We start from the raw sequence: 56,133 nt of genomic DNA on the forward strand, positions 1-56,133 counted from the left end.
GTTTTGTTAAAATAAATTAATTTTAAAATGTTAGGACATAGATATATTGATTTAAATTATTAGTTGATGAATATAAAGTACTCTTATATAGTAATTATTGTTATAATCGCCTTTTATCCTCTTTTCAGTTACATCCATACGTTATAACTTTATCTAATTCATCTAAATTTGCACCTTCGGTTTCCAATTCCATCTTGAAAACTAATTTGATTCTTTTTCATTTAGAAAAAAAATACCAATTTGATCCTTTACCTTTAGCATATTTTGAAATAGCATTTGATCTTATAAAAAAAATAAACAATACCTTATTTACCATAAATTTAAAAATAAATAATAAACTATTATTTGATTTTTATATAAATATTATAATATTAAAATATCAAATATATTCCACTGCCACACTCCTTCAGCCTCGCCGCCTTTTTTCGATTTAGACGTACATTAAAAATAATTAATATTTTCTAATTAATCAATTAAAATTAAGTTAATTAAATATATATCAAATAAATTTATTAAATAATTTTCTCCTCCTTTTAAGTCCGGGCCCTGCGCCTCCACAATTCCGCCATCCGCCACCGTTCTTCATCCTCAGTGGACCGACATCCCAGGCTTGTTCGTCCTCAGGCGAGGACGAACGACAACAGCGGCGGGTGACTTTTTTTTTTTAACTTTCTTAATTAATTATTTAATCAAATTAATATTTTTCAACGGATGAGTTTTATGACCGGTCATGAGGAGGACGAACGGGTTTCATTTTTTTTAATTAATTATATATTTAAAAAGATTAGTTAAATTTTATAAAAATAATTAAAATTTTGAATATATTAGTTGATTAATTAGGAAATATTAATTATTTTAATATACGTCAAAATCCGAAAAAGGTGGCGAGTTCAAATGAGTGTGGCGGTGGAATATATTTTGATATTATAATATTTAAATAAAAATTTATTATTAAATTTTGACTTAATGGGGAAGAAGACTTTTTTGTTCTTTTTATAAGACCAAATTCTATTTAAAAGATATGCTAAAAATAAAGGATCAAATTGGCATTTTTTTTTTTCAAATGAAAAAAAAAGTTAATTTAGTTTTCAGGGTGGAATTAGAGACCAAAGGTGCGAATTTGGGTGAATTGGACAAAACTGCAATGTCGGGGTGTAACTGAAAAGGGGCTAATAGGTTAAGGATTTTTTTGGTGATTAGGTCTATTTATTTTCATTCAATTTAATACTTAATTTATTAATTAATTAAAAATTATGCAAAACCCTATAATAATGAGTTAAAATAGAAAAAAATGTAGATTTGAAAAGTTATTTTAATATTTAATTTAAATAAATATAAGTTCTCTTAAATTTGAATTATATGACTTTATCGTGATATACAGACTGAAAGAGATTCTGGGTATGAAATATAAATTGGTTCTGTTTGATTATTAGTTTTAGCGAAATGCAAAAATATTTTTTCTTTATAAAAATTTTAAAGATAAAAACAATAACTTATCTAAAAATAAAAATAAATTTTGAAATAGAATCTAGGTCAAATTATAATGTATTATGTATTTTAGACGTTTTCTACAATTAGTTTATTTTTAGTGTACTTGTCCATTTAACATTGGACGAATCAAAGTGATGATCGATGGTGCTAACTAGACAAAGTAATTTTTACTTTCTAAAAAAGTAAAATAGTAGAAAGCACCAGTATTTTAATATTTAAACATATAATAAAATAATAGTAATTTTTGGAAAGAAAATGTTATTTTTAGAGAAAATATTTTATGTAGATTTTTTTTAAAAATAATTATAATGATAAACCAAATCGAACTGAAAATTTTAAAAATTTGTAATATGTAAATAGAACCAACTATCTATCAGAAAAAAGAAACGGAACCAACCAACTATAATGTAGTTTTTGGATTAGTTCAGTTTGGTGAAGACCCCGTGGCAATTTCTAAAGCACCACTTGTGGCAAAGAAGTCTCAGAAAATAACACTTCAACGATTTGAATTCTGCTACATCAGAAAGAACATTGCCTCCAACTTTTTGACACTATATGAAGAGGATTGCAATAATTCTCTATTTCCCTGACTTGCCAACTTATATTTTGGATGGCTCTTAGCATTAGCAAGATATAGAATAAAATCATGTAAGGACCATTTTGCGTTGTTGCAAAAATGTATACGTTTTTGTTTCCTTGAGAAGAATAAATCTATTTATATTGACTATAACTAGTACTTCCCTGTATAAACTTTCTCAGTGGACCCTTTCTTAGGGTTCATTCAGTTCCAAGTTCCCGATCCAGAATTGCAAATATATGATCTGGAACTAGCTGTTTACAGAGAATTGGCTTTGAAACACCCTTTGAACCGGACGATTTTAGTTTACGGTTTCAGTTCTAACCGGTTCAAAATATTTAAAAATAATATAAAATTAAAAAAAACTTAAAATTTGAAAATCAAATTAAAATTTAAACTATTTTTTTAATTTAAATGAAAAAATAAAATAAAAAAGGCTTGAATTTAGTTTCACTACCAAATATAATTTTAATATATTTCTTTAGGTTCAAAATCAAAATTGAGACGGGCGGTTTTGATTGGGGGGAATTTGGGGTTTGTTTAGATTGTGTATTGTGTAGGAATTTCTAACTAATAGGCTGGACCAAGCAATTAAAATTTCTTAAATGGTACTTGGTTCATGGAACTGGATATACGAAAACTCAAATTATACAGGCAAAGAATGTTTCAATGCCTTTTAAAATTTCCATTAACGTGCATAATTCACTTGACCGTTGATGGAATTGCAACTCCTTTTCTTTTTTTCTTCGTAATTGGAAAAACTTGTTGGAAGAATTGAACCCACGACATGTTGCTCAGCTTTAATAAGAAAAATGAGAAAAATAACAAATATCATTGATAAGAGAAAAAAAAATGAATACTAACATTAGAAGAGAAAACCTTAATCCCTAAAATAAAGGTACATCTATATATATATATATAGGCTAACTAACTTAATAAAAATGTATATTTGGTCACTACTTCAAATTTTATATTTGGTCACTACTCAAAGTCTTATACTTAGTCACTACTCCAAATCTTATACTTGAATAAGAAGCTTTTATATAGGCTAAACTAAACAATAATAAGAAAGGACTATACTACCCTTACATAAGTGATAAATCACCGCCGCCTTTATTCTATTGGCTACGTTATCAATAAGCATAATATATCTTAACAAGCTTCAAGCTATAATTCATTGGTCGGAATTGCAACTCAAGATTTTAGAATTTTACTCTCACAGAATTGGAAAATGGAAAAAGATGATAAAAAATGTCTTCGAGATACTCTGTCTTTACTTAATTTTGTGGGAGCAATTGAACCCATAACTGAGTAAAATGTTGCTTAGCTTTGAGCTATTAATCATAGGTGGGATCGCAACTCATGACTTTAGAATTTTACTCCGGCTGAATTGGAAATGGAAAAAGATGTCAAAAATATCTATAATATGCCCTGTATATAATTAATAAAGTTTGCTGCTGTAGTCAAATTCGAGCTTTATAACATAACGTGAAAATTGTGGGTGGAATTGAATTTTTCATTGGTTTGCTCCCTTTTTTTAATCTTATGTTTTTTGGTTATGATTGCCGACATAAATTCATCCATGCAACTTGTCGAACTCTTAATTAACTACCTGCTACTTTTTTGAAAACATGCTGTTATTTGCGTAGCAAAAATTGGTCGGTGCTGCCATAGTTGAAATGTTTCCCTCCGATTTTAGCATTGTTTTTTATGTGTTACAATAAGCAGCACTGCCATTTTTCTTATTATTATTATTATCACGGAGGGAGAGTTTTTGACGGTTATAGCCTTATAGGAAAAAAAATTGATCCCACGATTTCAGTATAATAATTAATAATGTCTGGTGCACCTATGCCATTTGAGCTACATAGCTTATTGGTTAGTTTCATGATATCTTAGTTTGATTTGCGTTACCATTTTAGTATCAGAAAAGGAAACCATTTGGATAGAGTACTTTTGAATGAAATACAATTCATTTAACTAAAATTATTGTTTTGATGAGATACAAATTTATAAAAATTCATAAATTTTAAAATTTTATCATCGAATCTAACTTTTTAAATTTAAAATCTCGCCATCTAATTGAAAAATCTAAATCCATCATTATTGTAGAAGATGGATTGTTTTAATATTTTACAGTATTATTATGTCAATAGACAAGTCTTGTGCTGGAGAAGAGAAGTTAGTGTGTCTAAATTGGTGCACTCAGAATTTTAAATTAATCCAAATTGGATTTGAATTAAAAAATCTCACAACTCTCGAGATAATTATGCTTGGGACAATTTTAATAATGCTTCAGCTACATTCAATTGATGATTTATTAGAAAATTTGAATGATCAAATGATGAGGAGTTAAGTACAGAAGATAAGAATGTAACAGCAAAGGACATTGAATCTAAATATGAGTAGAACAATAAGTTGCATGTTATTCATAAATATGCCACAAGACTTTCTGAAACTTTCCCAAAATTGCATAACATAGCAGCTGAGACTTGGAAGATTTTCCAAGCAAATTCTCCAGTCTGACACTTCAATTAATATCCTCAATTACAATTTCTTTCATGACAAGGCACCAACATCATAAACTCTTATGGTAAGGTAAATGTTTCATCAAACTAGAGGTGGCCATGGGCCGGGTCAGCCCGTGAACCGGCCCAGAACCGGCCCGGTCAAACCCGGCCCGGAACCGGTCAAATCCGGAACCGGACTAAAACCGGCCCGGAACCGTACGAATGGCGGTTCCGGGCCGGTTCCAGATTTGTTGAACCGTGAACCGGCGGTTCCGGGTCGGAACCGGCGGTTTAAGGGTCGAACCCGTTGATAAAAAATATATATTATATATTTGAAATACATATTATATCTTTATTATATAATATATTTATTTTTACAATAAAATATATGTTATATTTGTTTTATTTAAATTTTTGGTTAATATTTTAATTTTTAAAACAAAATTCTTTATTTTCTTATAATATTAACTCCGTGAGTTATTTTATTGTTAAATTATATTTTTTAGTAATTAAATTTTAAATTGTTTTTTTAAACCGTCCTAAACCGGAACCGGAACCGGAACCGTCCGGTTCCGAACCGTCATGGAACCGTCTCTTAGGCGGTTCCGGGCCGGTTCCACTTTTTCTTGAACCGTGACCCGGCGGTTCCGAACCGGAACCGCCGGGTTATGAACCGTGGCCACCTCTACATCAAACTAACCTAATGGGTAATATCACTAAAAGTTCATTTCTCTACTATAGGCGTGACTTTTTATTAATTTTTATTGGCGCAAGAAATGTCCTCAATGGATCTCAATTATGAAAGGCACAATTTAAATTTTTTACGTTCAAACCAATTCTCATTCGATCTGGGTAGGTTCCTTCGGGAGACAAAACTCTAACTTTAAATTTTGAACAACTTCATATATGAGTACTGTTTAAACTCGCGACCTCATTTGAACCAGAATACCGTCTTACCAACTCACATACGCCTTAAAAATAGGGTGTAACTTTTTTAAATTGAGCTTCTTCACATATAATTACTAGTTACCTAATCAAACTGCAATCGTTGACATATGGTATATATTCACTCAAATTTCCGTTGCCACATAAATAATTTTTTTACCAGAATTGCTATAATAACAATCTGGTCGTGTAAAAATAAAAGTTCACTGTCGAAAATCGACGGCCGCCGTGCTAACGAAAACGTATAGGTTAATAACAGCAAAAAAGTTTTAACTTTTCAAAGTTCATTCATCTACTATAATACTTTTTAGATTGAGCTTCTACACCTATAGTTGCTGATTTCCCATCAAAATCAAAGCTTGAAGTTGTGTGCGGTATTAGAATTACTGGTGCAAATTAGCTAATCAAGCTGCAGTTGTTGACATCTTTTTTCCTTTCCGGTTATTTGAAAATGGAAACCAGCTGTGCCCTAGATCTTCATTATCACTATAAGTGGTCTCAATTAATCAAGTACAACTTACAGTCAATATGGGCCTAACCTGAATAGTTAAGGCGTCTTTAAGTACATTCAAAGGTTGTGGGTTCGAACCACACCTCGATAACTAACAACTAACATGAGACTATAAAGAGTCGATTTCCACCTTTAATAAAAATAAGTACAACTTACAAGTAGTTCTTATTCTTTAATTTGGTTCAAAACATAGTGAAAATATAAAAGCCAATTAAACAGCTAGAATATCTTCGTCTTTTAAGTGATCTTCTATCAAACAATTGTTTGGTTAGCTTTGTTACATGATAAAAAAAAAAAATATATACATCTTATATAAAAACATGTAAAAGTTTCATTTTTAGAAATTCTTGAAACTTTATATTTATGTGGAAAAATTACACCTTTGGGATTAAAACTCTTATGAATCTAATATTTGAGTATCTGAGTTTCTATCTTTTTTTTTTGAAATAAGTGTTTTAACTTTTCAAACCATATCAAACTATTATTTTTAATCATTTTTTGATCAGCAGTTGTATGTACAAATGATAATATCAATAAATATAAAATCTATTTTTTATCTTATTAGTAGTGCGATGATTAAAAATAATTATAAGCACTCATTTGATTTACTTTTAAAAAACTGAAATATTAATTTTAAAAATTAAAAAGCTCAAACATTAAAATCGTATATTTATTAAAGTTTAGACATAGTTAATATAATTTTTCTTATTTATAATATATCCGTATAAAAAATATAGTTTTACCGTTTATTTTAGTATATTTTCCGTATTAATGTTCGGTATTTGTCCAATTAGGGGCGTGCGCTATGCAAGTAATAGTTGAACTAACGGACAAAAAAATAATTATTCTGGTTTTTGGTTATGGTTAACTCCTTTGAAAATTTTGGTTAATTTAGCTCGGGTTGATTTTATGAACACATTTCAAATTAACCTAACCGGCCGGTTTAACCGAATTATATGAACTTTTATTATATATATATTAAAAAACTTGAGGTATTTTTGTATTTTTTATAATTTTTATCAGATACTAATTTGGAATTTTTGATCCAAATTTCCATTGTTGTGCCTCTTTTGGAATTAATTCCAAAAGAGTGCCTGGACCCACATGTTCCGCATTCTAGAAATGCGGAACATGTGGGTACAAACGCTCTTTCGGAATTATTTCCGAAAGAGGCACTGATCCGGAAATTTAGGTGCCTTTGAGGCACCCATATATCAAAAACCCACTAATTTGCACTCTAAATTTATATATAATGAAAGCTAACACCAATTTAGTCTTTTTTCATAATTATTATTAATAAAATTTGGTTAAGTTAACCAAAATTATAGACCGAGTCAACTACTTATTTGAGTTCAATTATAATTCAATAAAATAGACTTGGATTACAGTTATAGACATGAAAAATTAGAGATGGTTCGATGACCGAACCGGTGCAGTATAGTTTAGTTTGATAGCACAGATGAGGTTAGCAGCGAGTCCATTTTAATGTCATAAATCAATTGACAAGGTAGCAAAACCTTTCACTGTTTGCTCGCTGATACGTATAATCAGAGCCATCAAAAGAAAATTGCTCGAGTGATTAACATCAACTACTGAATCTGGTCGTGGGATTGTTCACTCAAGTCTTCACAGTTTGATTAAGCTAGTAGGACTGTCCAGTAGTACATAAATCCAAAACTATTGCTTTCATTTTCTTCAATCCGTATGTGTCCACTCTACTTCATTCAATTTTGTGGGCATCCATCATTTATATTGCCACTGTTTTCAAGCACACAATTATACTATTTTGACTTGCTATTTTGTTTCTTGGATTTACTGTCCACTAAAATACTCATTTGCTATCGATGATATTTCATATCACATTTCTCACATATTGTGTAAATTTTACATTGCATAATGAAATAGTTATCGTTTAATCATTTATAGTCGTGTAAATTTAAATTTCTAATCAAATAGATCAAACTTAAACAATATAATAAGAAAATTTGGATCCATATGACGATGTCAGATTATAAACTAAAAGTCTATTTGATCTTAACAGATAAAATTGAGTCTAATTACAAATTTATAGAATGAAATGACTATATAAACACTATCTTCATAGTTTGGAGAGGATGGTTTTTAACTCTTTGGCCGGAAAAACACATCTCCCACCACCCCTTATATGTTTATATTTATATAGTTTTCTACCTATATTTTTATAAAAAAAAAAAAAAAAACTCCACGTGATGAAATATCTTCTCTTTTTTAATTTATTCATGGATTCATGTTAACAATTCTTAACTTAATCAAAGTTTTTTATTTGCATTTGTAGGATTATTGTTTCAATCAAGTTTTTGTAGACTTTTTTTTTACTTATATGTCAAAAAATTCTTAATTTGTCCAAGATATTAAACTTATGTAAAAGATTAAAAATGTTTAATTAAATATCTAAATAAATGTTTGGATGTCTTTTTGCCTCTCATAAGTTTATTGAAGATTGGTTCGGATTAATATGAAGATACAACGTATGAAGTTTTATAGCAGTCTAATCGAACGATATTGTTAATTAAGTTCTATGCTCCATCCACACTTTAGACATGGTTGTGGCCTCATGGAATTTTAATGAGAAATACGGCTTGATTCATCTCCATTAAATTAATTTTTTTGTCGTATTTTTTTTTGTTTTATATACGCTGAATTTAGATTTAAAATTCATATGTTTAATCTTGTATTACATTTTAGGCCTAACTGCTTTAAAAAAACTCCATCTTAAACTTTTTTTTCGTTTATATCCTAACCTTATAAAAAAAACTATTTGTACTCAATTTTGGATTTTTAGGTTTCGTCCCTATCCAGCATAGGGATATAATTGATAGTTTGAAGAATTAAAAGATGAAATCATTAAAAACAATTAAATGGGGGGTTACATCATACTTTTTTCTATTCTGAAAAATACAAACAAGTTCTTCAATTTGAAAAAAAAAATTCAAATGAGTCTTAAAAAAAAATTCAAACGAGTCTTAACATAAATTCCATTTAAGAACAACCACCGCACTCCTCCGATTACAAACCCGTCACCAAAATCGAATAAACTTATTTTTAAGAAACAAATCGGTTTTCTGGCAAGGAGGAGGAGTCCTCGCCTGAAAATCGAGAAAATTAGAATAATTAATTTCTTTTGCTTTTTTTTTAAAAAATGGTATTTTTGTACAATTGCAAAGACTACAATTTAATGTCCTTGGGTAGGGACGAAACTTAAAAACTTAAAATTATATACATATGACTTTTTTTACAAAGTGAGGGTATAAACAAAAAGAATTCCGTAATTAGGCATACATTTTATGATTGTACTATTTTCATCTTTGATAAAATATAGTAGGCTTAATTACTTAAAAACAACTCACCTTGAACTTTTTTTTCGTTTATACCCTGACCTAGGAAAAAATTCATGTATACCCTGACGTATGTATTTATGTTTCACCTCTATCCCGAGACACTAAATTAACCTCTTTTCATTTAGAAAAAAGTTTAAAATTGTTCTTCATTTTTAACCTAAGCTAATTAGAGTTTAATTAGAAATGAATTTTTCTTTAAATGAAGGACTATTTTAAACTTTTTTTAAATAAAAAGAGGTTAATTTATTGCCTCGGGGTAGAGATGAAACATAAACACATATATCAGGGTATAAATGAATTTTTTTTCTAGGTCAGGGTATAAACGAAAAAAAAGTTAAAGGTGGGTGGTTTTTAAGTAATTAAGCCAATATAGTACTATCATTTTCAAAAGAAAAAAGAACTATTCTCTCATTTCTTATGCATCCCAAGTAATTCACTATTAGTAGAAAGGTAATTTTTAACTGTAACTGATCAAACAATGATTTGTGGAAACTATTAATGAGAGATGTGACCTCACTAAACAAAAAGTCAAAAAATTAAGAAATTTCACCCTCCATAGCTCATAACAGTTAAAGCTACCTCACTCTCACAGTATATAATTGTGAAGTGGTGAAGCAGGTTCACTGTCCTCTCTCTCTCTCTCCCTATAAATATTTTACTATCTTAGATTGTTGCATTATTATTAGACAATGATTAGCTAAATCACAACCTTTAATTACTGTTTCTTTTTCTTGGGTTTTGTCTGCTTTTTTCAAAAGCTTGCTCATTTTTATAAAGTGAAAACAAACAGTGAAATTGATTCTCTGTTGTTTCTTTTTATGGACTTTAAAGATTGAGCAAAAATTAGTGGAAGTTGACAACCAAAACATTACCAGGTTTTTAGCCACTTTTTAATAATTTCAAGATTCAATTATGAAGAGGTTCAGTTCCCAAGATTCATTTCCTGCTTTAATCTCAATCTCCTCTTCAAAAGGTAACCAAAAACTCCAATCTCAAGCTCATTTATTTTTCTAATTATGTCTAAACATAATTATGTGATCATCAATGGTGTAGAGGAAGAAACTAATCAAAAACCAAGGCAAGGTTACAGTAGAGAGTTTCAAGAAATGTTGGATAGTCTTGAAGAAGATGATTACACTGAAGAAACTACTCATACTGCTGAAAAGAAGAGAAGATTAAGCTTAGTTCAAGTTAAGTCCTTGGAGAAGAATTTTGAAGTGGAGAACAAGCTTGAGCCTGAGAGGAAGATCAGATTAGCGGAGGAATTAGGATTGCAGCCGAGACAAGTGGCGATTTGGTTCCAAAACCGCCGTGCACGGTGGAAAACTAAGCAACTAGAGAGGGAATATGGTACCCTTAAGGCTAGTTATGACGCACTAAAGCTTGATTACAGTAATCTTCAAAAAGACAATGAGTCTTTGACTCTTCAGGTAAGTTAAACATACTAAGAAAGTTTGTAATTACTTTATGTAAGCAATGGTTAAGTTTGATTTGTATTTTACTTCACCTAAAATGAACAATTGATACTATGTAAAATCGTTTTTTCTATCGATTAGTTCTCTGTATTTGTTAATTTTTATCAATTAATTCAATTTTATTATTAATTAGCCCCTATAGTTATATTTGAAAATTAATACATTTAGTCTAATTGATAAAAAATAGAAATTTAAGATTAAATGCAAAATAAGTGGAGAGTTTTATCGTGTTCTACAATTTTAACATAAATTTTCAACTTTGACAATTTAAAATACAAACTATCAATTTTTTTTAATTCGAAACTCTAAACAACAAAAAAAAATTATTTAGACGCTGGAACAATAACATTGTAAATATAAATATTAGTGTCCAACTTGAATTGAAAAATTACCCAGTTTTTTGAACTATAAGTCCATGTTTTAAATTGTTAAAATTAAAAATCCGTATTAAATTTGCAAAACACTCTAAAATATGTATATGATGTATATCCGAAATAATTAAGATAATTTTGTTATGCAGGTAAAGGAAATGAAAGGTAAGATAAGGGAAGAGAATGCAGAGAGCAGCAGTGAGTCAGTGAAAGAAGAGTGTCGAGTTTCAGAATCAGAGAACAATGATGTTTCAGTGCAGAGTCAGAGTCATGAAGTGAGTGATAATAATAATAATAATAATTCTTCGCATGGATTCATGAACTGGATTCACTTGTCTGACTCAAGAACTGTTGCTGGTAATGGGTTTCCACAACCTCATCTTGTCAAATTAGAAGAGCACCATGATTTCTTTAGCACAGAAGATTCCTGCAATTTCTTCTCTGTTGATCAACCTCCTACTTTGCACTGGCATTTCACTGACCACTAAAATTATTTCAAATTGGTTTCTTGAGAGGCTCTATTTCTGTTTGCAATGGCGGGAACAGTGAGGTTTTTCTGTTTACCTTTGTGTAAAAAATCATCATAAATGGTCAGTGACCAATCTTGTTCAACCCACTTAAGTTATTGTCTTTCATAGCCCAATTTTATATTCAAGTAATGTGTCAACTTTCTATTACATTATTAAAATAAATACTACTACTATGAGTTAAAGTAGCATGAATATCACTATTTATTTTCTTTTATTTTGGTAATTTATCTAGAACAAGCTATATTTTTCCGCTTAAAATTTATCGAGTAGTATATTTCGGCAAAGGAAGATTGGCGGATTTATGTGACTTTAGCACGTGATATTCCCAATAAATTATTACGGTAATAGACATATGTTAATATTTTAGACTTTTTTCTCTTTTTAGGGTTTATCCGAAAAAGATCTAATGTTTATTGGTCATAAATATCTAAATAGGATGAACCGTCTATAAGTCACACGGTAGCGATAGAACTAGAAGAACATATATATATAACTTTTTTTATTACTATATCTCGACGAGAGCCCAATTATATGTGCAAATAAAAATAAAATAAATCTTTAGAATAGAACAAAAGCTTCAAAGCTCGAATAGGAATTGGGCTATACTCTTTTTCAAACTCGTATGTACAGTATAGGATCTTAATCAGAACCACGTCCTATTCGAAGAAAACAAATAAAGGATATATCTGCTCCATAATTAAACAATTAAAATTAGCTCCGCTTTAGAGACTCTAAAACTTTAAATTATATTATTTTGTCTTTTTTTATTTTAGATTTGTTGATTTGGGTGAAACATATTTCTTCACAAGATTTTGCAAAAACATGTAGGCTGAAATCAAAACTGGACCTCTCTTATTTTTTTGCCTTGCCACATTATTCAGTAAGAAAAACTGATCATGTCATCTTCGTACATATCAACAACGTTGTCCCTTCATAGGCTATCAAATATATATGAAATTGGCTGAAACTTTCATAATCAAAGATTACAGCTTCCGGTCCATTTTGTTAAATGCATGTATTTGATAATCTGATGAGCTCCTATCATGCCATGTGGTTGGTAAAGGGTAGATCCTGACCAGTAGCTAACAATAATCAATGGCTAGACCAAGTGGTACCACTCTCTATAGTCTACATTCTGAAGGACACTTAGCTTTAACCCAAAGGCCAAAACTATAAACTATCCATTTTTCTCTTCCCCACCAGCCCCAACACTTTTCCAAAATTCCTGCTAGTTTATTATCATTCAAGATCAAGCAGAAATAAAAATAAGCAAAGTTGACGCTTATTAGTGTAAGTTCAATTTTATTTGCCACAAAACAAAGTAAATTATAAACGAGCAACATACTAGTTTAATGAAAGGAAACACTTTAGATAATGAAATTACTTTAATTTAAGATCTACTATTACAATACGAATTTTAATTTTAGACAATAACTTTCAACTTTTGACAATTCAAAATGTACATTATATTTATGATATATTTTTGTTGATGTAGACATTCGAAGATTAAATTTTTTGATAATTTTTGGGTGTCATATAAGTTAAGTATATTGAAAAGTAAATATATGTTTTGAATTGTTAAAAATTAAAAATTGGTGTTTGAAATTATTAAAATTAAAAAGTAATGTTACAATCATGGTTATCAAATCCGATCCAATCTAGCCGATTTAATCAGTAAACCTGCGAACTGGTTTCACAACCACAACTAAACCCTTTTTAATATAAGTTCTTTTAAAACTCATTCAATCGGTTGGATATTATCTAGACGTTGATGGTGGAAATAATAATTTTAAAGAATTTGAAAAATAAAACGATAATGAGAAGAATTGGTCATGAAAAATTATCTAGTAAATTTTATTAATTTATAATCATTTGCAAAGATTCTTTCTTTTGAAGATAGTAAATGTTTGAAAAATATTTTTATGAAAAATTTACTAACATTTGTATTTTAAACAATAATGTATATTCTATTTTTAGATTATGATTCAATCTCGATTCAACTTTGGATATCAAACTTTTAATCCTTAATCTTCTATTTTATAGGTTTTATATTTCAATTGGGCTTGACAATTATGGTTATAATTGTAAAGAACTTTAAAAATCATTATTTGATTAGCAATTAACCGTTAATATAATGGTAATGGACAGTTTGATGATTAAAGTAAAAGCAAAATGAAAGGAATTAGGGTAGTATGGATGTGTGGAGGTGAAGAAGAAACAAGTCGTTTTCTAGTTTGATGTTTTTAGGGTGGGAAAAAGACAGAGCAAAAAAGGTAGTAAAACTGTTGGCTACTAAAAGTCATTTTCATGTCAGGGAAAAGGGGACCCATAATGTCACCCATGTTTGACTGTAAATGCTAAAATGGAATCTTCAGGGGTCGATTTGATAGATTGCCATGACGTTTCTATTGGTAATCCCTATAACTAAAGTTGCACAGAAAAAACTCACCAACTCTCTGCTCTCATTTTCTCTAGCCCAAAACTTTTGCTTTGAGTATGGCACCCGTCACCCATTCAAGGTGGTCCTTGGTGCTGAACAAGAGAGAAAAACCCTAAACTCTAAAAGACTACAGCCATCTTTTCACCGTCCAAATCAAATTTATATTTATGTTTTTTTAGATCTTTAATTAATAAATTGTCTTAGATCTATAATTTTCTTAAGTCTCACTATAGTTCTATTGAGTTTTTTTGGAAGGTGTTTTTATGATAAAAATCTATCTTTTCAAATTTTTTTTAAAGATATCGGAAAATATAAAATTTCAACGGATTTAGCGGTTTGAAAGTTTAATCAGAAGTGTTTAAAAATCAAAACTCTCGCATACAACGGAACTTTATTCATCGTTGCAGTACAAGATGACACTTTTAGCGAGATCCTCGACTTAAGTGAGAACTAACCATAGACCACACATACTCGAAATCTTAAATAATCACATTATAGAATTTCCATCGCGCTTGTTATCCATAAAAAGCTACGTCATTTTGCTTTTTAATGCAACCAAGCTGCTTACCAAAGCTATAGACCAATTTTTGGATAATCAATACTCACGGTCACTGAATTTTTATTTTTTTATTTTAACTATTAAATTTTAATTTTTTTTTCAATTGCTAAACTTTTTTTTTCGATTTTCCGGTTAAAAATGTTTAATAGCCGTAATTTACCATGTGACAGTTAGATTTTACTAGTTTTATTTTGCAAATTTGTTAAACATGCATAATTTTGTTTGGAAATGAGTTTTTAGGTCAAAATTATGCATATATGACAAGTTTTCAGTTAAAAAAAATTGGTTGTCACTTAAGCATTTTTGGCCGGAAAAAAATAAAAAAAAATTAGAGTTTAGTTATTAAAACAAATTAATGACCGAAATGAAAAAAATTCAAAGTTCATGACACTCAAAATCAATTACTCCTAATTCCTTATAAACTTTGTACTAATTTTGCTAGAATTATAAATATAATTTGAATTGATAATTCTATTACAACTTTAAAAGACGGAAATACTCCCTCCGTTTCGAAAAATAGACAAAATTGAGTTTGCACAAGAATTAAGAAATAAATATTAAACTAGTTATCTTTTTGTTAACTTCCAAATAATAATTTTTAATTTAATCATTTAAATATTATTAATTTATACTATGAGGAAGGTAATTATTATTTTGAAATTGTAATTAAATTTTGAAAATTAAATTTATTATTAATTTTTATATTGTATAAAGTGATCATAATTAATAATGATTATAGAATATAAAAAAGTGGTTTAAATTAGTAAAGATTAATATTGGTATTTTATGTTAACTATTTAAATTAACATAACAATTGTGTTTATATTTTAGGACGTCCAAAATAGCCATGTCCCTATCTTTATGGGACGGAGGAGTATCATTTATGAATTTATAATTTTAAATGTAATTTTAAATTTCAGTAAATTTATACTGAAATAGCAACCAAACTGTGTTCCCTCTGTTGCCTCTAAGTTAAGTTACCATGAAATTTACAGTTTTCATTTTCATCGAATATAGATAAGCATTTGTCTCCTTTCCATATTACAGAACTCAAAGGTTGTAAGAGGATAGAGATGCAACTTGCAAAATCTGCCCGTTCCACAAGTAGCATTTCTTGTTTCCACCGTCGTTTTCACTCGGCAACCAAACTTTTTTATATGAATATTCACTCGGAATATAACATTTATGTCCTTATACGTACAGTTGTAAGAAATTACTTTTTGTAAATTGTAATTTAGGGTAGAGAGGGACAAGGTTCCATCTACGTACGTCTTGCTCAAATTTAGATAAACGAAATTGACATCATCATTGAAACAAGATATAAGTGAAGAGGATCGATGATGATGACCAAGCAAAGCATATCAGTTTCTAACAACTACCAAGTAACTAGGCTTTTCTTTGCTTATATACATAGCACTTGTATAACCACATTGCATTTTGTTGCCCCTTCCTTTAACTCAAAAGCCAACTCATCCACTATAACTAAAATATGTAAATATATTTATAGCCCATTTGCCTTTCATCTACTCATGATAAAGATGTTGTGGCATCTTCTACAATAATTTTTGAAGTTAAAAAAAAACAAATAGACTTGGTGAAGATTTGTATTGACTATTAATGTTCTTATTTAGATGAAGAATATTCTAAAAGGCTGAAGTAGAATTCCAAACAGCAAATCATTCAAAATTATCTCACTTTTTTGACTTTTTTTATTTATATTTTCTAATTTTTAATATCGTCAATTTTACCTTATTTCTAAATTTTCAATTTTAATTGTACTTATTTTTCCAATTAAAATGTTTATACTTAAAAAAAGTTTGAAATATCTTTTTTATTTACCACATAATCTCAATTTTTAATATTTTTAAAACATTAAAGTCTACTTAGATTATGAGCTAAATATGGCATACATATTTAAATCTTTTTCAAAATAGAAAATCCAATTTAAAAAAATGAGTACAATTGAAACTAATAATTAAAAAATTGATGATTTTAAAAGTTTGAGAATACAAAAAAAAATGAAAAAATAAATTATTTTTGGATGATTAGGTCATTAAAAATATATATACATATTCATAATTTATTTTTGTACAATAGTTATATGATCTCCTTTTGGCTCTATTTCTTGTGATACATGCTCTCTGGCCCTATTTGTTGGGATACTGAAATTTTTTTTTTTGGATGTGTTAGTAGCTAGTGGTTAGTAGTTAGAAATGTAGATTTTTAAATTGATCTAAAACAAATGGTCTTATTAAGATTTTTTTTTTTCAGTATTTTAAATAGAAAAAATTGAGCTTAAGGCATATTTTAGAGTTTTTTGAATAAGTTTTCCATTTTCTAAAGGAAAATCACACTTGAGCAAGAAATAGGAAAAACTCTATAATTTATTTTATTAATTTATCTTAGAATTTGCTCATGGATCTATATGTTTATGCGCAGCCCACCTTTAGGGCCAAATACAGTTGCTGGATATGTAGTCCAACATGCACTCAGTTAACTGAGCTGGGCCGTATTCAACAAATTTATTCTGCTTTGCCAGTTTTTGTTCGAGGAAATGACATGGTATACCCTGATTTTCAGAATCCTTACAAAGATACCTCCTCAAAAGTTAAGTTGACAAGCGTACTCTTTTTTTAATTTCCTCTTTTCATATTTACGCTTTTTTCCACACTGTTACTTCGGCTGTCGTCTTACGCTTTTCTCCACACTTCATCATTTGTTCGATCTCCTTCTCCAACCGTTTCTTCTTCATTTTTCTCTAATTATTATCGAATTCAAAAAAATATGTGTTCTTATTTGTTCATTCAGAGTTTTGCTTCAATCTCTACTATAAAAGAGGTTTTATATGGTTAAAATTGGTGGGTGACGAAAATTACAATGATAATTTTCAGCTCCCTCTTCTGGTTTATGGTTGACGAAATCAAGTGGCAAAACCAAACCTAATTATTTTGCCACCACTGAGTAATCTCTATCATTGTTTCATCTAATAACTCAGTTCTTAATTTTTTTACATTATTTATATTAAATTTCAGTAACTATGAATTGTATTTCAATATGATAATTTCATAATTTTGAGGTAATTCTACTAAAACTAAGATATTAAAGTCATCAACATTATTGTCTGATGATGTTCATTGATATTTTTCCAAAATCTCTTCAAAATGATATATGAAAGTAGAGTGGAGTCGTCACTCCACATTGTGTAGAATTAACTAAATCTAATCACCTCTCTTTTCTCAAAACCTAAACCTCTCTTTTCTCTCAAAGCAAACTCTAGCCGTCTAGAGTTTTTTTGTTGTTTCTTCTCCGACAGCCGTCAATGGTTTGATTTTGCTGTTACGGTAGCCATCCCTTTATATATGTTAATTTAATTTCATAGATATAATAAATAGCCAATTCTTTTCCATTTTTTTCTTGATGGATTAAGATTTATCAACGAAGCGCAATTCAATTACCAAGAAACGAAAATAAATTGAAGATCATCAACAATAAAATAGAATCTTTTATGAGCTATATTAGGTTTATTTATTTTTCCTTGTTTGTTTTTTTTCTGAATGTTTTAATTTGTCCTTTATTTGTGAAAGGTTTGTTGTCCTTCCTCTGTGGAAGGTTTGTTGTGTCTTTTTTATGAAGGAGTTATGAAGTGGTGGTTGAACCGCATGATGTGAGTTTGCGGGTGATGAGTGATGGATGAAGTTTGATCGAAGATTGATTGAAGACTGCACTTAATTAGCGAAACAGTTAATAATTTATTTTTATTTTCGTAAGTAAGATCTGCGAATCATACAGCATGTTGTCTGTTCCATGTCAGGTAATCGGGTTTCGTTTCGAATTATCCCGAATTTCTTACAAATGTAACTGTTTCATATTCGATTTAATGAGATTTGATGAATTCAAAAAAAAAACTAAATCTAATCAATAGATATTAATTAAGTAAACTCATTTTTAAAAAAAAAGATTAAATAGATTTTAAGAGATCCAAATTGCTATGGAATAATAAGAAATTTTGGATCTGTTTTATATGTATTTGATTTTAATTTTGACATATAAATTCATAAATTAATTTGATCTTGCTCTCCATGAAAGTATGATCAAGCTCATACACTGGGTTGAACAAAGTTAATTGATGAGGTTAATTGATGGATGAATGGCTGAATAGTTATTGAGTAAAGCTAACTTAGATTGGGAAGTAATTTTGTGATACAGTGCTGTTTATCGGAACTAAAAAGTAGCTTCTATAGGTTTTTAAGATACAATGTTGTTAATAAGAACTGAAAGGTATTAAATCAATAAAGAAAATAATCTACCAAACTACAAAGCAATCAGATTAGTTGGAATTTTCCAATTTATCTTGTTATTTTTGCATTTGTATATTTAACTAGATTTAATTCTTATTTTTGTTTATATGCATGTGTTAGTGATTGTTATCCTTTTTTGCTAATATGATTTTTGGATCTTAATTTTTTGTCAAGATTTACTATTTTTAATTAACACTATTTTTGTCAATTTAGTTCAAGCAAAATGGTCGCAAAATCAGTTTCTAAACATAATTTTTTCAAAGAACAACCGAAAAAAAAGGATCAAGTGGCTGTGACAAGCGAAAAGGTCAATGATGTTCGAGTTGAATCGAAAAGCGATTTAAGTAAGAGAAAAATCAGTGTTGATAATGAATCTAAGCTACTCGGAAGCTACTCAGAAGCTACTCACAAACTACTCACAAGCTACTCGTCATACATCTTATATTTTTATACGTGGTTTGTTTAAAGCTAATTGTATAATGTGTTGTTGTTTTTTGAACTAGTACAACTTGTTATTCGGCAGTTTTTTTTGTTTCTCGCAAATTATTTAGCAAATTATTAAATGTTAAAAGCTATGAATGAGCTATTGAAAAACTACTAGCGAGCTACTGAAAAGCTACTGAAGATATTGAAAGTAAAATGTACATTTATATTTGCAATAAATATTATTTTGGCTCATAGCTTTAAAATGACTAGCATGAATGAGGCAAGTTCAACACCACGTAGATTTTTAAGAGGATAGAGACATACTATTGAAAGAACGCGAACCATTATCTATTAATACAAAAGTCAATAAATATAAATTAAAAAAAACATAGTTAGTTATTATAAATTCACAAATGAATTACGCATATTTTTAAACATCTATACATAATTATATAGTCATAATATGACTAGAATGATTGTGTGATCATTTTTATTTAGCAATATTTTACAAGTTTAAATATATATTTTTGAACACTCCTCATCTGCAACTTCCCTGCTGATTTTTAAGTATTCATGTTTTCTTAATTCTTCTCCTTTTAGGTCTTCCATACTTTAGTTCTATCATGTGGCGAGTGCACTTTTTTGCAAGTCACATTTGATGATATGTATGACATATTTTGATTGCCAACTTGAGATAATCAGTTTGGTTTTGAGACCTGCAATTATTGATCAATTATAATAAATATTAAAAGCTACTAACGAGCTATTCAAAAGCTACTAACGAGCTACTTATAAACTACTCAAAAGCTATTCAAATCATGCCAGAGTAATATATTACGTAACTGCAAGAAACTGCACTAAATAGACAACAGAACCAGCAACAAAAAAGCATTAGTTTAGCAACATAATACTCTAGCAAATAAAAAATATAAACACTTTAAACAAGAAAATATTACGTAATGTTATTCACCTTCTACTTTTCATATTTTATTTTAAATTCATATAATATATTTGTTAATACTAAAATAGACATATTATTGTTGTGTATATAACCATTGAAATAAATATAATAACAAGTGGATCTCCATTTCTCAAACCGGTAACAGACGCTCAACAAAATAATCGCATAAATCACAAATTAATGGAGTAATATATAATTATGTAACATTTAAATATTCAGAGTATGAAAATAACTTCAAATAGTTTTTTAGGCATTTCATCGAACATGTTGCATGCATTATAAGAAATAAGTAAAATGTATATATAAAAATAATAGTGCTGTAATTGCTTCTTTTTTCTTTTCACAAATCCAAAATTTAAATCTTAATATTTACTAGTGACTGATTTCTTTATAATTTAGTTTCCTAATTGACGGCTAAGTAACAATTTCATCATTGGAGCAAAGAAGGAAGAAAGTAAAGATAAAAGTTTACAGAAAAAGAAAATTACACATAAGAGAAGACGATGGTGGAGTCGCTGAACATATATCGCAATCCATTGTTAAACTAACACATATTCACTAGTGGTGCTGTAAAACCACCGCCTGAACCACCGTTGAAAGGGAAACCTAATAGCAGTGGCAGATGAAGAGGAAATCGAGCGCAGCTCCGATGGAGAGTAGAAACCGGACAATTTTCTTTGCAATTTTGAATTTTTTTAATTAAGAATCAATTTTGAATTGCTGTTCTAGTTGAGGTATGTTTGCTATTTTTCAATCACAAAAGGCGTAATTGTGCCAACTTTTTAATAGGAGAGTGTTTTTGAAAAGACCAAGCCCAATTCAAGCATTTATGTACAAAGCCCTTTTTGTTCGAAGCTGAAAACCCCTAAGCCCTCCCTTTCTCCAGATCTATTCGGATTGCAGTCGTGCTAAATTGGCGACTCGCCAGTAAGTGTAGCTTCAGTTTCTTTGGTATTTGACGTTATTGTTCAAAGCTTACACAATTCTGTCTGTTAATTTTCTTTTTGCAGCACAGGTAGATTATAGCGGGAAATGGCGTTGGGGTTGATAATGGGGATTGGAAGGGCGTTTCGGAGGAAGAGAACGTCGTCGTTGGATATTCTGTCGTCGAAACGAGCTCCTCGGGATTATTACAAGGGCAAGAATTGCAAGCCTACTGGTTTTCACACTCGCAAAGGTTCTAATTTCTGCTTCTCTTAATTCCCTACAATTAAGCTTTGATTTTAGTCAAATAGCTCTGGAGCTTATAGGTTACACTTATAATTTCCATTTAAATTGAATCGTGAATGATATAAGCATATTTCGTCAAACAAGACTATTATACCTCTTTTCTGTTGGAAATTGCTATCTAATTATTGCTTCTTCTTGTTGCAGGTGGCTACGTAATTGTGCCTGAGAAATTGCCAAACTACATCGTACCTGACTTGACGAACTTCCAGGTAATCTGTCCACTTGTAGAAAAACAATGTTTAGTATTTGCGTACAATATCTAAAAGGCATCGATGATTCCTTTTGAAGTTTAGGACATAATTATGTTAGGGTTTATAGTTTTAGCAGTGACTATGGATACAAAATACATAGACGAAGAAGACAGTCCAGGACCTACTTTTATTGCCATCAACACTTTGTTTAGCATTCCTATTGCATTTCTGTTTCATTTTTGCTTGTGCTGCTTTCTTCAATGTCTTCCGTAAATCTCCTTTCAAGAAGAAATTTTTCTTCTCAACTTTCATTTTCTGCTACAAAGAACAAGATTGCTTCTCCAACTTTCACTACTTTCTTACCCCCAATATGTTCATTCCATTGTCTAGCTTCCCATTATGGTCCAGAATCAAGATTTTTTTTTTCCTTTGTTTTGATAATTGTACATGATATATGAAAATTTGTTATTCACATATTTTTTTCAGTTGTGTCCCTATTTGGTTCAATTTCATTTTAAAATTTATTTATAATCAATATAACTAATTATATAAAAATTTAAGATAATTATTAATGTAAATCAAATACATTTTATTCATTTACAAGTAAGTTATTTAATATTTCATAAAAAATCATTTCAACCAGAACAAGTGCTATATATAAAAATAAATTCAATCAATTCCTTAATTGATATTTTTTTCCGGTTCCCAAGGATGATGATGGAGCTATGCTCGCGCTTCTTATTTATGTTTCAGTTGCAAGAAGAGTTATCATTATAGGAATCGGTTTCTTTTAGTTCTTCTGAATTCTTTATGGAGCTTTGACATGTTTGTCCAATGTGGTTGTTTAGTTGGTAATCATGTTCTCCTGTAACATTTCTTTCTTGATCATGATTCTCGACTACAAAAAATTTTAAATAATGCAATGCATATATTTCATTATATCTCAAAACAAAAATATGTATCTCGATATCTTTCTAGAACATCAGAGGGAAGCAAAATAGGCAGCTAGATGGAGAATTTTGCATATGAAAACACAGGTGGCTTTTTTATAGTTTGCCTTTAATTAAGGAATCGATTGAAGCTTAGTCTCCATTAGTAGAATCCTTGCATCTGGCATGCCTGTCCTTTGAATGCAACACGTTCAGCTGGTAAAAGAAAACAGCAAATTCCCCCCCTTAATCAAATTGCTTTGCCCATTTTGACCTAAAAAATTCTTAAATTGTAGCCACTAGGCTCTTTTCATGCTAGGCTAATTAATTTTTTTCCGCTTTTGTTTTCAGCTGAAGCCTTATGTTTCTCAGTGTCCAATACAAGTTAAAACAACCGAAGCTTCTGAAGCAGCAAAATAAATTAACGGAGTGGGGACAAATGTTCAATCTCTTACTGTGTTCTCCTGCTGTCTTTGTTGAATGGTAAACATTACAGTTATGAAGTGGTTCGAAAGAATAGGAACTAGTTATATGCCGTGTTTCTATACTAGTTATGAGTAATTTTTGGTTGGTTCCTCTCTGATTTGTTTACAAACTAGTTATGCTAGTGATAAATAGTATAATAACTTCTTAAAGTCCTTCGTTTATTACCAAACTATATCCGGCCTCAACAACTAAAACATTGTGAAACTGAAAATCATGACAGATTTTGTTTCCCATCTTTCAATTTTTCATTGATTTCAGTTTTGCTGGCATCTGGTGGGTGTTGAAAATGTTGTAAATTTGTTTAGTTGGCAGATTTTTAGTCTCATAATTGGCTTAACAGCTATGGAGTCATGTGAACGTAATCTTCCCCCCATTTTCCTGGAAATCAAATCTTGTGAGCTTGTAAAATGGAGCCCAAGAATTAATTGGCAGTATTAAAGTAATGCTGAAGTGTTATTTATTATTTTTATGGGTCTGTACTATGTAGTGTACTGACAGGTACGCATTTCAGATCCATTTCCTCTACGACAACATAAATTTAACAATTTCAGAGCTGGAAACAATCTGTGTAGATGGAGATAATCAACTGGCACATGAAGGATTTTTTGTTAATAATTTTTAATATGCATTACCTTTTTCAATGTTTAGGAAGTAAAGCCTTTCACTTTCAATGCATTGTAATTATTTTTCATTATATCCATGTTTAATCAACTTAATAATGATATAAACGATATGAAACGGAAAGCAGCAAAATAACAATTTCTACAACAGTAGATTGTAGATGTAAAGTTTTTGAATTTAAGAAGCGTTTTTAAAAATGAAGATGACATGGTGTAAAGTGGCTAATAATCACCCATGGCCCCTCAACTTTAGGGGTACGGGCGCTAAACCCCCTGATGTTTAAAAACGGGCGCTAAACCCCCTAAACTTTGTGTCGGCGCTCACAAAACCCCTTTTGGACGAAATATGACCAAAATACCCCTGGCGCCGTTTTTTCAGTCAACTGACATTTTAAAAAAAAAAATCTGACACTGTCATATCATCTGACACGTCAGAAATATATCTTAAAAATTTGAAAAACCCAAAATACCCCTAATTTAATTTAAAAAAAAAAAAATCAAACCAACCCAATTTAATATAAACCAATCTATCAACCCAAAAACCGACCCAACCACCACCCCGCCAACCGACCCGCCACCCGACCACCGCCGGAAAATTTTCCGGTCATCTTCTCCATTTTGAAGATGACCGGAAATTTTCCGGTCATCTTTATCTGTTCCTCTGAGGAACAGATCTGGATCTGTTCCTCACTGAGGAACAGATCGGATCTGTTCCTCAGTGATCTGTTCCTCAGGAACAGATCACGATCTGTTCTTGAGGAACAGATCTGGTGGTGATGACCGGAAATTTTCCGGTCATCTTCGAATCGGAGAAGATGACCGGAAAATTTTCCGGCGGCGGCGGTGGTGGTGGCGGTTCGGGTGAAAGTGGTTTGTTTGGATGTCATTGGGTTTGATTTGATTGGGTTGGGTGTTTTAGGGGTATTTTAGGTGTTTTAATTTTTTAGGGTAGTTTGGTGACGTGGCAGCTGACGTGGCGCCACTATTTATTTATTTATTTTTTTGAAAAAAAGTCAGTTGACCAGGAAAAACGGCGCCAGGGGTATTTTGGTCATATTTCGTCCAAAAGGGGTTTAGTGAGCGCCAACACAAAACTTAGGGGGTTTAGCGCCCGTTTTTAAACATCAGGGGGTTTAGCGCCCGTACCCCTAAAGTTGAGATGCCATTGGGTGATTATTAGCCGTGTAAAGTAGGTGTCGAGAAGTTTTCACGGAGTATAACCTTTGTGGCGATCTCTACGATCAGAAAATAAAATGATTGCAAGAACCTTTTGTGGCTAGCCCCACCATGAAGCAGCAATCTTTCCGCGTTCTAATAGAAACTGTTCTTGACGAGTAGACAAATAACATTTGTTTCAAGCGAAAGATAGGGATGTGATCTTGGCATGTTTAAAGTTGTGAATATTGCTGCTTAACTAACCTTTTCTTGAGTTCTTTATTTTGTATTTTATGGCAAAGATGCCGCATTCGCACTGAAAGGAAACTGGAAAAGTATGGTAAAGTAATGGTGATCCTGAAGGGGCGTGTGTTCTCACTCCTCACTCTTGTCGATTCTAATTTATTAAGGGCCTGTTTGGTCAGTTGTTCCTTATAGCCGGTGGTTGTTAGCTGTTACTGATAATTGTTAGCTGTTGGGTGGTAACTGATAGACCATAAGTGTTTGATGGGATTTAATTAACTGTAACTGTTTATATATAAAATGATAAAAAAGGGTAATTTTTATTTTTATTTATTAAAGTATGAATATATTATATCATATATTATTTAATAAAAATATTAATAATTATTTTTTTATAAAAAACAATATTTAGTTTAAACTTATTTAGATATTTTTTTGATAAATTTATAATGATTTTTTCAAAAGATTATTAAATTATAGTTGTTTTAATATAAATAAAATAATTTTATATAACTTATAAATAATTAGAGTATTTAAAAATAATTTAAATAATTTTATATATTAAAAAACGATATATTTTAGTAGGGCTAGTTTTATTTAAATAATTAAAATATTAAAAAAGCTATCAGCTGTTTGTAAAAAGCTCCAAAATGGAGTTTTTCAAACAGCAGTTGTTGAAGGTTCAAAAAATTTCAAAAAACTCTAAAACAATTCTCACCAAACACTTTAGTTGAACTTTTTGAAAAGTAAAAGTTAAAAACTCCACCAAAAAGCTTAACCAAACACCCCGAAGTCTCTATCGGTTCTTAGTACTTATCTATGGTTCCTACCAATATATATATATATATATATATATATATATATATATATATATATATATAAAAGATTCTTAATATAAAAATAATTAATATTAATCACAATTAAGTTATAAGTTCAAACTTGATTGCTGTCATTCTTTGTACTTATTTTTTTAAACTACATCATATTTATATTCATAATTTAAATTTATAAATAATATTTTTTGTTACATTTCTTTATTTTCTCTCAATCTTTATTTCGTCATGTTTAATTAAAAAAGTATTCTAAGATATTTAACTTTGGATACTAGAAAGTAAAGGAAACATTGCTCTATTCCGTATAGATAAGTACTTTCATAAATAAACGTCTATATTTAAATTTAATAAAATTTTCACAATTAAACATCTATGATCTTTTTGTAATCTTGATACTGCTGTCTTTGCTGAGCCTGGCTCTATTGGTTAAGTTGTGTGGCTCGCGATGATGATGGTAGATTTTGGGGTTCCATAGTTGTAGCTTCATTTCTTATCAGGATCCTCTTCTCGGAGAAACATTGGCGCTTAAGGAAGCTCTTTTTTGGATTAAAATCCATAGGAATCAACATCTTATATTGAGAGTGATTCCCTTATGCTTGTAGAGCTTTTCCAGCAGACCGTTCTTATGTGGGGAGTATAATTCAAGATTGTAGGAGCTTATTATTTGCTCAGTTTTTCGAAAATTCCGTTGTTTTTGTTAGGAGATCGGCGAATATGAATAATCATGTTTTAGGGGGTGTTTGATAACCTAACTTATTACTTAAATTAATATATTAAGCACTTAATTATTTTAAGTTGGTTTGATAACTCAAAAAAGTTCAACTTAACTTATTCAGTTAAGTCAAAAATCACTTAAAATAATAAGTCAAAAATTTTGACTTATTTTTTTTACTGAAAACATTAAGTTATTAAATATTAGTTTTATCATTTAATAAATTTTATATTTTTATTATTTTCAATTATTAGTCATGAATAAAAATATTTTATCTCATATTTTTTTGTTATCACTAATTATACTTAAATTAGCACTTAAAATTGCAAATTACTATATTTTTCATCATGAATATTTTATTCTCCATCTTTATTTTGTTTTTATAGTCTATATGTCATTATTTAATATATCCGCTTTTAAAATTTTATTTAGACTTCCGTTTGTAACACAACAATGATTATCAGATTTAAACGGTTTTTTAGAGTTTTAAAAGGTATTTTATTTATGGACCGATTTTCAAGTTAAAGGGGAGAATCGTTATATCTTTAAAAACTAATTATCAATATAAGCAACTAAAATTTATGATTTTTATTTCTAATATGTGTATTATTCATAATATTTTTTAAATATTTTTTATTTATATTTTAAAAATTATTTGTATTTAGTAATTTATTTTTAAAATAGTTAATCTTTAAAGATTTATATAAATATAATAATTTCAATAATATTCAGTAGTTACAGACTTGCAGTTATCAAACAGACTTATTTAATTCAGCACTTAAAAAATCAGCAATTATTATTTTCAGCACTTAAAATTCAGCACTTAATTTTCAGTACTTAATTTTCAGTTTTATCAAACGCCACCTTAGCTAAAGAGTCAAATTCAATGTCTGATTTCAGTTGTGGGAGCCCGAATATTCCGGCTTCTATTTTGCGTACCTTGTACTTTGTTTCTTCTTAATTAATTAACAGGTTCATTTATTGTTTTTGATAATATAAGCAAATTCTAGTGATGACTAGATCAAAAGGAGAAATTTATTCGTAAGAAATTACGGACACTCAAAAGACTAAATCCAACTATACTTAAATTCTTACAGAAATATAAGCTACCTTCAAAATACAATAAAAAATTACTTACATGACTGTAATATGAAGTTATCACTACTAGAAAACTCTGATTTTGCGACGGATATTTGCGACGGACGGAAATTCCGTCGCAAAAGACTAAATTTAGCGACGGCTTTGGCGACAGAATATTATTCCGTCGCCAAAACGCCACTTTTTGAGGCGGGATTGCTCCCGCCAATTTAGCGACGGACTGTCCGTCGCAAATCCGTCACTAAATTGGCGGGAATAAGGAGGGAAATAAGGGCGGGAAACAATTTGCGACGGAGAAAAACCATCCGTCGCAAATGTACTTGCTGCACCAAAACGCGGCGTTTTGGGTAACATATTTTGCGACGGATGTTACCATCCGTCGCAAAACGTGTTAACCAAAACGCCGCGTTTCATTTAACACAATTTTTGCGACGGAATGTAATGTCCGTCGCAAAAATTGTGTTAAATGAAATCAGATCGGTTTCTTTCCCCTTATTTTTGCCCTCGTTCACTGCCAAAACCGCCGTTTCCCTTCCCCCTCTCCACTCTGCCGTTTCCCTTCCCCCTCTCCTCTCCACTGCCAATCGCCGCCTCTCCACTGCCAACCGCCGTTTCCCTTCCTCTCCATTGCCAACCGCCGTTTCCCCCGTCTCCACTGCCAACCGCCGTTTCCCCCGTCTCTACTGCCAACCGCCGCCGTTCAGGACTGCCGCCTCCGTTTCCCCCGTCTCCACTGCCAACCGCCACCGTTCAGTACTGCCGCCTCCGTTTCCCCCGTCTCCGCGAGCTCCGCTGCCTTTTTTTGGTAATTCCAGGGACATTTTTATTAATTGGATGATTTATTAAGTTAAATAATGTTTAAGCTAATTATTATATTAATTATAGGTTAATTATAAATTAGGTTATTTTAGTTTTATGGTTAATTTTGTGTTTTAGGTTAATATGGTTAATTTTATATTTAAAAAATTATATTAGAATTAAGTTGAATTGTTATAATAAAACATATTGATTTTAGTAAAATTATATTGTTTTTTAAAGAGTTGTTTAATATTTGTTAGGTTAAATTAGATTAAAATTGTTAGTTAGATATTTGAATATTTTTTATTTACAATTAATTTTTTGAGTTAATAAGTTGTTTATTTGTGTATGTAGTAAATTTATTTAATTGTTTAATTAGTTGAATAAAGTAGCTTGTTAATTATTTTTATAATTATTTGTTGATTAAATTAGGTTAATTAGATGATTGTATATAAATTGTTTAATTGTTAACAGTTTTATTAGTTTGTTAATTTAATTAATTTGATTAGATAATAATTTAAGCTAATCAATCACTGTTTAAATTATTTTGCGATAAAGTTGGTGGTTTTGTGTATTGTGATTTGATTGCAGGACTTCCCTGAAAAATGGGTGATGCTCATTTTTAGGGGAAGTGCTGCCGAATTTTTATTAATTTTTTTTATTAATACGTGTTTTGATTTAGGTCTGACAGTCGCTGATAGCCCTTGATAGCCGCGCACCGTTGTTCCGAGTGATCCGGCGTTTCACCTTCTATTTGCGGTTCTGCCCTTCAACAAGTAGGTTTTATCGCTTATTTTGAGTTATTTTAATTAAAATAGCTTTTGCTTACAATATTCAACCTAAATAAACCTCGATTTTATTCCCACCGAATAAAATCGTAAACCTAGCCATAGAGTTCCCGTCCCGTGTGTTCAAGAGATTGAACAACACGGGATTGTACAGTTTGTACAGTTCGCAAAACTGGTGCTTCCGTAACTCGATCACGAAAAACCATATATGTCTAGTAGCGGTAGAAAAATATTCGGTTGTTTTCCAGCGTTTGTTCTCCGGGTGGATGTATAGTATATGTTTTGTAACGCTTATTCCTCGAGGAATATATAATTAGCGTTACAACACATATACTAAATATCGCACTAAAGGAGAACGACGCCGGAAGGCTGCCGAATATTTTTCTCCGTTGCTAGGCATATATCGTGGCCGAGTTACGGGGCGCCTGTTTTGCGAATGGGATAGGGCCCTACCTTTTCAGCAGTCAATTACATTGACTTTGCTTATCTCGAGTGAAAACCCCACCCCTAATTATCCGCACTACAGAAATGGAGACGGACCGCAGTTGGATGTACAGGAGCCACACAAACGGGCTTCTAACCACAGGCTATAAGGAGCATGTGAAGGAGTTTGTCCGGTTTGCATTACGGCATCCGGCTTGTATGAGCGGGGTACAGATAAAATGCCCCTGCCCTAAGAGAGGTTGTCGAAATACAAGCTATCGGGATGTTGATGAGGTGGAATTCCATCTATTGAAGAATGGGTTCGTGAAAGGGTACCAAGTATGGGTTTTTCATGGCGAGGGGAGCGTTTTGAACCCCCCTCCCCTTGCACAGTTACCAGAGCAGGATGTTGAGTTCGACTATGAAGATGAGGGGCCAGGTGAGTTCAGTTCCGCTCAAAGAATGATTCTTGATGCGGTCGGTCCACAAATAACGTTTCCTGAAGATGAGCTCCCGAATGCTGAAGCTCAAAAATTTTATGATATGATGCGTGCGGCTGAAGAAGACATATGGCCTGGGAATAACAGACACTCTCCATTTTCTGCATCTGCTAAAGTGATGGAGATCAAGTGTCGACATAAGGGTTCAGTAGCTTTAGTTGACGACGTATGCGGATTGATACAGGAGCTGCTCCCGGAGGACAACAAGATGCCAACGAATTTTGCTAAAATTAAGAAGCTGGTCAAAGGTTTGGGGTTGCCGGTAGAGGTTATTGACTGTTGTTTTTATAACTGTATGATTTATTGGGGGGAGGACGCGGATCTAACGCACTGCAAAGTTTGCAATTATGCGCGGTGGAAACCTGTGACCCACGGAAAATCCACAAAAAGAAAGGCTAACGTGCCATATAGTAAAATGTTCTATTTTCCAATAACTCCGAGGCTACAGAGGTTGTACGCTTCGAAAGCCACTGCTCGGCATATGACGTGGCACGCAGACCACAAGATGGATGGTGATAAGATGTGCCACCCGTCCGACTCTCCGGCTTGGAAACGTTTTAGTGAACTGCATTCTGAGTTTGCCGATGAAGGGAGAAATATCAGATTAGGCTTATGCTCCGATGGGTTTCAGCCATTTACCAATTTTGGGCAGCAGTATTCCTCGTGGCCGGTCATTTTGACGCCGTACAATCTCCCCCCAGGCATGTGCATGAAGGATGAGTTTATGTTTTTAACGGTTTTGGTACCGGGGCCTAGAAACCCAAAACACCTAATGGATATCTTCCTACAGCCGCTGATTGCAGAGTTGAACCAACTGTGGGAATGTGGAGTCCAGACATATGACGTTCATAAGCGTCAGAATTTTCAACTAAAAGCGGCTCTTATGTGGACAATAAATGACTTTCCCGCTTATTCTATGTTGTCTGGTTGGAGCACTGCTGGTAGAAAAGCATGCCCGTACTGCATGGAAAACACCGATGCATTCACACTGGATAAAAGCGGTAAACAATCGTGGTTTGATTGCCATCGCAAGTTTTTGCCTCCGAATCACCAATTCCGTCGAAATGTTACTGATTTCCGTAAGGGGAAACGAGAGGTCGGGAAAAGGTTTGCAGGGGTGAGAACTGGAGATGAACTGTTAGCAGAGATTGATCGACTGGGGTTTAAGAAGGCATTTGAGCCTGGTGCGAAAGTTACTAATGCATTACTGTCAAAAGATCATGGGTGGAATAAAAAAAGTATCTTTTGGGATTTGCCTTATTGGAGAACGAATGTAATACGTCACAATCTCGATGTCATGCACATTGAGAAAAATGTCTTCGATAACATTTTTAATACCGTTCTCAATGTCCCCGGGATAACAAAAGACCATGCAAAATCTCGTGAAGAGTTGAACGACATCTGTGATCGGCCAGGGTTAGCTAAAGATCCGGCAACTGGGAGATATCCAAAGGCAATGTATGCTTTGGATAGGGATTCAAAACGAGTTTTGCTTGAGTGGATTCAGAAAATAAAGTTTCCAGACGAGTACGCGTCAAACTTGTCTAGATGTGTTGATCTAAAGGGGCTGAAAATGCATGGAATGAAAAGTCATGACTGCCATGTTTTTATGCAACGACTCCTGCCAATCGCTCTTCGGGAGCTACTTCCGAAAAATGTGTGGGAGCCTCTAACAGAGTTAAGTATCTTCTTCAGGGAGTTAACTTCCACGTCACTGTCACAGGAAGATCTAAACCGTATGGAAACTGAGATCCCAAAAATCCTGTGTAAGTTGGAACGCATATTTCCACCCAGCTTTTTTGACTCTATGGAGCATCTTCCCGTGCATCTTCCGTATGAAGCTATGATGGCAGGACCGGTTCAGTATCGCTGGATGTATCCATTTGAAAGGTAATCAATTAGTCATGGTTTTTTCTCGAATCCATCTGTTCATATTACTAATATTAATATCCGGTTACAGATATTTGAGGAAATTGAAAAAAAAGGTCACTAATAAAGGCAGGGTCGAAGGGAGCATTAGTAGTGGATATCTGCAAGAAGAAATCGCTAAATTTGCATCCTATTATTTTGCTGAAGGCGATCCGATGTTACCCGTGCGTTTGGGAAGAAATGAAACTTGTGATATGGATATCGATGAAGATGCCGACAGACTGGGAATTTTTAAACCTAAGGGAAAGCCGTTGCGTGGTAGCGGCAGGAGATATCTTGAAGACGATGAGATCATCGCTGCTCGGACCTATGTTCTTCTGAATTGTTCCGAAATCGAAGATTATCGAAGGTAAGCATTTAAATATAGTGTAATATTTCACATATTTGCTAGAATTTGATTTAGTTTGGGCCTTTTCCATTTAAAGGGTTTTTGTGGCCGGATTGCGCGAAAGGAACAGTGACATAAGTGAAACAGAAATTGAAAGAGTGCTTGAAAGTGATTTCGCCTCTTGGTTCGAACAATATGTACGTATCTTATAACAATGGACTTCCATTTTAATAATAAGGTTTATAAATCTTACAAATTTCTAACTCCCCACAGGTGAAAGATCCAACTGTCTGTACTAATCCGTTTATTCTGAGTCTCGCAAAGGGACCGTGTAGAAAGGTCACCACATATAAGGGATACTATGTAAATGGCTTCAAATTTCTGACTCAGGAATATGGGCAGGATCAACTTACAATGAATAGCGGTGTGTGCGTAAGGGGAACAGAATATGTTGAGGGTGAAAATGACTTTTATGGAGTGCTAACGGACATAATTGAGTTAGAGTATCCAGCTCTACCAATGAAGCAGACCGTCATTTTCAAATGCGAATGGTTCGACCCTACGGATACAGGCACGGACACTACCAATCGATACAACTTGGTAGATGTTAATCACAGACGCAGGTACAATAAATACGAACCGTTAATTTTGGCAGAACAGGCTGACCAAGTTCACTACCTTTCATATCCAAGTAGAAAACGGGACAAAGTAAATTGGTGGGCAGTTTGCAAAATTAAGGCACGATCAGAACTTGACATGCCCGATGCAATTATCCCGGCCTTTCAAGATGACATTGAAGAAAATCCCCTTATAGTTGAAACGGACGACAATCCCACAAATTTAGCTGACCTGAATGAGGTGGCGGACGAAGATGCGTTGCAAATCCCTCCTGCTGAAGATGAAGAAGAAGAATTTCCGCCATCCTCATCAGACGAAGATGAAGAACAACTTGACTGACGTATTTGATATTTTTGCAGTTTTTGTTAGTTGTATTCATTTATTATTGTAATGAATTAGTTATATTATTAAATGTATTAATTAATTTAAATATATGAAATTGTTAACAATTAAAATGTATTTTTTTATAATGTATTTTTCTGTAATGTTTTGTTATAATTGTTAAATTGTTATATGTGGAACGAAACATATTTTAATGTCTGCAGGTATGAGAGGGCAGGGTGGTTCAGGTGATCCGACTAGAGGTCGGGGACGTCGGGGTAACCCAGCTAGAGGTCGTGGTCGGGGTAACCCAGCTGTGCGTGCCCCTGTTGAGGATATCCCTGTTCAGGATCAGCAGCAGGAGGTGGAGGCGGCACCCCCCGTTCAGCCCCGACAGCCAGGAGAGCCCCCTGCAGAGCTGGATGATCAGGGGAGGGCACTGTGTTTCCCAGACGCCAGCAGGTAAGAATGTAAATTGTTAGTTTAATTTTTTTTATCGTTTTGCTATAGAAAGTAATAAAAGTTTGCTGTAACCTCGCAGGGAGAGGCTGTTGAACTCTGGACCAATCTCCCGATCTATGCGGGAGATCTTTAGAAAGTGCTGGTTCGAGAATGGGCGAGCCTGGCGGTTTCTGACTCCAGAGCAGAGAGATTTCTATTGGGAGGAATTTAAGGTAATAAATTGTTAATTTTAAAGTTTGATTTTAGACTAACGCAAAATTACTAACTCAAACTTGGTGTTTATGTTTTGCAGAAGGAATACTGGTGGGATACGGCGGATTACAGCGACGACGTCATCAAAGGTGTATTCATGACGCATGCTGCCAACCGATACAAGGACGTTATTCACAGGATGAGAGAGAAGGACGGAAAACATACCTCGATCAGCCAAGATATCTGGGATTCCTGGCAGGCCGTCTGGGCGTCAGAGGACGAGAAGAAGAAGTCCGATGTAGCTCGCGCTAATCGGATGAGCGAGCCTGCTGGAGCCGGTTCCGGACCAGTACGCCACACAGGGGGATCCCGTTCCGCCATCAGACATATGGATGTGTTGGTTTGTTTCTAGAATTCTTTTTTATTTATAACTATCTTTTATTTTCTGATTTTCTGATGAACTAACAAATTGTTTATTATTCTTTTAGGCTGACGAGCTCGGCCGCAAGCCTACCGCAACGGAGCTGTATACTCGGATGCACTCCACGAAAGCTGATAAGGGTGTCATGGTAGACAAGAGGGCCCAAGACATGAGTGTAAGTCATAAACAATCTAATTTTAGTAGTTGTTTTACTTTACTCAAGTGTTAGATTAAATTAGTGTAAAATGTGTTTTAATTTAAATTGTAAATGTTAGATTAGGTGTGTTAACAGCCGGTGGGTTGTATATGAAATCTATATGTTTGCAGGATGTCCCTGAAAAATGGGTGTTGATCAAATTATAGAGGAAATGCTGCCGAATTTTCGTTAGGATTTATACTTACATTTCATATGTTATACGTTTTAATTAGCCGTTATGTGATATATATGTTTTTCAATCTTTTTGTAGGATGCAATTGCTCAGAGACTTGCTGCTGCATCGCAGCCGCCGACCGGAGAGGGTGGTTCGTCTAGCACAGCAGAAGTCGACGAGACGCAGCTATTTCTGGATATCGAGGGCGTCAACAAGAAGCGGCGTGTCTACGGGTTGGGTTCAGCGACTAGTGCGTACGTGGATACGACGACGTCTAGTAGGGCGAGGACCAGGTCCACACAGTCACAGCGAACTGAGGAGGAGATCGAGCGGCGTGTGCGGGCGGGGATCCAGGACGGACTACGCCAGATTACCACTGAGGTGGAGGATCTCCGTGCCCAGCAGGCGAGAACCAATGAGAGGATGGCCGAGATTATTCAGGCCGAGATGGCGAAGATGATGCAGACTCTTCCTCCGCAGTATCGCCCACCCCCAGGTCCTTCAGACGATGACGACACTCCGACTTTGTAGTGTCACGTTTGTATTTCTGACATTTTGTATTTTGTCACTTTTATACATTTTGTGTTATCTTGTTTTATATATTTTCTTACGATATGTAAAATATAACATGTTTTTATATGAAATCGGTCGTTTTTGGAAATTGAGTTTTAATGAGAGTTGCAAATAATAGATTTTACAGATTTTAATCGTCGTGAATTGAATAGGAAAAACAGACGGAAAATAGATAATTCTGCCCAAATTGCGACTATATTTGCGACGGAATTGATTCCGTCGCAAATATTGACAATTTGCGACGGAATTGATTCCGTCGCAAATATTGACATTTTGCGACGGAATTGTCCGTCGCAAATATGTATCATTTTGCGACGGATCAAGTCCGTCGCAAATTGTCAATATTTGCGACGGAATCAATTCCGTCGCAAAATGGTACAAATCCGTCGCCAATACGTCTCCCTTTTCATTTTTTGGGAGACAACATTGGCGACGGTGTGTTTGGTTATGGCGACGGGCTGGCCGTCGCCATATTTGCGACGCTCTGGTCGCTAATATTTTAGCGACCAGAGCATTTGCGACGGACTAATTCCGTCGCAAATCCGTCGCAAGTACGCATTTGCGACGGAATATGAGTGATTTGCGACGGAATTGTCCGTCGCAAAATCACTGAAATCCAGTAGTGTATGAAAGCATACAACACAAAAAATTTCTAAAAATAAGTTGCATATAATCAAAATATTTTGTTTTAACTTTTTAAAAAGTAAGTTGTATATAAACAAAATATGAAAGCATACAAAACAGTGTTGAAACATATTTAAAAAAAAGTTGTATATAATCATAATATATATGATACATGAGTTAATATTTAAAAGATACAGAATAAGTGTAATGATAAAAAAAACTATTGAATAAGTTCTAAATTTGATTTTTTTTTTTATAATTAAAAAAGAAAATTTTTTATTGGAGAAATTGAATTCACGGCCTTAGTAGCTTGCTACAGAGCTTATACCATTTGATTCATTGCTGGTTAGTTTGATTTTTTTTTTTCTTGTTAGTAATAAAAGAAAAGTTGTTATTGAATTATAAAATTTTCAACATTTACCTTGTAATTGTTTTAAATGGAAAGACCAAATAAAGGAAGAGCAGAATTTCCACGCCGCCCTCATAGAATTCAAAAATTGCATTCCACACCCCTTTCTGCACGCCAACAAATCACAGCCACCGACTGAGTAGACCCCACAACCCAACTCATCAAGGCCGTACACACCGAGTCCTACAAAGCTAGTCACCCCGACCGTCAAAAAAAGCAAGTTTAAAGAAAGTACCAAAGAAACCTCTCATGAACTAACATGGAAATGCACCCTCTCTACTACATATACCCCATTCCCCACTTGCCATTTTTCAAATGATGATACCCAAAAACAACTCAACATCCCTTATTTAAACCCATCCAAAGAATTTTCTGCTTCTATGGCTCCAACTAAACCAGACGGTCGATGCAGAAAACACCCAAAACACAAGCAATCACCCGGCGTTTGCTCTATTTGTTTATCCGATAAGCTTTCTCAAATTTCACGTGTAGGTTCTGCTTCTTCGTCGACAGACTCAGTTTCTTCCGGTTCTTCTTCGTTATCTTCTTATTCTTCTTCTTCTTCGTGTTCTTCTCCGGTGTATCGTGACTATGAAGGAAGAGGATCTTTGTCATTCTTGTTAAGTGGGAAAATAAATGTGCTGACTAAGAGTAGATCTTTGGCTTTTGTGTCGAGAACAAGATTGTCGAGAGGTAATAATAATAAAGAAAAGGTTGGTGATGATGAAAACAAGATCAAAAGCGGGTTTTTGTCTAAGTTGCTATGGCGTCCCAGAAATAAGAGAAGAGAGGAGGGTTTAGTGCACTCAAGAACCATGAGAGAAAGGATGATGATGAGTATCAGTACTAAGGTTAATTGATCCATCATTCACGCATTTTATTGATTCTTTATTAATTTCATTTGTTAGGTTATAAATTTTAATATGTTACTACAATTTTATATCAAAGAATAATTATGGATATATTTACGATACATGGAGGAATATATAATACTACTATAAAGCAAAAATATGCATGGATTGCCAGCTGAAGATGCATGTCTTGTTTTGCGTATAGTAATCAAATGAATTTCAGTTATATGGTACTGATACTACTTTTTCCAGTAATTATAGTTGTTTAGATCTTTATTTTTATTAATTTGTACTTTCATATTCCAGTTTAATTGGTAAGGTTCTATATACATAATATTTAAGATAATTTAATAAATAAAATACAATGTTATTTTTATGCCTTTTATTATACTAAAATACATTATTTTAGGAGCGAAGCTGTAAACAATTTTAAAGATTGACAATTTTTACAATTTAATATAATAGAAAGATAAGATTGTCGATATATATACAAATGGGTCTAAAATGTGTAATTTGAACTAATAAATTGTATACTTAGACAAAAGAAAAAAAACTAATTAATAGTACTGAATATACCAATGTAAATAAAATTTTAAAAGTGGTCAAGTGATCACCAAATGGTGTACGTGGCTCGTTATTGTTTTTATTCTAAAGATATTTATAAAAAGCTTAATTAAATGAAAATAAATATGAAATATATTTACTGAATAAAGAAAATTTTAGTATGCAGTTTAAGTTTATCTCTGTGTTACGGTAAGACAAAATATTCCATATATAACAACAACAGCGAAATATTATGGCATTTAGCAAATGTTACGCTAAAATTAGAATATGGAGCAGGTGATTTTCCATTAATGCCAAAAAAAAATCTTGAGATTTAAAGTTGAAACTTCAACTTGGTTTACTTTGATTATTGGTCATGCTTTTGATGAATTCCATTTTAAAGAATTTTGAAAAAGGTTATATAATAAATGTGACAACTAGTAAACTTGGGTCTAGGTTCCAGGCAGTTTCTTGTGGGCTAATACATGTTCAAAACAGTTAGAGAAAATTAGGAAAAATACTCTCTTTTTGAAAATAATATGATTTCCTACCTCAACAAATAAAAGATAGAGAAAATACCTCACTATCTTAATATATTTATTTTTGTACTCTGACACCTATTTATATTATAATTATACCTACTCTTTATTATTATTTTACTCTAACTATATTATTGGTGATTCATAAGTGATAACTGTCACTTTTTTCCTATTTTTCTCTCTCTCTTTTTCTCTTTCTTCTCCATGGCTTTCTTCTTCTTCTCTGTTCTTTTTTCCGCCATTCTTTTTCTTCATTTTCTTCTTCTTCTTCTTCTTTTTCTTTATTTCTTGTTCATTTTTATTCTCTTCTTCTTCATCGTTAATTCATCGCTCCGTCGTCGTTCCGCCATCATCCCGCCGTCGATCCGCCGTTTTTCATATTTGATTTTAGCGATTTTCCTCAACTCGTGGTGATTAATACGATTTCTTTCAACTTTCAGATCTAAATAAATTACTCTTTGAATTTTTCCAATTCTAAATCTAAAAATCTGTATTAAAAACGATTTTCTGCACAAAAAATGATTTTCTGCAAAAAAAACAGCTTCTGATTATCATATAAGTATCATCACTGCATTATCATATAAGTATCATAACACTGCTGAGAAAATTGATTTTTTACTAAAAAAACAGTGTCTGATTATCATATGATTAACACTGTATTAACATATCGTTATCATAACATTATATGATTATGATAAGGTTATGATAATCCAAATGTACGATAATGATAATAGTATGATAATGTTTTTATGATAATATAATGATAAGCTTATAACAGTATGATAATATGATCCTTACATGGAAAAAAATTACAGAAATAGTGTCATATGATAATGTTTTCTCATATGATAACGAGATGATAATATTTATGGTACATATATGATAATATCTATGATAATGTATGATAAAATAGTGTCTGATTATCATGTCGTTATCATAACACTAGAGTATGATAATTAGATGATAATGAATTATGATAAGGTTATGATAACTGGATGATAACGTACGTGAAAATAAAATTACAAAAGATTCATGACACCAGTATGATAACCAGATGATAATAAAATAATAAAATTATGATAATAGTATGATAATATGATACCTATATGTAAAAAGATTACAGAAAAATTATGATAATAAGATGATAATGTAAAGATAATAGTATGATAATATGATACATGTATGAAAAAAGTAATTACAAAAGAATTAATGATAACGAGATGATAATGTGAAGATAATAGTATGATAATATGATACATGTATGACAAACAATTACAAAAAATTAATGATAATAAGGTGATAAGGTGAAGATAATAGTATGATAATACGACCTTATTATACTTCATTATCATACTATTTTCTTCACATTATCATCTCGTTATTATAATTTTTATGTAATTCTTTTCATATAGGTATCATATTATCATATTGTTATCATAATTTTATTATTATGTCGTTGTCATAACATTGTCATTTAGGTACAATAATACATTATCATCTCGGTATCATATGATTATATTATGATAACGAGATGATAATACAGTGATAACAACATGAAAATCAATTTTTCTTTTGTAGAAAATATTTCTTTATACAGTGTTATGATAACAACATGATAATACAGTGATACTCATATGATAATCAGAGACTGTTTTTTTTTTTATAAAAAATCATTTTTTCTGCAGTGTTATGATAATCATATGATAATCAGATGCTGTTTTTTTTGCAGAAAATCGTTTTTTGTGTAGAAAGTCGTTTTTTTTTCATCATAACATCGTTTTTCATGCAGATTTTTATATCTAAACTTGAAAAAAAAAAATCAAGAGTAATTTATTTAGATCTGAATGTTATAAAAATCGCAATAATCACATGAATTAAAGAAAAGTTTGCTAAAATAAAATATGAAAAAACAATGCAGTGATGGTGGAGCGATGGAGAAACGGCGGCGGAGCGATGAAAGAACGAAGAAGAAAGAAAGAAAATGGAGAAGAGAAGAAATAAAGAAGAAGAAAAAAATTGACGAAGAAGAAGAAGAAGAAGAAGAAGAAGAAGAAGAGGAGAGAGGAGAGAGGAGAGAGAAATAAAAAAGAGAGTCATATAAAAATGACAGCTATTATATGCTAAGAGTAAAAAATTAAAGAAAATGAGGTATAATTATAATATAAACATGCTTTAGAGTAAAAAAATAAAAGCATTAAAATGATGAGGTATTTTCTTTATCTTTTCCTTATTGAGGTAAGAAATCAAATTATTTTAAAAAATATAGTATTATCCTAATTTTCCCAAACAGTTAAGCTGGCATACCAAATTGACAGCTGGCCTAATTAATTCTTTCATAGTTAATCAAATTCTTGGCAATTTCCCTACTGTTATAGGCTTGAGCAAACAGCCTATTAAACCGAATTAATTAAATTAAATTAGTAATTAGTTTAGTTAATTCTATTAACAAAAATTTCTAATCCGATTTTAATTAAAAAATTAATTTTTTTAAATCATTAACTCGATTAAATCAATTCTTATAAATAAATTTTAATTAAATTGTTATAGTGTAAAAAATAAAATAATTCACTTCATTGTATTTTAATAAAATTAATCAATTTTTTGTCCACTGTTTACTCATCCTAATCTTCCCTAATCTATAGTATTAGGACTCACTTGGTTGGCGGTAAATTCACTAAAGAAGTCTAACTCTGACAAATAATATTTTTTTTATTTAGTTCATTTTTGTCAATTTATTTCTCGGGAAGTTGAGGGGTTAACTTCCCTTTAATTAGAAAAATGACTTTCCTATTAAAATATAGGTAAGTTCTACTTCTATAGTTAAATTAATTAAAATACAATTATATCTCTATATTTAATTAGTCAATTTAGTTATTGAGGATAATATTGTTTTTAAATTTAAATTAATTAAAAATAGAATGCAGCTTTCCGAAAACTTATTAAGTGAATTAAGTAATAAAAAGATTGATTTCTTCAACACTAACTTACTCAGTAATTAACTTTTCAAAAAATATAATTTTAAAAAATTATAAATTTTTTAAACCAAATAAAATCATGAACTTTTGGTAACTTTAGGGGGGAAAAGGTGATTTTGAGAGACATCATCATAGTAGTACTTTAGTAGGCACGGCATTGAACTATTCATTCACATCATATAAACTAGTCTCATTGAATAACAATTTAATCCCTCCTCTTGTATAATTTTGAGCAAATTATTATGATATTATAGTATTTGCTATAATTTACAGTTTTGTATTTTCAATTAAAAAATAAAACGATTTTTTATTTTCATTTTTTTTAATATTTTAATTCTTTTATTTAGTTTTAATATTAGTCAACTTTATCAAAAAAGTCAATACTCAAAATTGAATTTAAGTTTAGTTTTAATTTCTTTTTCATATAATGATCAATAAAAATTGTACTTTTATGAGATAATGAATCGATTTAAAGAATGACTTATTAAATTCATTTTGTTTTTATATATATTATTCATATTTTTATTTATTTTTAAAATAAAAATTTGGTATTTTTTTTCAATTTTAAAATTTAAAAGAAATAAAAAAATAAAAAATTTAAATGAATAAAAAAAATCAAGCATCTGATCCAATAAAAATATAATGTTTTTTTATAATTATATCAAAAAATAAGTTTAAATACTAAATTAAATTAAATTCTTTGACTTAATTGATTAAAATAAAAAATGAACGAAATAAATAAAATATTAACAAAAATAAAAATAGGCCATCTTATTATTTGATATTTAAATAAGATGAACGAACTGTAAATTACGCTATATATAAAGAGTTTCATTATAATTTGCACATGATTTTTTTTTGTGCACGTCTATTACTGCTTTCCATGGAACTGTAATGCGGAATTAAAATTGCATTGTAATACTCGAACTTTTCCAACAACCAATTATGACTAGAAATTTGTTTATTGATACCGTTCTCCAAATTGGTTTATTTTGAAATGTTAAATGTGATACAAATTGTAAATATATTGAAAATAATTCATATTCTCGATGTCCTTTTTTATTTGTAACAATTGTTATCAGAATTTAGTTTAAAGAATAAAAGCAATAGTTTAAAGAATAAAAGCAACGTATAAAATTCTTTCTTTAAAAAAAAAACTAAGAGATTAGTAAAGCATGGTTTAGAAAAAAGAGATGAAAAACCATATGAATTTAACAAAACATATATTTGGATTCCTTTATTAATACACTTTTTTAAATTGGATTCCTACTCTATAATTTGTATAAATTTAATTCTTACACTTTTAATTTTATAGATTGTAGGTCCCTCCATCACAGAAGGTGTTGATAGTGTCAAGTTGGATTGAAAAAACCGATTGAAAATTTTATTTTTAACGAAAATAAAAGTAAGAAAGACTTAATTTAACAAAATGTAAAAAAGAGAACAAAAGAAAATTTAACACACTAACGGTGTGTGGAATACATGCACTTTATTTTTGTGATAAAGAGACTAAATATCTTAAAAATATAAAAATTCGTCAAGTTATACAAATTGTAGCGGAGGGATCAATTCAACAAAAATGTTGGGCCAGGAATCGATTTATATAAAGTTTGTATATAAGTGAGAATGATCAATTGGTTTCAACTAATTAAAGCATATAGTGATGTATAGATAAGCAAATTAATTAAGGAGAATTTGATTTTTGTGTTGTTTGATGGGGAAATTTGGATGTTTGACAAAATACTATGCATCAGACATTGGATGATCCACACAGATCATGTCTAGTATACTTTCACCTATCAAAAGAGATTATTAAACCTAAATAAAAGATTCTGATGCATCGTCATTTGGCTGCTATATATAGAAATGTCTTAATTTGGAATCATGTTATTCATTTCATAGTATTATTACGGAATATTTTAGGCAAAATACATTGTTAGATCCCTGCACTATTACACTATGTATCCTCTTAATGGTGGGTTAATAAATAGCATTCTTCTTTAAAGAATAACAATATGTATCCTCTTAATTTTCTAAGATGAAAAATATTATAGATAAAAGAAATTCTTTAAAGCGGCAATATGAATCGAGTGGAAATGGATATTTAAGTGTCCAACAACATCTAAACTATTTCCAAACTACCAATCCGGTTAAACAGATATTTATTAAAAAAGTATTTTTAATAAAATAAATTTAAATTAAAGTATTTAGTTTTTGAAAACTATTATAAAAAACTAAAACTAAAAAATTTGAATATTTGTTTTTTTTTTAGTTTAAATTTGGAAAAGCGTGATTTAGAAAATAATGAAAACAAGGCAGGATAGTTAAGCTGGGATAGTAATCTCATGTTTATGTGATTTGGACGTGGCCCATCATTAGTTGAAACCCATGCAAGTAGCAACAAGTAGTTGTCTTTATATTTCAAAGGGAATTAAATTAGTAGTTAAAAAAGAATTACTATTATATTTTTTTTTGGGATTGCAAACCTAAATTTTGACTCTTATAAATAGTAGTAGTACTATATTTTCTAAACTTGCTAATCTCTCTGGTCCATAATGTTTACATTTAACTTTAATATAAAAATTAAAAAAATAATTAATAAATCTTAATTTATAAACACTTTACTAAATTAATCCAATATTAAATTTTTATATTTATGATTACCAATCCAGTTAAACAGATATTTATTAAAAAAGTATTTTTAATAAAATAAATTTAAATTAAAGTATTTAGTTTTTGAAAACTATTATTAAAAAACTAAAACTAAAAAATGTTTGTTTTTTTTTGTTTAAATTTGGGAAAGCGTGATTTAGAAAATAATGAAAACAAGGCAGGATAGTTAAGCTGGGCTAGTAATCTCATGTTTATGTGATTTGGACGTGGCCCATCATTAGTTGAAACTCATGCAAGTAGCAACAAGTAGTTGTCTTTATATTTCAAAGGGAATTAAATTAGTAGTTAAAAAAGAATTACTATTATATTTTTTTTTTTTGGGATTGCAAACCTAAATTTTGACTCTTATAAATAGTAGTAGTACTATATTTTCTAAACTTGCTAATCTCTCTAGTCCATAATGTTTACATTTAACTTTAACATAAAAATTAAAAAAATAATTAATAAATCTTAATTTATAAACACTTTACTAAATTAATCCAATATTAAATTTTTATATTTATGATTACCAATCCAGTTAAATAGATATTTATTAAAAAAGTATTTTTAATAAAATAAATTTAAATTAAAGTATTTAGTTTTTGAAAACTATTATTAAAAAACTAAAACTAAAAAATGTTTGTTTTTTTTTGTTTAAATTTGGGAAAGCGTGATTTAGAAAATAATGAAAACAAGGCAGGATAGTTAAGCTGGGCTAGTAATCTCATGTTTATGTGATTTGGACGTGGCCCATCATTAGTTGAAACCCATGCAAGTAGCAACCAATTCCACAAGTAGTTGTCTTTATATTTTATTGGGAATTAAATTAGTAGTTAAAAAAATTAGTACTATATTTTTTTTTGGGATTGCAAACCTAAATTTTGACTCTTATAAATAGTACTATATTTTCTAAACATGTTATTCTCTGCGGTCCATAATATTTGTCACATTTGATTTTGACATAAAAATTAAAAAAACAATTAATAAGTCTTAATTTATAAACACTTTACTAAATTAATCCAATATTAAATTTTTTTATATTTATGACTATTATTTTTATATATTTATTATAAATTTTTAATAAATTAATTGAGGGCAAACATGAAAAAATAGGAACTAATGCTCTTTTGATATTTTAAAGTGACAAATATTATGGACTAAAAAAATTTCTCAAATGCAACAAATATTATGGACTAGAGTATTATATATAACTCTCTCCGTTCTAATAAAGTTGTCTACTTTATATTATCACGCAGTTTAAAATTAATATTATAGATTTTCATACTTTTTTATACTTTTCTTATTATACCCTATTTAATATGTCATGAACTCTTACTATTTACTTATACATTTAAATCGATAACAATAAATATATTACATAAGGGCGTTATAGGAAAGATAATTTTAAGGTTTGTTATTTACTATAAATAAAATTTGGGACAATATATAGAAAAAGCGGACAACTCTATTAGGACAGAAGAAGTAAATCGTTATACAGTTAAAGTTACAGCTAAATTTTGTAGACTAATGTGCATCATTTTGTTGAATATTTCGAAATTCTCCACTCGCCGCTACTTACAACAAAATTAGCCATGAAACTCAAAAATCGATGTTTCTCCTATAATTTCGATCAATAATGTTGATGTTACTTAACATCTGTTTTAGATTTAAATTTAATTAAATTAATAATATATTAAAAATAAACTAACAATATACTAAATTTACACAAGCAATATACTAAAAAAAATATCAATATTATCACCAGAAATTATTAAAGTGTATGAAAATTAATCTAACAATATAGTAAAACTTATACGGCAATTGAAAGTAATTCAAAGTGAACATTATTTTCCACCACGTTTTACACTCCGACCGTTATATATGTGTCACGACGTGTTAAATCAACATGATTTGTACCACGACCATGGTGAAGCATTAAAATACAATTTTAAACAATATTATTTTTGCAATTATTTTTCACTTTAGTAATATTTTTATAAATATTGTAGTCAATTTTGTATTTTTATATAAAAGTCAACCTCTTCGATTAATACTTTAAAATAAAATAAAATTAGATAGTCTTGTAAAATCCCCACACTTTAATCAATTTACTTGCATTTAATATTTTCTGTAATTTTGAGTAATAAAATAAATTTAAAAAGTAGCATGTTAATTAGGTAGGAGAATTTCTAAAGGGATTCACATGAATAAAGCTAATTTGTAAATAAAGCAAAGCATTTCAACTCACATAACTAAGAAACAAGACAAGGACGGACATAAATTGAAAATCTAATGATGTTCGAAAGACAAGGACGGACATAACATAACCACAAAACCTATCAATTTTCTATATATCCACGTCAAACAAATAATGATAGGACCAATGATACATAAATTAGAAAGAGATTATTTGAAACAAGTCTGAGGTGAGTTGATAAAGCGTTCTTCTAAATTAAACGAAATCGCGGGTTCAAATCGTATTTATATATACAGCCGTTTAAAACTTGAGGTTAGAGTCTGTCTTCCGTAATAGACCTACATTACTCGAGTGAAAATTAATCTGAATGTGGAAGGTTTACAAGTGTTGTCTCATAGTTGAAACCAGTTCAGCAAATCTCATGAATTATGTACTAGCTATTAAAGAAATTATTTATATAATATCATATTTTTAAAATTTTATTTTATTTTTTGTCATGTTTATATAATTTTTTCTCTATTTAAATTAAAAAAATTAATTCAAAAAGATCCACTATATATTAGGACTTCAACTCATTTTAGATTATTTTATTATTATAGCCGTCACACTCTCTCTCCTCGCAATTTCTCTCTTTCGCTCTTCTTCTTCCTCTTTCAAATTTTTCTTTTCCTCTCTATTTTTTCTCTTTTCAAATTTTCTATTTCTCTCTTTTTTTTTTCGGTCGTCGTATTTTTTCCTCTCATTGTCGCGTGTCTTACGGTGAATTTATCGTCGTGGTTTTTTCGTCATCGCATTTTTCCGCTGATTTTTTCGTTGTCGCGTTTCTTCTGATAGATTCCTAAACGTCGTTTTTAAAAATAAATAAAATATCTATAAAAGAATGTCATAAAACGTAAAAAAAAAAAAGTATTTTTGAAATTAAAGTTCTAAAACATCTACTTCAGGTAAAAATAAATATGGCATGTAAATATATAAATAAAAAGGCGCTAAGGAAATTATATTTCAACAAAAAATATTTTAGTAAATTTGTTTAATTAGAAATCTATTATATTGATTGTCTAATTATGCACTCTTGCTTTTTTTTACAACATAACAGTCATTTTATTTCATAGATTCCAAAATTCCTGGTAGTCTCTCGCAATGTGGTTCACATTCTACCAAACTTAAACTAAATCTAAGCTCAAAGACTAAAATGTAATAATTCATAAAATCTAGACATTTATTGTTTTATTAGGTTTAATCAATTTTTTAATTATATTGTTTGAATTATAGTTAAATTCATTCGATAGCCTAATCATTCAATGGTTTATATACAATTGAAATACAAAAAAACAAAATAGGAACAAAAATGAAGCAATATAAAAGAAAAATCTAAACATTTTTCCACTCCAATTTAAATAAATAACTATAATTGAAATTCAAAAATAAAAGATAAGTTAAACTTGACAATATTAAAAATTTAAATCGTAAACAAAAAAAAAAAAATAATACAGTATTTTTTAATGGTTAAGTTTAATTAAAATTTAAAAAAAATCACATTATAATTAATAAAATTGATGTTAATTTATTTGACAAAATGCTGAAAGGTTATATTTTTATATCATTAGATCAAAGACTAATAAAAGCATATGTTTTTATATTTCTGTTTCTCATAGTGAAAATGAGATTAACCTACTTCTCTTTCCCTTTCAAGTTCCATAATGAGGAGCCAAATGTTACATTTGGATTTCTTGATCACTAAATTTGGCTTTATTTATTTATAGTGTTTAGGGTTAGGTGAACCCAGTTTACGAGATCTACCCTACTTAGGTTCTGGACTTGTAATTATAATTAGGCATGCTTGTGTATGAATTTTGAGTTGGAGTAGTCAATTTGTTTCCACTAAATATAATCTTACTACTTCTACAAATAATTACAAACTTGCAATACACTTGGGAATTAATCCAGTTTATACTACTCCCTCCGTCCCATTTTAGAAGTCCCATTTTACTTTACACACAGATTAAGAAAACATTAATTATTCTTATCTTTTCATGTTTTTTCATGTTTTGCCCCTATTAATGATAGTGGAATTTTCCATAAAACTCTTTAAGGTAACTAAAATAAGGGTAAAATGGGGTATTCAATGTAAAAGTATTCTAAAAATAGTAATGAGACTTTTTAAATGGGACATCCCAAAATAGAATATGGGACTTCTTAAACGGGACGGAGGGAGTAGTAATTATCTTTTAAATGTTTGATACTATATCATCTGTTATTATTTTGAGTTTAAATGAAGTCATAACTAATCATCAGAAATTAGATTGTTATTTAATGTTTATAAGTAGTACTCTTTCATGATCCATAATATTTGTCGCATTTGATAAATTTTTTTGGTTCATATATTTATCACTTTAGAGTTTTAAAAAAACATTAATTTTCTTTTTAAATCTATCCTTAACAATAAATAATTTATTAAGATTAAAAAAATTAGTCAAATATAAAAATAGTGGTAGATAATATGGACAATTTAGTAAAAAGATAGAAATTTCCTGTGGCAGCTTAAGAAGCTGCCACATATGGCTCGTTTTCTTAAGTTAATTAACTAGTTGATGGTTAATTTACCATTTAATTTTTTTCTCAACAGTAAAAGAGTGATTTATCGCTTGGTACCATATATTTAACATTAATTTTTCATATAAATTCAGTGTACATACAAGCCCCTTTATATTAGTACAACAGTTTGGTTAGTTTACTATATTATTATATTAACTTAAATATAAATATTCATTAATATTATACAAATTAAAGACTAAAGTTTTAGTTTTATATATTTTATAATTTAGCTTAAATGGTAAATTAAGAATTTCTTTGGTTGAAAATCAACATCATTAATTAATAGTGACTTAATGAAGAAATGAATGTTGGAGTTGACCTTCAACTTTCAACTTGTTTTGTGGGCTAAACGGATCTTCCAAGCTTTTTTTATCATTAATTATTGATGTTGATTTTCAACCAAAGAAATTCTTAGCTTGTTGACGACTTTAGGTCACCATCAATAATAACAATTCCACCGCGGGGGTAAATAGAAGATGATACTCCCTCCGTCCCATTTAAGAAGGGACATATCCCATTTTTATTTGTCCCACTTAAGAAGGCCATATCGTGTTTTTTGTGCCAATTTATATGAATTTTCCTTTTTTACCCCCTTTTCTCTTTCCATAATTAATGACTATAAGCTTATACACAAAATACAACACTATCATAAATAGGGGTAAAATAAGAAAACACTATAATAATTAATGCTTTCTTAATATATGTGAAAAAGTCATTTGTCCCTTCTTAAACGGGCTAATAATCACCCATGGCCCCTCAACTTTAGGGGTACGGGCGCTAAACCCCCTGAAGTTTAAAAACGGGCGCTAAACCCCCTAAACTTTGTGTCGGCGCTCACTAAACCCCTTTTGGACGAAATATGACCAAAATACCCCTGGCGCCGTTTTTTCAGTCAACTGACATTTTAAAAAAAAAATTCTGACACTGTCATATCATCTGACACGTCAGAATTATACCTTAAAAATTTCAAACACCTAAAATACCCTCAATTTAATTTAGAAAAAGACAAAATAAATAAATCAACCCAATCTAAATTAAAAGATGAACCCAACACCCGACCGGACCATCCCCACCCGACCGGACCACACCCACCCGACCACCCGACCACCCCCGGAAAATTTTCCGGTCATCTTCTCTATTGAAGATGACCGGAAATTTTTCCGGCCATCTTCCGAATCTGTTCCTCAAGAACAGATCCGTCGCGGATCTGTTCTTGAGGAACAGATCGCCGGATCTGTTCTTGAGGAACAGATCCGGCGCGGATCTGTTCCTCAAGAACAGATCCGGCGCGGATCTGTTCTTGAGGAACAAACCCGCCGATCTGTTCCTCAAGAACAGACCCGCGTCGGGTTTGTTCTTGAGGAACAGATCGTGCGATCTGTTTCTCAAGAACAGACCCGCGTCGGGTCTGTTCTTGAGGAACAGATCCGGCGATCTGTTCCTCAAGAACAGATCCGGCGCCGGATCTGTTCTTGAGGAACAGATCCGCCGATCTGTTCCTCTTGAGGAACAGATCTGCAGATCCGTTTATTTTGGTGACCGGAAAATTTTCCGGTCATCATTCACTCGGAGAAGATGACCGGAAAATTTTCCGGTGGTGGTCGGGTGGCGGCGATGGTTAAATCAGTGATGGGTTGGTTTTGAATGGGTGGTTGGGTTTTGAATGAGTGGTTGGCTTTTTTTATTTTATCAGATATTATATTTAGGGGTGTTTTGGGTATTTTTATTTTTTTTTGTCTTTTGATGACGTGTCAACTGACACTTGGTGCTGTCAATTTTTTTTTTTCTGTTTTAAAAGACAGCCGCCAAACAAAAGACGGCGCCGGGGGTATTTTCGTCCAAAAGGGGTTTAGTGAGCGCCGACACAAAGTTTAGGGGGTTTAGCGCCCGTTTTTAAACTTCAGGGGGTTTAGCGCCCGTACCCCTAAAGTTGAGGTGCCATGGGTGATTATTAGCCTCTTAAACGGGACGGAGGGAGTACATATTAGAAAGGCTAATCCCCTGAAAATCCCCTCACCTTTCACCCCCCTTCATTTGCACCCTCACCTTTCAAAATCTCCAATTTTACTTAAATTTCCATCTTTTATTTTCAATTGCACCCTAAAAATATTAAATTAGCTCTTTTTCACTATAAAAAAAATTCAAATCGATAATTTATATTTTAATTCATATTCTAAATAATCCTTAATATTTAAATTTCAACAATAAAACCATATTTCCTAAAATTTTAAAAGTTAAATTTTTTTATATAAAATATAAATCAATTAAAATATCATTAAATATGGTTTTGTTGTTGAAATTTAAACATTAAGGAATATTTAGAACATGAATTAAATTATAAATTATCGATTTCAACTTTTTTTAGTGACAAAAGCCCAATTTAATACTTCTAGGGTGCAATTGAAAATAAAAGGTGATAATTTGGGTAAAATTGGAGATTTTGAAAGGTGAGGGTGCAAACGAAGGGGGATTGAAAGGTGGGATTTTTTTCAGGGGTTAAGCCTATTAAAAATGGTTTAAAAGGAAGCAAAAGTTTATATCAGTTATTCCTTCTATTTAGAAATAGTTCATTTTATTAATTTTCATATAAATTAAAAAAATATTAAATATATCTAAATTTATAAATATTTCTACTAAATTGACCCTTCTTAAAATTATTTGATGACCCTTTATTTATATTTTTGTATGCTTTTAATGAATTGATAAGCGTTGTATATAAAAAAATAACAATAAATATTTTATTGATAATCTAAAGTGACAACTATTTTAAAATAAAAAAAATTATCCAAAGCGACAACTACTTCAAAACGGAGATAAATTGATTATATTTGATTATTTAAAATATGGGTAGTATATTACTATCAGAAGAGTTAAATATAGAATCTCTATAAATTAATACTACTCCTTCCGTTTCTTTTGTCCATTATCTAAATGTATTTGTCGGATAATTAATATTGAGAGTCACTGAACTTTTATTTTTTTACTTCAATTACTGAACACTATTTTTTTATATAGTTAACTAATTATTATTTAAAAAAAATCCGGCCAAAAATGCCTAGGTGGCTGTCGGATTTTGACACGCGGCAACCGGATTTTGCTAGTTTTACTTTAAGTTTTCAGGTAAAAAAGAATATCGACTACCATCTATGTACTTTTGGCCAAAAGAAAAACAAATTGAAATTCAGTGACCAAAAAACTAAAATTAAATTTTAGTGACTGAACTAAAAAAAAATAAAAATTAGTGATCCTCGTGATCAATTACCATGTTTTTGTCTATAATTACTTGTTCATTTAAATTTTTAAAATGATTATAATTATTATCTTTCAAATTTATCCATTATAAGTGACGTTATGAATCAATTTATAAAGCATTTATTAATTAATAGGACAATATAGTATTACATTTATAATTTAAGACAATAAATACATTTTTTAGTACTAGTTTCGCATTACGTGCTATGCACGTGGCTCGTAACGTAACTCGTCAATGAACATATTAGTAAATTTATTATAATTATATCAATTTTTTATTTATAATTAATATTAAATTAGTTAAGAATTTTTGTAAAAATAAATATAATACCAAAATTATGATTTATGATTTTTACTTATGAATATGATTTCAGGTTTTTTATTTGGAGATGGAGATTGACCAGGGTAATCAAGCCACGTAGCTTCACTTTTGGAGATCAGAGGTTGTGATGCGTTGCATAGTAAACACGTCAAAAAGTGATCATGGAAAATAATACTCCATTAGTGACAAAATAGAAGAGTAGAATATTGAATTTTTACTCCTAATTTCTGAAGAAATCAAGCCTACCATGGACTTAGTCTTAAAAGAATCCCTTATCTGTACCATATAAAATACCATATATAAAAGCACACATAAGGGACGGGCACATTTATAATAATATCTTTTTCATTTTTATAAAATATAACTATTAATTAAAAAAATTATAAAAATAATTATAAAAATTAGAGTATTAAATAAAATAAACTACTATATTAAAATGGTTGTTTAAGGTGTTTAGAGTACTAATTAAAATAAACTACTTTGCCAGTGAGGCCTAATCCAAGTAGTTAAGGCGCTCCAGTGCATTCCTGAGATCTCGGTTTCGAGTTTCAGTAGGGCCAGTGTTTAAGGCTGAATTAAAAATGAAAGTTTAACTACTAACCACTAACTACTAACGTAATTAGATTTTACCACAGTTAAAAAAAACTACTTTAATTATTTAATAATTAAATTACTAACATAAGAACCTGCGTATACTAATCCGTAACTTTAATAATAATTTTGTTTGATATACGTACCCCAAATAAATTACTATTTTTTTTTTATTTTGAACGGTAACTTAAATTCTCCATGTACTAATTCTTATTCAAATAAATTGTATCTCCACAATGACAAAGATGACAAAGATACATACCACTAATTATCAACAGTGTTGACTGTCATGTTAGAAGCACGGGATAATGTCTTAATAATAATTTAATTTTATTAATATAATATATTTTTACTTTCTAAAATATATATATTAACTAAAAACTTATACTTAAATACAAGTGAAGCACGAGATGATGTTTTACTTAAATATAATGTATAATTATAAAAATAATTATTAATTAAATATAAATATAATTACTCTAATACATAATAAATTTAATTATGATAATTTAATGAGTCATACTACGAGCCACGTGTTAACACGTAAAGTGACACCACTAAAATAGTTAAAATATTCTGTACAAAAGAGTTAAAAAAAATGGATTACTACCTAAAAATCTCTCAACTAAACTAAATAGGTTACAAAAATTAAGGAGAGATCATTTTCTTTATTAAATTTAAAAAATAATTTTTATTATTCATGTTTCATAGAAAATCTAAGGCTAAACTCATTATATATAAGGTCTTTATATTATCATCTTTATTTTAAAACATCCTTGTATATTATTTAGTTAATAAGTATTCCTTACTTTTTTGATTTTGTCCAAGTGGACTATTAAACACCGTCACTAAAATTACTAGCCACGTCCTCTATTATTACCTAAATACCCTTAATCCTATTTCAAATTAAAAAAATAAAAAATAAAATCCTCTCAACTCATTCAAAATCCGATAAAAGAATATAACGATTTAAAATAAAAATTTCGAAATCTAGCCGAAATAGAGGACGAAAATCTCCGGTAAGTGATCGGTTTTACATTTTTATGTTTTTTATATTTTTCTTTTTAGTTAAGATTTCTTTTAATTAAAGGGTAAAATTATAATTTTTAGAGGCGGTGTCTAGTAAATTGAGACGCCGCATAGTAAAACTATTTGTCCAGTTGAGGTCATAATATGGACAAAAGCGATGCATATTTGTTAACTCACTATCATTGTGAATCTTTCAGATATTAAACTTTTTAAATCACCGAACTATTATAAAATTACAGAAAGGGTACTTAAATTCAAATCGTTAAAAAACAGTCACTAATTTATTAAGTTATTTCTCAAGAAGGTCACCATCTTAAAAGAAGGTCACTAAATTTATCGCCAATTACAAAATGGATACTGAGTTATACCCTTTTATTAAAAAAAGATACTGAATTATACACTTTTTTTAATTATGGCGTGCCACGCAGGACAAAATGCAAAAATTTAGTGCGTTCTGCCTCGAATGACCTCCCGTAAAATAATTCGATACTTTAGTGACAGTTTTTTAACGATTTGATACTTAATATCCTTTTTATAATATTGAAATAATTTAATGACTTAGGGAGTTTAATATCCTAATCTATCAGAATTTTCATTTGTATGGAAGAGTTTCATTTTTTTTTCAAATACATAATGATGGATTTTTTTTTTTGTTCGACCATCGAAACTAATGACCTAGAATGCCCTCTAACCAATCCATCAACCAAAGGCTTATTTTAAGGTAGAGGCATGAGAACAGTGTGACATAAATTACCAAATTTTCCAATTTATTGCATAATCGATCTTCTAGTTTGTCTACATGTTGATATTTATGATTAAAGTGACCTCAAAATGTAAAAAGCAAGAACATGAACTATATATTATAAAAAGTTTGCAGTTATAGCTAACAGAAATAAAAGATATTCACGAGAATTAGTTTCTAAAACCAAAAATGAGTAATCTTCCGATTGAAACTTTTTTATAAGCATTTTGTCTTCTTCACCATTGCAGTTTTGCACTATCCACCATGTTGTGATTGAATTTTGTGATAATCAACTTAAGACTTTTTTTTTTAAAAAAAAAAACCTATATCTGATTGTTTATAAAAATACGCTATGATTTATCTTTCAAATATGCTCTTTTTTCTCTTTTATTTTTTTAAAAGTACGCTTTCAAAAAATTATGTGTAGATCATTGTAAATTCTTTTGGTAAATTGTAAAAATAACATATTTTCATAAAAAAACACGTATACACGAGGTAATTTCCTCATCAATTTACTGTATAATTTACCAGTGAGGTCTAGTTTGAGTAGTTAGATCCTCTAACTGCATTCTCTGAGATTGCTGATTCAATTTCGGCCTCGCTTGCTTGGGGATAAATAGACTAGAGAAGTTGTATTTTCCGGAAAGTAGCAAATATTTTTTACTTGGTTCAATTTATACATTCTACTTCTCGGGAAGTTGGATGTTTGACTTCCCTTTGACTAGGGAAGTAATTTCCCTATCAAAATCTAAAAAAGTAGAATTTCCCTAGCATTTTTGTTGTATTTTCCTAATTTAACCTTAACTTTTTTTCTCTTTTTAAATTTATATAAAAATTATCATAGAACATTTTTGTCTTTTAATTAAAAATTAGTTTCATACTTTTCGGGAAGTAAAAATCAAAACAAGCAATATTTATCAACTTGGTGAGAAGTTAACTTCCCAAGAACTATACTTCCCGGAAAGTTAATTTCCCGGGAATTGCTATAAAACGAATCAAGCGAGGCCTTAATTTCTGCAGCATGTTTTCAGCTAAATTAAAAAAATTAATCTTATCACTAACACTTAATCCATCTCACTCTTTTAACCAATCTCAATTTTAATTATTTTTGCCGTGTAAC

The 56,133-nt window shown here is 30.5% G+C and overlaps 5 protein-coding genes across 5 annotated transcripts; all 5 read left to right on the forward strand.

The window, feature by feature from the left end:
• Window positions 1-10,033: 10,033 nt before the first annotated feature.
• Window positions 10,034-11,972, forward strand: LOC126671832 (homeobox-leucine zipper protein ATHB-6-like). The gene is made up of 3 exons (XM_050365669.2): window positions 10,034-10,384; window positions 10,465-10,841; window positions 11,407-11,972. The coding sequence occupies exons 1-3, from the start codon at window positions 10,324-10,326 to the stop codon at window positions 11,743-11,745; spliced, it is 777 nt and encodes a 258-aa protein (XP_050221626.1). The 5' UTR covers window positions 10,034-10,323; the 3' UTR covers window positions 11,746-11,972.
• A 9,335-nt stretch (window positions 11,973-21,307) lies between these two features.
• LOC126664314 (uncharacterized) lies at window positions 21,308-23,576 on the forward strand. Its single transcript, XM_050356659.2, has 4 exons — window positions 21,308-21,398; window positions 21,482-21,648; window positions 21,846-21,910; window positions 23,173-23,576. Exons 2-4 carry the CDS (start codon window positions 21,504-21,506, stop codon window positions 23,239-23,241), a joined length of 279 nt encoding a protein of 92 aa, XP_050212616.1. The 5' UTR covers window positions 21,308-21,398; window positions 21,482-21,503; the 3' UTR covers window positions 23,242-23,576.
• A 5,936-nt stretch (window positions 23,577-29,512) lies between these two features.
• Window positions 29,513-35,736, forward strand: LOC126678123 (uncharacterized). The gene is made up of 6 exons (XM_056104278.1): window positions 29,513-29,542; window positions 33,898-34,135; window positions 34,215-34,347; window positions 34,428-34,727; window positions 34,816-34,923; window positions 35,216-35,736. The coding sequence occupies exons 2-6, from the start codon at window positions 33,900-33,902 to the stop codon at window positions 35,648-35,650; spliced, it is 1,212 nt and encodes a 403-aa protein (XP_055960253.1). The 5' UTR covers window positions 29,513-29,542; window positions 33,898-33,899; the 3' UTR covers window positions 35,651-35,736.
• LOC126678134 (uncharacterized) lies at window positions 32,014-33,091 on the forward strand. The gene is made up of 3 exons (XM_050373019.2): window positions 32,014-32,367; window positions 32,438-32,755; window positions 32,832-33,091. Exons 1-3 carry the CDS (start codon window positions 32,051-32,053, stop codon window positions 32,944-32,946), a joined length of 750 nt encoding a protein of 249 aa, XP_050228976.1. The 5' UTR covers window positions 32,014-32,050; the 3' UTR covers window positions 32,947-33,091.
• Window positions 35,737-36,927: 1,191 nt separating the features above from the next.
• On the forward strand, window positions 36,928-37,831 carry LOC126664593 (uncharacterized). Its single transcript, XM_050357067.1, has one exon. The coding sequence runs from the start codon at window positions 37,106-37,108 to the stop codon at window positions 37,583-37,585; it is 480 nt and encodes a 159-aa protein (XP_050213024.1). The 5' UTR covers window positions 36,928-37,105; the 3' UTR covers window positions 37,586-37,831.
• Window positions 37,832-56,133: the final 18,302 nt, after the last annotated feature.

This window comes from Mercurialis annua, linkage group LG1-X (genome assembly GCF_937616625.2).
Source record: "Mercurialis annua linkage group LG1-X, ddMerAnnu1.2, whole genome shotgun sequence".
In the NCBI taxonomy this organism is placed as follows: Eukaryota; Viridiplantae; Streptophyta; class Magnoliopsida; order Malpighiales; family Euphorbiaceae; genus Mercurialis; species Mercurialis annua.

Bases quoted from the DNA above. Each gene is read 5' to 3' on its own strand.
- LOC126671832 (XM_050365669.2), top strand. From the start codon at position 10,324: ATGAAGAGGTTCAGTTCCCAAGATTCATTTCCTGCTTTAATCTCAATC. The intron at 10,385-10,464 runs GTAACCAAAAAC...TCAATGGTGTAG, and splicing joins CTCAATCTCCTCTTCAAAAG to AGGAAGAAACTAATCAAAAA. The intron at 10,842-11,406 runs GTAAGTTAAACA...TTTGTTATGCAG, and splicing joins ATGAGTCTTTGACTCTTCAG to GTAAAGGAAATGAAAGGTAA.
- LOC126664314 (XM_050356659.2), top strand. From the start codon at position 21,504: ATGGCGTTGGGGTTGATAATGGGGATTGGAAGGGCGTTTCGGAGGAAG. The intron at 21,649-21,845 runs GTTCTAATTTCT...TTCTTGTTGCAG, and splicing joins TGGTTTTCACACTCGCAAAG to GTGGCTACGTAATTGTGCCT. The intron at 21,911-23,172 runs GTAATCTGTCCA...TTTTGTTTTCAG, and splicing joins CTGACTTGACGAACTTCCAG to CTGAAGCCTTATGTTTCTCA.
- LOC126678134 (XM_050373019.2), top strand. From the start codon at position 32,051: ATGCATGGAATGAAAAGTCATGACTGCCATGTTTTTATGCAACGACTC. The intron at 32,368-32,437 runs GTAATCAATTAG...ATCCGGTTACAG, and splicing joins TGGATGTATCCATTTGAAAG to ATATTTGAGGAAATTGAAAA. The intron at 32,756-32,831 runs GTAAGCATTTAA...TTCCATTTAAAG, and splicing joins GAAATCGAAGATTATCGAAG to GGTTTTTGTGGCCGGATTGC.
- LOC126678123 (XM_056104278.1), top strand. From the start codon at position 33,900: ATGAGAGGGCAGGGTGGTTCAGGTGATCCGACTAGAGGTCGGGGACGT. The intron at 34,728-34,815 runs GTTTGTTTCTAG...TTATTCTTTTAG, and splicing joins TCAGACATATGGATGTGTTG to GCTGACGAGCTCGGCCGCAA. The intron at 34,924-35,215 runs GTAAGTCATAAA...ATCTTTTTGTAG, and splicing joins AGAGGGCCCAAGACATGAGT to GATGCAATTGCTCAGAGACT.
- LOC126664593 (XM_050357067.1), top strand. From the start codon at position 37,106: ATGGCTCCAACTAAACCAGACGGTCGATGCAGAAAACACCCAAAACAC.